The sequence below is a fragment of the Ips typographus genome, linkage group LG1 (genome assembly GCF_016097725.1).
Source record: "Ips typographus isolate SLU linkage group LG1, UJ_Ityp_2.0, whole genome shotgun sequence".
NCBI lineage: Eukaryota > Metazoa > Arthropoda > Insecta > Coleoptera > Curculionidae > Ips > Ips typographus.
In genome coordinates, this window is record NC_138422.1 from 20,360,370 (window position 1) to 20,418,042 (window position 57,673).

Here is a 57,673-nt window from a genome sequence, read left to right on the forward strand (position 1 = left end):
GGCGTCCTCTGTCCTGGGAGAAGCATGCCCCCGCTGACGGAGGGGCTCTTTTGGCGCTCTTCTTGTCCTCCATTTCTTCGTCAGCTCGTCAATCTCTAGTGGCCCTGGCAAACTTTTTTACAAACAACAATTTTACATCCTAAAGTTTTTGGGGAGTTAGGGTCTGGTGAGTGGGGGATGGTTTTCCTCCTTTTGCGTAGGCAAAGCGGGGGAAAGTGCCAGGAGTGCAGTCAGAGCCCAGTCAGCACCGGGATAACGGCAGAAAGGTTATACCCAGATTTTGAGAAAAAAATGGTCGCCATTCGGGGGGAAGGTAAAGGTGAATTGTCGTCTATCTGAAACAGAAAGAAAGAAATTTATTAATAATTACCCATTATCCAATAACTGAAATCAGGGGCGTTTGTGGGGTGCTTCCAGCTCCGGGTCATAGTTTACTGCTTCTCGCAGTGATTTTCGCTGCTTTCCGCTTTTTGGAATATCTTCATTTGATCCTTTCCGTTGCGGTGGTGAACTTCAAATCTCGCTGAATGTCCACGTTTCTGACGTACCATGGGGCGTCCACCGCTGTCCTGAGCGCAATGTTTACCACAGCTTGGAGTTTCTTCAGGTGCGATTTGTAGGTCAGGCGCGGTTGAGGAACTGACTTGATGAGCGTCACTTTGTTCCGAAGTGCCAGCTTCGATGTCCTGGTACAGTTTTGCTTTGGTCGCTCTGGCTTTCTGTCTGGCGTATTCTATGTGGCTTCCCCATGTGAGTTTCTTGTCCATCTTGACCCCAAGGTACGTCGCCTCATTGCACCACTCGATGTCCATGTCTTTTAACTTGACGTTGACTTCTATCCTCATCTTTGGTCTTTTTTTGAAGACCTGCGTTTTCTCCACGTTTAGGTCGTTCTTTCATTTGTTGCACCATTTCTCCAATGCTGTGGTCTCCTCTTGAAGGTATCAGGTCAGGAGATGGCCGCTCCTGCTCCGGGTCATGAAGGCAGTGTCATCCGCTCGACTGGAAGTCGTTGGGCTGCCATTTTATCGTTTCGAGCCGCCCATGAAATTATCACGGTACACTAAAAAGTTTATCTTTTGTAAGCGGTTGTTTTGTATCGGGCCGAGCGAGCGGCATTCATTTATTTTCTCTTCCCTCCGTTAGTCGGTTTATTGCCTGGCTCGTATCGAGAACGCATTGAAAAACTCGTTCGTTCGTCGTTTGGTTCCTATTTGAGTTCGCCTCGATAAACGCGACGTATCCTTTTTGAAAAAATCTCGGGATTTTACGATTTTTCATGAAAGAAGCATGTACGAAAATTGGATTTTCCGTCGCATCGTCGCGCTGATATTTAATTTTGTTTGCCGAAATCAGTGAACTCGAGTGGAAACTGTCAACTAATCGTAACAAGATGAAGATCGATTGCGTTTTCGTTTTTGTCCTTTCTACGAGCTGGTTCGTTCAGATCTCCAAAACTGAAAGATGCGAAACTATTTCGCTTGATATGTGCAAGAATTTGGGATACAATTCCACAATGATGCCGAATCGGATGGGTCATGACAACCAGATAAATGCCGATCTAGGGGTAATTACGAATTTATTATCTCCTATAATACCTGCCTGTGTTATCTTTATGGTACTGTGTTATCGTGATCCTTTTTATATGATCGTGTTGTAGCGCGAGAGTGGCTCATAAACACACGTACTTTTAGTTCAACCGTAAAATTTATATAATTTTTATTATTTATTGCTGACAGTCTCGTTTATTGTTGATGCCGTCAGTTTATTGGCGTTATTGGTTATTGGCTTTTATATCTGGGGTAAATTAATTGAGGCCATTAAACACTCTTTTTTTTTTCTCCGTCTGCTGGAACACTTAATTTTATGGTTTTTATATTGACCCTTTAATAGGACATGGCATGGTTTAACGATCCCACTGTTTTTTAATTAGAAAATTGTTTATAAAACTATCATTTAACTAAATAGTGGTCAGTGCAATGGACTAAGCTAAACAGGAGGGGTAGGTTGCTGAGGTATTTTGAAGTACACACGCGAGGTATTATGAGGCACTTTGCCAGTATTACGAAGAATTTTGAGGTAACTTCAAGGTATTTATGAGGCATTTGAAAGTATTTTGAGGCATTATCTGAATATTTCAAATGTTTTGTGGTATTTTCATTAAAATTTTGAGCGAAATAAAGCCTCTTAAAGCAAAAATGTAATCACATGTAATTATTATGGTAAAATTCTTGTTACATGATATTGAGTTGAAACAACATTCATAACAAATTATTATAATATATTATTATTATAATATATTACAACTACATTTTTAAGGTCACGTGACTGTTTTTGACAGGTGTCAAGTGGACTTTGTGTTGCAAGCTCAGAATAATTGCATTATCAATGTCACGTGACATGTATTTTTTAATTTAAGTTTTTACAACTGTCTAAAATTAATTTATCAATTTTCCAAAGTTTAAACTGCGTTTTGAAGGTCACGTGACTGTTTTTGACAATATCAACTCGCCTTTACAGTGTTGCAAGCTCAAAAATTGAATTATCAAAGTCACGTGACGTAATTCTTACCATTTACAACTGTCTAATCTAAATCTAAAATATCAATTTTTCAACTGTTTCAGTTGCACGGTACAAGCATGCTAATTGTTTGTAAAAGGTCACGTGACTGTTTTTGACAACGTCAACTGGCCTTTACAGTGATGCAAGCTCAGAAATTAGATTATCCAAGTCACGTGACGTGTATTTTGCAATTTAAGTAATTACAACTGTCTAAATTTAATTTTATCAATTTTCCAAAGTTTTGAAACTGCGTTTTGAAGATCACGTGACTGTTTTTGACAATATCAACTCGCCTTTACAGTGTTGCAAGCTCAAAAATTGAATTATCAAAGTCACGTGACGTAATTCTTACCATTTACCACTGTCTAAATTTAAAATATCAATTTTTCAACTGTTTCAATTGCACGGTACAAGCATGCTAATTGTTTGTAACAGGTCACGTGACTGTTTTTGACAATGTCAACTGGCCTTTACAGTGATGCAAGCTCAGAAATTAAATTATCCAAGTCACGTGACGTGTATTTTGCAATTTAAGTAATTACAACTGTCTAAATTTAATTTATCAATTTTCCAGTTTGCGTTTTGAAGATTACGTGACTGTTTTTGACAATATCAACTCTACAGTGTTGCAAGCTCAGAAATTAAATTATGCAAGTCACGTGACGTGTATTTTGCAATTTAAGTAATTACAACTGTCTAAATTTAATTTATCAATTTTCCAAAGTTTAAACTGCGTTTTGAAGATCACGTGACTGTTTTTGACAATATCAACTCGCCTTTACAGTGTTGCAAGCTCAAAAATTTAATTATCAAAGTCACGTGACGTAATCCTTACCATTTACCACTGTCTAAATTTTAAATATCAATTTTTCAACTGTTTCAATTGCACGGTACAAGCATGCTAATTGTAAGGATATTAAAAATAGTCCAATGGTATCAAGTCAGGTGACCTTGCGGGCCAACTGATTGGTTCTTGATTAGGTGTTTAGTTAGGTGATTAGTTAGTTCCAAAATAATGATCAAAAAAATAAATTCTACACGCAGACTGATGGTTTAGCCTGGACTTTAGTACGGGACTTTCCCCCCTTTTGGCAGAGATGTTTATGTCAAACATACGTATTTCTTTTTCCGAATTTGTTTCTATAGAAGATATGTCGATAACGTTTTCTGTATTTTCAATGGTAGTTCAGGGAAACTCCATGGTTATTTCTATTTTCTGAACAATCTACACCACTCCATCAGTTTTACCATGGAGTTGGACTGTTGAAACACTTCCTTTTCTCGATATCTTGATTTCAAAGGAAAAACAAAATCAAGTTTTCTATATACCACAAACCTATCAGCACAGATTGTATTATTCCTTTTTCTTCAAGTCACCGTTGTCTCTAAAAAAAACAAACTCACTAAAGTACTTTTTTCATACATTTTTCGACATACCACACATATGTGAACCAAACTTTAATAAAAAACTTACTTGGACCAAAACAATAATGATTTCATCATAAATCCGTTTAAGAAAATAATAAATTTACTATGATCTGTTAACAAAAATCTGACATTGAATGAGGCTGTGAAGAAGAAAAAGTATTTCACCATCCCCTATTTAGGCCCCATTTACCTGCAACTCTGATCCCTATTTAAGCCCTACGGTATCACCATTTGCCTTACACTCAGCAGGTCGTTTTTTGGTCAACTCCAAAGACAACAACTTTCTTGCTGCTTAGAACAATGCTCAGCTGTCTATTTTAATCAAATAGACAGGATATTCTCTTTGGAAATGTTTTATAGTCTAGTTTTTGACAGAACTCAGCACAAAGCACGAATCAGAAAAACATTAATATTTACAAGTTGATAATAGACAATTTTCTTTACTCTTTTCTCTCTCTATTTATTACATTAAACTTATGTTTCGAAGAAGGCACGGTCTCCAAGAGATGGAATAATGCCGTTACCATACTTATTAACAAGGAAGGCGATATATCTAAAGACCAATAAGCCTACTCGTTCACATACAGGTGTGGTAAATCCAAAACCGACCATAGGAAAACCGTGTAACCGGCAGAGAAACATAGATAAATGCATGCGCGAGACAAAGACAGAAAACAAAAAAGAATATCAAGTTGGCAAAAACTTCCAACTTTTGACAGGAAAGGGGTAATTCCTCAAAAAGGTAAAGCAGAAAGAAAAAAGGATGATATCCCGGCGACACATGTTTCTGCTTTTTGACTTTATCAAGCATGTAACTCCATCTATATGAAAGGAGGTTCAAAAATTAACTGACATACTCATGGTGAAACATATACGTATCCCACCGAGTTATCATCCTTTTAGTAGAGTAGGACTGTATATGAATTACCACAAACACACTTTGTGACAAACCTGGTGACCGGCGGAAACCTGGTGACAGAGGAAGGAAACGAAATAGAGTGCAAGTATAAAAATTTCGGGCACGAAATATAAATCTGCAGAGACAACCAAACGAAGTCACTCGACGCATAGTACTGGGTTGGGCAGCTTTTACCAAACTGAGAAATACCCTTAAACTGCCTGTATGTCTAAAACGGAAAGTGTGGAAACTTTGACCATAACCAAGAAATGTATAATACAATAAACTTCAAAGAGCAATAGAAAGATCGATGCTGAGAATAACTAAAAGAAACAAAACGAATCCTGGAATGGAGACCCAGAAAAGACAGGAGAAGCAGAGGAAGACCACCCACCAGATGGGCGGACTACGTTACGTGTAGGAAACAGTGGAAACACCTGGAGGAGCCTTATCTCCAGCAGTGAACAAGAAATGGCTGTGATGATGATGATGATGATGATCCTTAAGTTTTATCAATCTTCACAGCACTTGCTGGGTGGCTTCCAGTGTTACAGGTAATTTCCTTCAACATAAACACGTACTGAACAAACACCTTGTATCAGAGATCTAAAACAGGAAAAACAAAAAATAATCGAGGAAATGTTTCTCTCTTTTCTGTTGAACTGGACTTACAAATAAGTGCCCTTGCTTCTAATATTCTGAGAAAAGCAATGCAAAATCTGTGTACAGAATCACTGACAATATTTTGAAAAGTTCTAATAATACATGACTGACAATAACAAAGGCAAACCAGAATAGGATTAGTGATCCTTATCTTTTTTGTAAGGTGGCACTTAGATTTTGTTAAGAAAAATCAGTGCAAACGGCTCTTAATTAATCTGCTAGATTCTTCTTAGTTTGCTAGGCGTGTTTGAACGAAAAGCATTGTAGATCAAGATCTAATCAATACAAATCCGAGTCTGCTAATTAATTGGAGAGATCGGGTTTCCGATCGCTGTTTCAAAACCATCTATCTAACGGTTACACTAATTAGAGAAGCGAGAAGATTAACTTGTAACAATTGGGGTCACCCATATTTTTTATTTATTTCAAAATTATGAAGAATTTAAGAACTTCTTCTTTCGGCGCCATATCAGTTCCCTCTAACGTTGGCAATTTACATTGGCGAGTTTTCGCCTAATCTGAATAGTTCTTCGGCACTGCGTATTCCTGACCAATCTGGGATGTTCTTCAGCCATGACATCTGTTTTCTTCCAATTCCTCGGCTGCCTTCGATTTTGCCCTTCATTATAAGTTGAAGCACCCTGTATCGGTCTCCTCTGAAAACATGCTCCAGGTATGCTATCTTTCTGATCTGTATAGTGTCAAATAATTCACGAACAGCATTTGCTCTATTTAACACTGCTTCAGTTGGTCTGCCTAGCTGTGCAGGGTATCCGGAGCATTCTTTTATGTAACATAGAGTCCAGGTCTCAGCTCCATATAACAACACTGACCATACATAACATTTTATCATTCTTTGCCGTAATTTTAGGTTTAGGTTGTCGTTAGAGAAGAATGCTTTCATTTTCAGAAAAGTCGTGCGAGCGGTCTCAATTCTGCAGTTAATTTCTTTATCTGGGTCTAGATGTTAAACAAGATATTTGAAATAGGTAACTTTCTCAATGTTTTGTTGGTCTATCTGTAGCGAATTTAAGAACTTGTTTGGTTTCAAGAAAAAGAGAAGTACAGTTTAGGGCATAGTAGATCTTGTATCTGCTATTTTAGCCTGCCTTCCACAATAAGCAGTATGACCCTGTTTTATTTTTGGATTTGAGCAAGGCCTTTGACTGTGTCGATCATGGTGTCCTCCTTCTCAAACTTAAATATTACAATTTTGATACCACGAAAGTGAATTTGATTAGGTCATACCTGGAACGCAGGCATCAAGTGGTGAGGGTGGCAGGGGTGTCTTTGTTGGTGAGTGAGATTAACATGAGTGTCCCCCAATGGTCAATTCTTGGGCCTATATTGTTTTTAATATATATCAATGACCTTCCTTATAATGACCAAGCGGTTAAATACATCCTCTTTGCCGATGACACCACTGTTGGGCTGCCAGGTTGGCACGGGAGAAGGCAGAGGACTGATCCTGGTCTAATAGACTGCTGCTGAATGCAGAGAAGACGCAGATGGTAGTTTTCTCCCTTAGAGAAGTGTTGAACACACCACTTGGATGTCAAACTACAGTGGTGTGACCATGTTGAGGCCCTTGCAGGGAATCTTACCAAGAGCGTCTATCTTCTCCGGCATCTCTTGAAAAGAATAACTTTTGCTAAACATCTCGTAAGATGTAAGCTGGTAGTTCAGAACAAAATCATCGAGCAAGTCTCACAATTCAGATAAATGGGTATGGATCTGTCGAGTTATCACGACCCAGTGAAGGACCTAAGAAGCCAGATCAACAAAGCGACTGTCATGTCGGGCTGCTTAAGGCAGATAATATGGGCGAACGAATACATGCGAAAGGATAGCAAGGTCAGGATCTACAAGACTTGTATCAGGCCAATCATGACTTACAAAATAGAAACCAGAGAAGAAACCAACAAAACGAAAAGAATGCTTCTGTAGCCGAAATGAAAACGCTAAGAACTAAAATGGGAAAACCAAGAATAGACCGAATTGGGAACAATGTGGGATGCAAGACATCGTAAGATGGAGGAGACAAAGAAAAAAATATTGGTACGCTCACGTGAGAAGAATGGAAGAGGGAAGACTGCCACGCATCGTACTTGAAGGGAAACCAATAGGGAAAAGAGTACCCGGAAGACCACCTAAGAGATGGAAGGACAGCTGGCAGTCCACCTCCCAGGAACTGATCCAGAGGAACCTGCAAAACTAACAGATTAGAATGATCTTAGATCTTAAATATGAATAAGAAGAAGAAGAAGGATAGGTTTGTTAGATTCTCACAGTTTTAGTGCAAAAATAAAAAGTGCTAAAACCAGACCTCCTCCACAGCTTGAAATATCGAAATTCAAAGTGTTATTTTGGAAACGAAACTTTCAAAAGAATTCAGAATTTATTATTTTAAGATATTTACCGCCGACGTGGTTTACTTTAGGAAACAACATTAACGTCGATGTTTTGACGAATTGAGGATCATCCTTTCGTAATATTCAAATCAAGGCAAAAACTACGCGTCATACCCTAACATAAATAATTATTTTTTTATCTTAAAAGCCAAGAAACCAGTCGTCGACGCCAGCTCTAAACAAAACGGTTTCAAATTGTTTTCGACTAATAAACATTCTCAGACATCAAAGCGCTCATACTCGCTTTAATGTATATCAAAGCTAGCTTTGATTTTTCATTTGTTTACGTATCTGCCATATGCCATAAAAATCATCTAAAAATTTTATGCCGTTTGTAGAACTCTGGGTAAATAACTAATAAACGTTGAATTGGTTAATTGCAGTTTGCCGCAACTAAACCGCGGTAATTCAAAACGTCGCCGTTTTTAGGTTTGGGCGCGCCGTCTCTACCATCTATACTTATTAAAACCTTTTAATGGTCTCCAAAGTCGCAACTTTTTCATTTTACTTTTATCGCTTTTAAGTGCCGGCACACAAGATGACTCTAACTATTTATAGCCGGCTCCGCCACTGACTATTCCGATACAAAAACTCGTACGGGTTATTCATGATTTGATGCCTTGACGAAGCGAACTCGAGTCGGGACCGGAGATGAAACACGCACCTAAAAACTATAATTCGAAATTTGTCCCGGTACCGGTACGACGAATTGTAAAGAATGCCCCAACAAAAACTGCATGGAACATTAACCATGGCCATTCCACTATAATGGAGGCGAATTTTCGACTGTTGAATATGTGGATTTTTACCTTCAAATGCCTGCCCAGGGCAATCTTTTTTAAAGGAATTGATTTGGGAATATCAGTGGTGCCGATAGATTAAACTTTCTTAGAACAATGCATTTACAGCTTGTCCCACATTTTATGTGACCACATTTATACGGATTGTTTGGAAAAACTAAAGCAAGTTTTACAACAAAAGGTTCAATTCCACAAATTAAAAAAATAGGATCTTTCATCATTGAGTACCTAAAAAAGAACAAGTATCAGGAGGTAACAATAATACCCTTTAACAATTTCCCCTAAAGAGAAGAAGTGGAAGCCTTGATCTCATCACCTGGCTTTTTCTTTTCTTTTCCATCTGCTCTTTGATTTTCATTATTGCCTTCATTATCTCGGTAATAATTTCCCAGTTCTGCAATGTTTTCCTTTGCTACATTAACGCCACAAACTTTATTCATGTAGTTTCGCTCATCAACAATCCTTAGACAACCAAACATAGTATGTTCCATAGTGTTTATTCCTGAAGTAACGCCAGAAAATATCATAACCAGTCATTATTTGAGTTGTAAAATAGCCACTTTCTGTTACTCTACTTTCCATCATCCGTGATAACATTTTTTGTTCACCCGTTATACTGTTCCCATATTTCCTGCCATTTCCTTGTCCTTGCTTTCCGTTTTTGTATATTTTGCATTTTTCTTCCAGGCGCAGATTTGTCGGTGGTATTCTAGCCAGAACTCCCACCTCTCGATTTGAGTAGTATCCTAACATAACCATCAAAATCAAAATGAAACAAACCATAAACAAAGAAAAACTAACGTGGACAATCATATAATAGCTATTTATGTTCATGTATCAGTTACGAAAAGATCGATTTTGTGTAACGAATGAATGTTTGTAGGGCGAGCGCAGCGAGGTCCTACAATTTGAATGAGTTACACAATAAGACATTTTCGAAACGTGTTGCATACATAATTTTTTCTAATTTTGACCAAAAAGCGGTAAAAACCATCTTTTAAAGTGATTTAACACAAATATTCACTTTCATAGCACCTTGTATAAACAGTAACAACGACATGTTACGATGGATGTCGCCCATATGTTTCTACGGAAATGCATAAAAACAGGGAGTGATAAAATGAACTTTTCATAACTAGTTACATAAAGTGATAAACGTTTTGTCACTCTAATCAGTTTTGAAAAGTGTCACTTTATATGCCAAAATTAGAAAAATAAAGTTTTTGCAAAACAGCAAAAAAGTGCACTAATTACAAAAAAAATAAGACTCTAGGAAGTGATTATCAAGATAAACCACAACACGTTGTTGTTTCGATTGGGTTCAGTTGCCAATGGAACCATATTACAAACACAAACCAATCTGTACAGTTAGTACAATTAAAATTGGCTTCTGTGAGACCAAAAGGTCAAAAAGAAACCATTTACAAACACACATTAAACAAATTCAATGATTTATTACGTTACGATCAATATACAGCCAGTAAGGGGATGAAGTAAAGCAAACTTAGGATCTAGTTTTAGTTGTATGGCAAAAACATTTGTCTTCAAATGTCAAATGATATTTTCACATCAAGCATTTTTGTCTTCAAACGCCATACACTTCTTGTAGTCCTCATTGACCTTAAATCACATATATCCACTTACTCTTTCTATAAATCAAACTTTCAGATTCTTCCTCAGAATAACCGTTTAGGTATGCAGAAAAACACTGCAAATTAATTATTTTTCCAAATAAAGGAGGAAACCGTAAATAGTTTCAGCATGACATCCTCCCAGTCTCTCTTGAATATAAACTTAAAAACTCTAAAAGTGACTTTCAGACTTATTCTTACTTTAAATTTGTTTCTATTTTACGTCCGTCAGAAACCAATAATAATATATCATACAAAAGTGAGAAATACGGACACCCTGTACTTCACTTACATTCTGATCGCATACTATCGCTTCTGTTATTTTAATGCAAAAATACAGTAATAGAAATGAAAAAAAAAAACCGCCTCAAATGTTTATTCTCTAACCCACGTATAACCTATTTGGTTTTTCCGCTTTATGGAAGGATTAGAAGGAAATAAAGATTGATTTATGGCTCCCACACCTTTTGATAGATAATGTAAATATTCTCGCACTCTGGTAACTGGAAATATGCGCAGCGTGTAGCGTGATATTTCCGACGATGTTCTCTCCTAATTATTATTGCTGCGTGTAGGTAGAAGTGGGAGATTCAGCATGCATCAACATAAGAAATTGTGAGCGTTTTTTTGAAAAAAAATGCAGGCAAAACGCAGTCTACCTACGACATACAAGTATACAATTAACAAGTAACTTTGTAGTCTTTGTTGTCATGATTTTGAAACACAAGTCAGTGTCAATGTTACTTTTTAAGTTTAAACTCCATATTAAACAGTTTTAATAAACAAAATGAATGTCAATAAGATTGAATTTAGTTTCTCATCATTGTTTGTTATAATGGTAAATTTTGTTAAAGCAGTGATACGTTTCAAGGTAAATTGTACTTTATTGATATTATTTTTCTTAAAAACGTTTTCTTGAAATGCATTTCAATTTAAAAGTGTCAAGCTAAGCCAAAGTTTGGATATTTTTTTAGTTACGTTATGATGTATTTTGTTTGATTTTTCAAAAATAGAAAGTTTTTGAAAAATCTTATTTTCTTTTCAAGTGATTACCTTCTTTAGTTTGTTGGAAATAATTAATTTACCAATTGAGATGCTAACAAAACAGTTCAAATATAGCAGGGTTTTGTCGATAAATTAGATATCAAAAAAGGTTCAAAATGTTAAAAAATGTTGTGCTAAAGTAACAAATTTGAAAATATTGTCACAGAGCATTAATTCAAAAAATGTTTGTTAACGAGATAGGATAGTGATTGGTCTATAATTTACAACATTATTAATATAATCTCATTTTTTGTAAATCAGTACCACAATAGCCTGCTTTAAAATTTCTCGAAAGGTATTGTTTTTTGATAAGAGAATGTTGGAATTAAGTTATGATGGAATATTATCAAAACTTTGCCTTGAATTTTTTTTTCCATAATTTGACATTGATTAATATTTCTGGAAGTTCCAAATCACTCCCAAACCGTTTGAAATACACCTTAAATAGCTATTTATGTAACCAGTTACGAAAAGTTCGATTTTGTGTAACGAATGAATGTTTGTAGGGCGAGCGCAGCGAGGTCCTACAATTTGAATGAGTTACACAATAAGACATTTTCGAAACGTGTTGCATACATAATTTTTTCTAATTTTGACCAAAAAGCGGTAAAAACCATCTTTTAAAGTGATTTAACACAAATATTCACTTTCATAGCACCTTGTATAAACTGTGACAACGACATGTTATGATGGATGTCGCCCATATGTTTCTACGGAAATGCATAAAAACGGAGTGATGAAATGAACTTTTCATAACTAGTTACATAAAGTGATACTTTTCGTAACTAGTTACGTTTTGTCACTCTAATCAGTTTTGAAAAGTGTCACTTTATATGCCAAAATTAGAAAAAATAATATACAAACGCATTTGTCAGGTAAACCTAAACTTTCTCTAGAATCAACACCAAAAATTGCTGGGATCACACCCAATGAACTGATACCATCCTAATTTACTTTGATATTGTTCTGTTAAGAACTGCAAAGGCATACACTTAAAGACATTTTTTGTTTTGACACCAGGTGGCAACTGAAGGGTTTATTTTGGTCAGAGTAAAAGAAGTAATAAAAAGTAAATACCTAAGAAATTTCACACCTCAACCTTAAATAAATAGGAGTCGGTGTTAAAAGCTAAAAATTACAAGAATCTGTTAAAACAGCTTAATATCATATTTTCCCTCTGATGGTGTAACATTATTATGTTATGAATCCTGACTCTCACGATTGCAACAATAAAAACCTTTTTCTTTTTCATAAAATATCTTTAAGTCACTATGACGAACCATAAATTCGAATTAAGCATTACTAACTTTATAATTAAGAATTTCAGGCAGTTCCCACTTGGTTCGTGTGCACTAAAATGACTTTTCATTACTGAGCTAATCGAAAGTTCATTCAAAGCAATAATTAAATTTAAAGCGTCGTTCTTCAGATATTGCTAGAATCGAAGCTAAATTGCCAGAGACGAGACCTAATAACCGTTTTTAATGCGCATTAGAGACGCAACGGGATACCTCGAACACATCTGAACTTATAATCTTCATAGTTCTGCTCCATAACGAATCGAAATTATCGAAGACCCTTGGAGGCGTTTGGAGAAGTTATGCTTATTAGAGGCTCTACCACAATTTTACTAATTTTCTTAGAATTCACTGTATAATTTTTGTTTCTTAGAATCCCTGACATTTAATATAATTGTACGAGTATACAGTAGGTTATATAGTAGGTAGTTTGATTCTTTTTTATTTTAATGCATTTTCTATCTCTATAAGTATTTTTATCACTGGTGTTAAGAGAGACTAATGAAATCCAATGATTTCTTCTTGATTCTCTTCAAAATAAGATTTTATTTTATGATGCTGAAGACCTTTGCAAATGCACATACCGACATCGTACATGCGATCTTGCAGCTTGTATATTTTTGATATTGGAATATGACTCTGATTCAATAACCACAGAGAAAGAAATCAATTGGAGAAAAGTCAGGAAATCTTGACTGGCTAAGCTTAAGTCCAAATATGCCAGTGAGCAAATGTCCGTTTAATCCTAGGTTAGGTTAGGTTAGGTATAGTAGACTAATTGAGTTGTTATTTTACCAATTTGTAGAAATAAAAATATCTCTTCTTCTTCTTACGTGAGGTGTTTTCATCAATAGTTAGCCAGGAGCAGTTGAGATGATGAAGACCAGCTTTCATATCATCTTAGGTGGGCGTCCAGGAGGTGGAGATGTATTTGGTTTTTTCTGTTTCGCAATCTTTGCCAACCGATCATCTGGCATTCTGTCCACGTGGTCACGCGCCTATATTCTTTGGCAGGGAATGCGGCCTCAGATAGATGGGTCAAGCAAGACTACTGCTTTTTACCCTCCCATCGCTGTAGATCAAAAGAATAGGTCTGGAAGAGGAAGTCGCTACAAGTCCAGAAATTTTCCTTTTCGGAAAGTTCCCAGAGTTGCATCGGCGTCCTCTGTCCTGCGAGAAGGATGCCCCCACTGACGGAGGGGCTCTTCATTTCTTCTTTCTTCGTCAGCTCGTCCATATCTGGTGGTCCTGGCAAACTATAGGGTATCCAAACAGCCGGATTTCGTCCCTCTGTTTTTACATCCTAAAGTTTTTGGGGAGTTAGGGTCGGTTTTCCCCCTTTTGAGTAGGCAAAGCGGGGAAAAGTGCCAGGAGTGCAGTCAGAGTTCTATCCAGATTTTGAGAATAAAATTCTCGCCACCCGGGGGGAAGGCCTGGGGGGAATTATTGTCCTCTTCTTGGCTGGTTGGTCCTGAATTGTCGTTTATCTGAAACAGAAAGAAAAACTTATTAGTAACTACCCGTTATCCAAGAACTGGTATCGGGGTCGCTTGTGAGTGCTTCTAGCTCCGGGTCGTAGTTCACTGCTTCTCGCAGTAACTGATTTTTTTTTTTTGACCGATCATCTGGCATTCTGTCCACGTGGTATCCCCATTCTCTTCTTCGGCTTCTCGCCCATCTCACTACATCTTGGATCTCACATATTTCCCTTATTTCTTCATTCGGCCAAATAGCGTATGTCCTGTTATTGATCTTAGTGTTCGCATTTCTGTTCTTAAAAGTCATTTAGTGGTTGTGTTCTGCGCTCTAGTTTCTATAGCGTACCTATGTCATGACTGGTCTTACGCAAGTTCTGTATATTCTGACCTTACTCCTAGTGCTCATATGTTTATTTCTTCAGATTATATTAGATTAATATATTTAATGAAAATTATATATTTACTGAATAATAAAAGAAAATAATTTTTGGCATTCGGACATTTAGACAAATTAGGTAGAAACTTTGTTCCGCATTCAGCTGGACTCGAACCAACGACCTAAATCTTTCCATAAAATAGCTTTGTTGTATAAAAAGAAATAGTATATTTACGGCATATGTTTATATGACATTCTTGGCCTCAAATCAGTCCAAGAACTACCCCCTTAATATGAACATTGTATTACTCTTCGTACTTTACGGTTTGATTTTGTCCATGATATTTTATGAAAATTTGGCAACAAAATTGGTATTTTATAGTATTTTTGCGTAAAGTGGCTTTTAAGTGTACAAATGAGGTCGCCTACCAAACAAATTGTTTTGTGGTAATTAATAGGAAAAATATGGCACACATGTTCTTTTCTTTCACACTTATTTGGTACACCATATACGAAAAACTCCCATGTGACGTAGAAAAGGCCAGTCTATCTTCTACTGAGCGAAACAATGTCTTTTATGAATTTTTACCAAATTTCAAATCACAGCATTGTTAGTCTCATAGATCGATTATTGGTACTGATTACAACAGCACAAAATAGTTTAACCTATGATACGATGAGCGCATAAAACAGTACCATATAGAGGCTTTCGTGTTTACGACCGCAGAAGCAAAAGATCTCGGGTTGACCATTAAGCGGTGTTGTCAATTTGTAATCATAAAGTATCTGTAAGAACATAACTGACAAGATGAATGTTATTGTGGCTGTTCTGCTGTTATTTGCCACAGAAACGCTGTAAACTTAGATCAAAGGATTTGACCGGTTTATAAAAAGAAATCCCAAATAATAGTCTATTAATTGAGTAGAAGAATTTTTTTTTGCTGATGAGCTTCAGTCATAGCGAACCGGAAAAATAAAATTAAACGAAATTAATCGCCAGATGGTTCCAGGTGTTTGAACTCTTAATACATGAAAGAGACCGCCGCAGCGCTACTGGTTAATTAGATTTTTTGGCAGTGAAGTGAATTGGTTTTCATTGTCGAAGGACCGTAACAGACAAGCGGACGAAACATGTTGATCGCAGGCAGGCAGATAATTCCAGTGTATTTTGAGTGTAGCAAATGCGAACGAAACCGTTCCCGAATCTAATGCTAGTGAACCGAGGAAGCGGCAACAATGCGGTTCGGTGGGGCAGAACTAAAGCCGTAATGACCGTCTTTCTGAAGGCATGACGAACCGACGTCGCCGCTCTTGGTACCATCATCTTGACAGTGATATTTTCTTAGAACGCACTGTACCGGCCCGACTTTGAAGAGCGAGGGGTTGCAGAGACGGATTTACCAAAATTTAGTATACTTCACTTCATCATTTGTTTTTTTAAAAAAACAAACGAGTTGCTGGTGAATAGCTCACATTGTATGCTTACAAACTATAAGCATTTTTAGGCAACGTCGGAAAAAACAAATGGGGCAAACTTACAGTATGCCATGTATACCCGATTCTAAAGTTAACTTAGATCCCAGAAAACAAAACTGGTTTTGCATTTAAAGTTCTATATATTTTAGAAACTCAATAAGCCCAACCTTATTTAACATCATAATTAATGAAATCATTAATGAAGTAAAACGAGCTGGAAGAGGATACCGAATGGGAGATAAAGAAATTAAAATTGTATGCTATGCTGATGATGCAGTGATCATGTCGGAAGACGAAGACCTACAGAGACTCCTGTATAAATTCAAACAGGTAGGAAAAAGGTTCAAAATGCAAATATCCATAAAGCAAAATATAACACACAATATCTAGCTAGAGAACCGAGAAGATGTAAACTAGCCATACTTACGATCAGAGTGTAGTGATGTCTTGTCTTAAAAACCTAAATAATGAATTGAAAGCTTAAACAACAAAGGCATCATTAATATCAGGAGCCCTGAGAGATTTAATCTGGCAGAATAGACATATGAGTACTAGGAGTAAGGTCAGAATATACACAACTTGCGTAAGACCGGTAATGATACGATATAGAAACTAGAGCGGAGAACGCAACAACTAAACGACTCTTAACAACAACAGAAATGCGAACTCTAAGATCAATAACAGGACATACGCTATTTGGCCGGAAGAGAAATGAAGAAGTAAGGGAAATATGTGAGATCCAAGAGGTAGAGATGGGCGAGAAGCCGAAGAAGAGAATGGAGAGACCATGTGGACAGAATGCCAGATGATCGGCTGGCAAAGATTGCGAAAGAGAAAAAACCAAATACATCTCTACCTCCCGGACGACTACCTATAAGATGATATGAAAGCTCGTTTTCAGCATAACTGCTCCTGGCTAACCATTGATGAAAACACACTTAGCTATCACGATAGGTATCTGTTGGGTGGTCTGCCTACCGATCTTCGCGAGTTTGGTTTATGCCACATGGTGTCTCCAGCACCTCTTGCGTATTCTATCCCATATCTATATTTCTAGTTCTTCTCTGCTATCCTGGCTTCTTATTCTACACCCTTGATAGTTCTTAGTATTTTCATTTTGGTCGTTCTCATTATTCTTTTCGTTGTTGATGTTTCAACTCTGGTTTCTATGGCGTACGTTAAAATAGGTCTTACTCATGTCTTGTACATCCTTAGGTTGCTTTTTGTACTGATCATTTTATTTCACCATATGATATCTCTCAGGTATCCTGGCTTTTCTCACTATGATGATTGCATCATCTGTATAGCATAATACTTTAATGGTGCGATTGTTTATCCTATATCCAGCTTTTACTTTTTTAATATTTTCAATGATTCGATGCATAATGATGTTAAACAGGGTAGGACTAAAACTGTCCCCTTGTCGTAAGCCCGTATTAATTTGCACTTCCTTAGACAGTCCATCGTTCGTTTTTAATCTTGTTCTACTCCTGCTGTTCAGTTCTTGTATAATACTTTGGTACCGGTAATCGGTGTTGATTTGGTCTAGAATCTTAATTACGCCATCTAGTTGCACCTTGTAGAATGCCTTGGTTAAATCCACAAAACAGAGAAATAGCTTATTAAATTCTATTGATTTTTCTATCATTTGGCGTAATATGAATATTGCGTCCACCCTTGATTGGACCTAAATTCTTGCTCGAATATTGGCACAACGGATTAGGAATGTTCTAGTCACATAATTTTGCAAGTAATCTAGTCGAGGAATTCGGAGAGACGTTTGACAACATCGCAGTCCTACTTGGACTTTTTTTTATGTTTTCTGTCTTTGTTTCGCGCATGCAATTATCAATATTTCTTTATCAGTTACATGGTTTTCTTATGGCCAGTGTTAGTTTTGCAACACCTGTATATGCTTGTCTGTTATATTTTGTGCCTAAAGTGGAAACTGTGGTGATAATTGAGTGAATAGGCATCATTTTATCTAAGTTCCTCCTTACAAAACGCAACTTTTTCCTTGGAATGATTAAATTAACAATCATTGATCATGAATCACGATATTTTGTATCAATTTTCAACAAAAAGTATGATTTAAGCAAAGTTAAGTATCTCAGAAACAGTTAGAGTTATGGAAATTTTGCAAGAAACCAAAAATGTTCAGATTGTGTTTCTGCACTTAGTGGACTACGTTTACCCCCACTTTGAATCGGGTAAACTCGGTCACAACTGGCATAGCGTTAGTTTCAAACTTAACCTGATTTTCTCTTTTTGTTTGTCACAACTGACAGACCGTTAGATTCAAATTTATATTTTTTTCTTTTTGTTTTTTGGACACTCTGTATATGTTTAATTGTGCTGCGGTTAGCACGTGGTGAAAGAGCAATTCAAGAGAAAAATGGTAGAGATATGGAATTTTCAAAATTTTGATGCAATTTCCAAATCAATGTCGAATATCTCGGAAAAGGTCAGAGTTACGCAGATTTTGCAATAGATCAAAAAAGTGCAGAATAACTTTTTGCACTAAGCGGACCAGGTTTACACGCACTTATAACCGCATAAACGCGGTTACAACTGACAGAGCATTAGTTTAAAATTTAACGGTTTTTCTTTTGGTTTTTTTTGAACACCCTGTTCAAGATAAACATTTTTTAGCTTTTCACAGTTGCCGACCTTTGCATGGTACCTTCCCTGATGCTAGACAAAGACTTTAAAGGACAGAGATAGTAGACTAGGAGGAGAGACATAGACAAATTATTAACATTGAGTTTGATCCCACCAATTTTCAAGAATGGTGTCCGCAGGGTGCCTGAAATTATAGACCAATTTTCCTATTGTCCATAGTTCCAAAAATTGTGGAAAAATGGTTGCGTTCTTCGAAGAGAAAAAGTACTTTTTCAATCGTCAATTGGTTTTAGAAAGGAAAAGAGTACAACCTTGGCTGTGTTGGACCTTGTCTCGCATATAATTGAGTCCTTTAACGGAGGTGATTTTGGCATAGCACTGTTCTGTGATCTCAGTAAGATTAAACTAAAAATTGGTTAATTATGGCTTTCTTTTGAGAGTGTTGGGTTCGTATCTTAAAGATAGAATACAGATGGAGAAGGTGATCAACATTGGTATCTTTGGACTTTTCCTAATCTATGTCAACAATATTACAGCAAAGCAAACTCCAGAGAGATACATCCAGTTTGCTGACGACACCCCGGTCTTCTTCTCATCTCCAGACTTGCAGTGTGCACTTCATGTTATGGTGAAGGAACTTGTATTGAACGAAAATAAGACCCAACAGGTCATGTTCTGGCTTATGAACCGTGATGATGATGTGATTTTACTACTTACTACCACCCTTATAATATAAAATTTGATATTTTTTCAAAGTCGTCAACATATTTGACCGACCGACCCAACCGTTCGTCTTTCAAAAGTTAATATACCTACCCACATGACATACGGTGAATTCGTATTTTAAAGCTTGTACTGGTTCGGGTCCGCCCCTGCCCAGACCCATTATTAGACCGTCGGACCTTGGAGCCCCAAAGCCGGAGCGGCACCTGTGCGGGGCTAATTACAAGGCGGCTTTGCTTACAAAGGCGCCTCGGTATTCTTGATTATGTCCAGTTTTACCTACCTACTCGAGGGGCCAGTAGCGGCACTATTTTCAAATTACACAATGCGAAAAAGGCCTTTCTAAGGTGTTACAATGTCCTGGAGCGAAGAATTTCAGCTGTTGATCAACTTGTTATAAATGGAATTCAGATTTTGTTTAGTTAATTGAAGGTCTGCTTTGCAAAGGTTTGTACTCAAGTACAGTTGTTTGTTTTATAAACTTAACTTAACCTCTAAAGACCTGACTTAAGCATTTCTTAGTTTCATTTATGACGCTTTAAATTTGTCTCCAATTGAGCTTTAACACTCAAATCAAAAAGTTTGTTGTTTATCTCATCAATTTTACAGAACAGATACTGTGGAAGTATTTACCAAAAATTAGTAAAGTATTACCACAGATCTTCAACATAATTAATAATTAAGGTATAACCCATGCTGATTTAAAGGATGTAGATGAATTTTTGGAATACATAATGAAGAAAATTTGTTAGAAAATTATATAGACTGTCGAAAAGTAGAAATGAGATAATGTAATCTACTTTGGTGGAAACAGATGATGAGATGAGTCGAGATTTACCAATTTCACCAATATCTCCAGTGCTACTGTTTCTACATTTTCAAGCAACACAAAATTTTCAAATACATAGTTTTTCTTTGTCTTACCTACAGTTTCAGAGTCTGTCCTCTTATCATCCACTAATTCATGTCTGTCCACTAAATTAGCTTGTTTTGGGTACAAGCTACTTTTATTTTAGCAAAAATAAGTAATAAAGCTTGTTTATGATGCTGTATGTAAAGATAAGTAGGAAATTATAGTTGAATACACATACTTGAACGGAAAAAATATTTATTTAAAAAGAATACCAAATGTTATTACACAAACACCACCAAGTGCAAAGATTCCTTACAACACTCTGCTCAATATGGTGTGTGGATGAATGATATCTTGGCCATGTCATTAAAATGGGAAAAGAAAACCAAACAGCGGAGAATCAAACTGACATGGATAGCATTTGGAAAACTGAGTCATATAGTTAAAAACCCTGATATTCCTATAAACCTTAAAACGAAGGGTCTTCAACGTCCTGCCTGTCGCAGCATATGGTCTTGAGACAAAGGCTCTAACCAAGAAGTACACCAACAACCTGAGGATAATGCAAAGGGCCATGGACCTGGCAATGCTCAACGTTAGTTTACGAGATAAAATCCATAACGAAGAAACAAGAAGAAGAACGAAGGTAGTGGACATAATAGAGCGAGTCGCTCTTTGCTTAAGTGGCAAAGGGTTGGGCATGTTGACTAAGTGTGGACAGATGAGTATCAAAGCTTGTACACTGAAGATCACGGCAAACAAAGAGGAGATGGTTGGATGATGGAAAGAGAATAGCGGGAGGAAGAAGGTACCATACAGCGAAAGACAGAAATGAAAGAGGCCTTTGTTCAGGAGTGGACAGAAAATGGCTGATGAAGAAGAAAGAAGAAAGGTGTTTTTTTTGTTGGAAATCAATCCCAATCCACTAACACGATTCTTCACTTTTCCGGTAAATTTCCAGACATTTTTGACATCGGCAATCAAGATAACATGCGAGTTACTAGAAAATTGTAAACCATCTTCGGTTATGCTTCGCCGGGAATTACCGAAGTTCTGTTTATAAAACATGTTCGCGAAGTTGTACTTGAGTATAAGATTGAGATTCGTTTATAAATACGGGCATAATTAATGGGGGAAAAACAGCAACATTTTTGAGTTTTTCAACCACTCATGTTAAATTATTAACTAGCTCAAAAAATAAGGATTTACATGTTTTGTTTGGCAACTTGGCAATGTTGATGCTTACTTTTAAAACTTTAACTTGCCTAATCCATTGTTTAATTTTGGTTGTCATATTCCGGACATTCAGAGAAAAAGCGTTTATTTATTGAATATTATGTTTGTGATGTTTTTAACTTAATCGTGTTTGCTTAACATTACTTCCACATTAAAATAATCAAAGTTTGAAGCAAAATAATGCAAAATCATAATAAATTATTTGAATTGGTTTTTTGAATACTTGGTTCCATTTTTTAATTTTAAAATGATTTTAAGGGTGGGTTTCCTCATACAAGATTACCTTACCTTACTACTGGTTGTTGTTTACGATTTTCAAGTTAATTCCTGCTCAAATCAGCTGAGAAACATGAGCTTTAGAAGCCTTATCAACAAAAACTAAAAAGTTAAGCTGAAACCACAAACATTATGGTTTTTAACGTTACATTGTAACGAGATATTATCGGGTGGTATCTGATTTGCCATCACCACAGGAACTTGTAACTTTTTACAATAATAATGATAAAGGCATATTGAATTTGCTGGATAAACAACACCTAATCAAATCCCGTAGATAACGCTTTACTAAAAAGCAATTCCATGCCGATATAATTTTTAAACATGAAACCGTTATTGTTTATTTATATTTAATTGCGGCGTTGGCTGGAACGAAGTGTATTACGGTGTTATAAACAAATCTTAATTGAGTAACTGAAGGCTAATAGTTCTGGCTTCTGGTGTCGAAATTAACAGAAATCAAAGATACACATCGATATTCTGAAAGCTCTAAAATTTTAGAGTAGACATAAATCAATTCGTGCACCTTCAAATGTATAAAATTTATGTAAATATTTTATCCCAAGCTATTTCGAGAATGTTTTTGTAGCGTGCTGATTGAAATCCAGGGAATAGATCACAAACTCGTCTGTGCGGTCTTTAGACCTAGTTCGCAATTTTTGTTAACATGCCAGATTCGTAGCTCTTTTAGAATTATACAATTATCCAGTTTTCGCTCTTTTTGACACCAAAGAATAAATAATTATTGCTTTTCTGGCCTTCCATCTACATTACGAAATTGAAAAGTCTCTAATTACGTCACGAGAGAAGGCGTCAGGATCATTTATAAAAATACTGGTGATCTAATATTGAAAAGCAAGACTTAATAGCACTGTAAGTAATAAACTGCATTAAATTTGTATTTTGAACCTTAAATACCACTATGGTAGACTAACTGACTTTTAAATAAAAGTTTACATTTATTTCTAATAAAAATTACAAAGTACAACAAAAAAATATTGACACTAAACTGCATGATCAATCTTTACTTTTAACCAAATTCTACTTTTGACATAAATATATGGTCTAAGTTGTCTAAATTATGTCATATTGATTAGAGTACAAATACCTTTAGACTTTGAAAACTTTGTTTTATCAAAAATCTACCCAAATTAGTCTTTGACGTCCAAGTTAATGTTAAGTTATAAAAACAGTAAACGTTTTTACTAAAAGTTATAATTCGGTTAAAAATCTGTTGGTCTGTTGGCCAAAAATGTTTATTGGATTCAAATTGGAAACTAATAACTGTATAACTTTTTTTATATTATTCGAGGTGTTCTATAAAATTTGCCCGGTAAAAGCAATATTTTTACAATAAGCAAACACTCACATAAACTTTTATTGCCCTGTTTATAGAAGTGTTTCTCCCTGCGGCATTTGAAAGTTATATTATTAAATATCGCATCGAAGCCTTATCAACAACGTTTATCAGCAAATTTGTGGTAATACGCTTTGTCGGCAAATAGACCGTACATCGAGGTTTTTTTTTTATTATAGTAAGGCATTTACGGTGTACGTCTTCATTTTGCTATATTTACTGCTTAGTAATTTTTTGTGTTTGTCCAGTCAAAAAAAACACATTTCACCTTCACTCTCTGTCGTAAATTATTATTATTATCCAAATTTGCTGATCATATTTGGCGTTAATCCATCCGGGAAGGAAGAGGATGATTAAGCATTGTTTAAAAAGTACATACATATTTGACTGTTTACAAGTCATATATTTGGATAACTTTATCAGTTTTGGAGGAAACAGAACGGATGTGAACGATAAAAATCGGAAATTTCTTGGTAATCATTATGCAGCAGTCGTCGGCCTAAATTAATATCATCAACTAATACAAAAACTTAAAATTGATAAATCTAGAAATAAATGTATCATCTACATTTATTTAACCAAATATGTACTCGAAAACACTAAACACTTATCATTTATTTATATAATCTTTTAATTGGTGAAGATAATCGTTAATTAATTTAAAAGCTTTTCGTGTTCCTGTATATGCCTCTTTACGATAAAAGGAAATCGACTTATATCAGTTACCGTATAATCATGATAATTGACGACTCTAAAACGGAATAAAACTTAAGAATGTTTATCTATCGGTGATGGTACTTATATGCAATGAAATCAATAACAAATATTAGCAATATTCAAATATACGTATATGGGTGTTTCTATCAATTATACAACTAGCACACTCTAATATACTGTACTTATAAGTTATATCACTTTTTCCTCAAAAATGGTATTTGTGCAGCAAATTGACCTTGTCACAGCAAAACCTGTTTTGATGGATTATTTAAAAACTACAAATTTTAAGTTTTAATGTCACTTGTATTTCCAAGGGACTTTTAGTAATTCTTGGGGCTCTTTAAAATCTATCTAATCTATTTTTTCCGAAAAACACTTTCTAACCTAACCTAACCTATAGGGGAAATAGATTAATTAAAAACGATTGATTTGATTGCAAAATTTAAGAAATGCTACATGAAAGATCTGCAAGTTTTTATACTTTTTGTCCATTCCAAGTTTTTCTTTTTGTTTTTTAAACATCCTGTATATGTTCAAACATGTTGCAGTTAGAATCAGGTGAAATATCAGTTCAAGGAGAACATTTTGAGCTTTTTACAGCTGCTGAAACACGAAAAATGGCGGAGATAAAAAACTTTTAAAAATGTGGGTGCAATTTTCAAAAAATGTCGAATATCTTGGAAACAGTGAGAGTTATGGAAATTTTGCAAGAGACCAAAAATGTTCAGAATAACATTCTGCACTCAGTGGACTAGTACACCCACTTAGAATCAGCTAGACGCGGTTACAACTGGTAGAGCGTTAGTTTCAAAGTTAACTGTTTTTCGACCCTGTATCCCTGTAATATGCTCAATCGTGTTGCGGTTAGCACGAGGTGAAAGAGCAGTTCAAAGAGAATATTCTGAGTTTTTTACAGTAGCTGAAATCTCAAAAATGACGGCGATACGAAATTTTAAAGTTTTGATGCACTTTCCAAAAAAAAAGTTTCAAAAGTCGAATATCTCGAAAGCGGTTAGAGTTATGGAAATTTTGCAAGAGACTAAAAATGTTCAGAATGTAGCTGCTAAATTAGAGGATTTAAAGAAACTGTCTAAAATTTTGTACTCAGAAGACCAACTGTATTCAGCATACCACTTAAATAATGCTTTGTGGTTTTATGCAGTATTTCAAACTTGGCCGACCATTCATCATCATTTATTGATATAATAATACCAAATTACACAAAAACATACTTTGGCGTTCAAAAATGAATAGATTATATAAAACAGGTTAGTTTCTCTTATTTTTTTATTTAAGTAAAGTTTCCAGAATAGGATTTTATTAAAATTAAATTTAGTCTTTTCTTGGAAAGCTCTGTTTTGGACATTCATTGGTTATTCTCCCTGGTTCAACATGTATATAACTTTTTTTACTTTAGCTACATACTTGAGCTTATGTATATGGATATGGACAAATACATGTATAACATGAATCAATCAGTTCTTTTCTAAAAGAACATAATGGGCATTAATTATCAGAATTACAGGTGTATTTAATAGTCTTGATGCGATTATATTTATATGGCAAATTCTGGTGTTCAAATTCAGTATTCAGATAGATTTTACTCAATTAACACCAAGATTTCATACTTCAGATGGGCCGAAAAGATATCTCAAAGCACCTTCTAGGTTGTAAGTGATTCATACCTCATATTTTACTTGTTTTAAATTTTTTCCTTTGACAATGCACTGTTCGTAAATTTAAACTATACATAATTTAAATCATTATTCTCTTTACAACAAAAATTACATCAAGCAAGAAAAACTTGAAACTAATAAGTTTAAAGCACTAAAAAGGCATTTTTGCTATCCATTAGTGGGAAGATGGAAGAGTACTAATACCTACATTAATGTTAAAAAGTAGAAGTGAAATTTGTACAACTGTGATTATATTAATAACATTATACATGGGACAAAGTCTTACATCCACTGCGTTTTACCATTTTATGGCTTTTCAGAATAAAACCGTCATTTCAACCAAATTAAATCTGAAGAACAGCATCATATGGCACAACGTGCCAGTTACTGAAATTCATTAACCACGAATAAATCCCTACATCGTCTTTCAGAGATCAGATTTAAGTTTATTATGTTACAAAACTTATTGAAAAACACCCTATATAGCCATTTACCTAACATCCATACTTACGACCTTTTCTAAGTAAACATTTATTGTTACAGCTGAGACCTTACGAGCCATTTATCGAGCTGCAATGCTCCAAATATATCCGCCTCTTTGTGTGCTCGGTTTTTGTCCCAATGTGTTCTGAGCACGTCAGAAGCCCAATACAAGCGTGCAAGGGTCTTTGTGAAAAAATCAAAGACGACTGTTTGGAACCTCTAGAAAAGATGGGATTGTCGTGGCCTCAAGAATTAAACTGTTCAAGGTATGTAAATTTTTTGTAAGCACAGAATTGAGCTAAAGATGATTTTTCTACAGCTTTCCTGAGCCACCAGTGTTGTGCATGCAACAGCCAGATGAGGAGCAACCACCTCAAACCCATTATTTTACGGCAGAAGATATTGGGTTCAATATTAACTGTCCTCCTAATACCGCTGCTAGTGGAGGCAAGTGTGTTCCAGTTTGCAAGAGTAAACAGCATTACGACCAGGCAGAAGTAGCTACTTTTGAGGTAAGAATTTCTACTTAAATATAATTTAAAACTATTTTTAATGACGAAACTTTGTTTTACCAGATATGGGTAGCGGTGTGGTCTATAATGTCGTTGGTGTTCACAACGTTTGGCTTAATCACCTTTGTTCTTCAGCCTAAAAGGTTTAGATGGCCTGCCAGACCAATTCTCTACCTTACCTCATGCGGTTTTGTTACCTCTACTATTTATCTTATTCGGTGGATTGAAGGGCCTTACACATGCACTGGTAAGACTACCTATAAAGCAGTTTGTGTAAATTTATCCATAAACAACCAACCATAGAACCGCGTAAAAGACCGATCAATAAACCCAGTATTATAAAAAATATTTTAATGTAACTGACAGAGAAACATTGATAATTACATACGCGAGACAAAGACATAAAATCTAAAAGAAGTCAGTTGACGGAAAGTTTGCTGCGATGTTGTCAAACGTTTCTCTAAATTCGTCGACTAGATTACTTACCAAATTAACTTTGTGACTAAAACATTCCTAATCATTTCCATTTATTTTGATAATGTATTTGCAATAAGTGTCCCGAGTTTAGTTCGGTTTTTGAAAGAGTGTCAATAGAGCAGTAACTAAATTATGTACCTAATTCAATGGATGAATTCAGATAGGCTTCTGGCAACATTGCCCCAAAGTTAGCATGCAATTATGTTTCTCTGTTAGTTACACAGCCAGATTTAGTTTGACCACAGCTGTAAATGTATGATAATTTTTTACTTTGTTCAATATGAACTAATTATTTGTTAAGAATGTGGTGTCATTAGACACTTTATTGTCCGCGTAGGTTCTGAAACACTACTGTCAAGGGATATTCTAGTAACACCCTTTAGAAGTCGTAGTTGAATGCCTCACCATCCAAGTGTCCCAAAATTAAACGAATGTTTTAAATTGGTACTAATTTTCCTGTTGCATTCCCCCAAAATGTCAATTGAACACTTAATTTGTTTGCTTTCGGTCTGAACCACTTTTGGACATTATAGAGGGGTATCCTAGTAATACTCTTTAATAGTTGTAGTTTAATGCCTCACCGTCCAAGTGTCCCAAGATGAAATTCATGTTCTAAATTTATACTGATTTTTGTGTTGTGTTCCTATAAAATGTTCATTGGCCACTTAATTCGTCCGCGTTCATTCTTCAGACAACTGAACATTGGGCATTTTATATACGAGAAAAATCCGTATAAATTTAGAATATTTAAATTTAATATTGGGACACTTGGATAGTGTAATGGTAATGGTAGGTGTGGATGGTGACAGATGTACTGCGACCTGATTAGATCTATTGTACCCCATCTTCTTCTACTATCTCAAGGTTTCCTTGTTCATAGCAGCCCCTCAAGATTTAGTTCCTTTAGGAATTTTAGGATCTTGAGTGGGTCTGTTCGAGGTATTTCTTCCACAGCCAGCTGGTGTAATCCCAGTGTGTTTAATCTTCTGTGGCGTACAGCATAACACTCCAGCAGGATGTGGTGGAGTGTTTCTGGTTCTTCTCCGCAAAACCTGCAGGTACTGTCCTCTTCTAGGCCTAGCTTCCTTAGGTGTTCTCTGAGTCGACAATGACTCGTTAGAAACCCCGTTAATGCCTTGAGACTAATTTTGCTGAGGTTAATCAGTGTCTTCGATCTTGCTCGGTTAAAATTGCCGAGGAGATCTTTGGTCTGCCTCAGTCCTGGAAGTCTTTGCCAGTGCGTTGCTCTCAGTTCTTCTTCAGCTTTATTAAGTACTTTCTGGACATATGATTTTCCAAGGCCGCAGAGTGGTTCTGGCCCGATTAGTGGCGCTGATGCTTCTTTTCGTGCCAGAGTATCTGCTTATTCGTTACCCTCTACTCGGACGTGCCCTGGAACCCAGAGAAGGGTTACCTTGCTGTTCCTTCCTAGATCATTGAGCTTTCCTAGGCACTCCAGAACCATTATTGAGTTGATGTTAGATGAGCTCAACGCTTTGATGGCTGCTTGGCTCTCGGAGGATCGCAATTGCCTTGTTCCGGTATTTCCTGTCGAGGTTAAACTGAATACACCTTTCTATGGCGTGAATTTCCGCTTGAAAAATGCTAGGGAACTGGCCCATGGGTTCGGAGTATTTGGTGCGAGGCCCGTAGACTCCTGCTCCAGTCCCATCGGGAGCTTTAGGTCCGTCCGTATACCATATTATGGTATTTTTTCCCGATGTTTGAATGGATTCTCTGCTCCCATCTCTCTTGGTGCTCAGTTCCGTTCAAAATTGTTTTTCGAAATTAAACTTCCTGATGATTTCGTCGGTTGGGAGATCGGCGAGGTGTGCACTGCCATTAGTTAAGTTTTCGTCGTTGAGGCGAATATTTCTCAAGTGCTGAAGTCTTGTTCTCCTGGTGAAAGGTACCACTGTGGTTTTTGATCAGTTGATTCTCAATCCCACTGATGAACACCATCTTATGGTGGTCTCTAGCTTCCTTTCTACGAGATCACAGAGGGTTCCTTCGAATTTGCCTTTGGTCATAATGACTATGTCGTCAGCATAGCCAAGACAAGTTACTCCGTTACCGGTAAGAATTCAGAGAGATGGTGTGGCATTGAACTCCGACCACTGGAGAGTATTACTAGGACACCCCTCTATAATGTCCAATAGTAATTCAGAACGTACATGAACGAATATAGTATCCAATGGCACCATATTCTTGACAAATGGTTGAGCAAACTTGGCATAATGACATCGTTTTATGCACATAGGCTTTTGTATACACGGTTCTTTGACTGGTCGTTTAATGATAATTTCACATAATCTATAAAAGCAAGCATTAGATTTGATAGAGTATTTGATAACAATTTATTTGCAGGACATTTCGCCTACGAAAAACCGGCAGAAAGTCTGTCGTGCGTAGGAATTGCCTTAATTCTTCTCTTCTGTGATATCGCCTACACATTGTGGTGGACAGTATTTTGTTTGGTCTGGTTCCTGAGTGCGATGAAGGAATGGTCAACCGAAGCCATCGAGAAAGTTTCTACCAGACTGCACGCAATCGTGTGGAGCTTCTCGGCAATACCGATGTTTTACGTGCTCATGTCAAACCATATCAGCATCAACCACCTATCAGGATTTTGCGAGGTTGCCAACAAAGTGTTGGTGCTTTTCCAGTTATTTTTTATGGTAATCAGTAGCATTCTAGCTGTTCTCACTTCGGTGGCGTTAAAAAATGTTCGGAAAACCTTGATTGTTGCTGGTAGTAGCCCGGTGAAGCTTGAACGTTTATTCTACAGACTTTTGGTGATAAGCATCGGAATAAGTGTGCCTTATTTGATGTACCTGATGTGCCAGTTTTACAATAATTTTACTTTGACATTAGTTAAACTAGTGTTACGGCAGACGAGTATTATTTTTGCTACTTTATGGGTGTATAGCCCGAAAACGTTTGAGATGTGGAGAGACTTGATTTGCATTTGTCGAAAGTCGAGCGATGAAAACTCGAATCAAACTAAAAACACTTTATCTAGTTTGTTGTCTAAAATAATTAGGAACCGAGAAGCAAATAACAAACACTCCGGCGCTGCACTTATTACTTGTAACAAAAGTATACTTATTATTGAAGAAAAGAAAACTATTTTTGATCTATTTTTTGCCAGTACATCTCACAATGCGCCTGTAACTAGAGTATGAGTGAAAATAAATTACACTGTCTGTGAATTATTCAAACTCAGTTAATCAACGTTAAAAAAAGCAAAATAGAACTTACCATATATATTGAAAACTAACCTAATATGGAACTAAATCCGTGACTACTCTGATTTAGTTGCATTTCAAACAATTGTGCCTAAATGTAAATTAATATTTTATCGATGTAAATATAAATTGTATATGAATGTTGTAAAATAAACTGTTCTATTTATTGTAAAATTTCTGATGTGATATTAGATGTTAATTATTTTTATACTATTTTGTAGTTATCCAGTTATGTTTTAGTAACTATGCCTTTGAAGCCTGTACATGACAAATAAAAGTAATTTTTCTAAATACTTCAGCGTTTTTTGTATCGTTGGTTTTACCGTGCAGGGGTAAGTATGGAAACCCCAAAAAAACTAATGTTTTCATCAGCATTCAATTAAAAAATATCAAAAATTTCCTGACAGAACCTGAGAACAATGTCGTACCGTCATTATAAACTGCTTGTTAAAAAGAATGGGACAGCAAAATTTTCGGTCTTTTTGAAGGGGCTGTTTTTTCAAAGGGATTCACTCGATTTTAATATATTTTTTTGAGGAATTCCCCTTTCTGATGACTTAAATGATCTTTTTGAAAGTTGCCACAGAGCCGAGTATATAGGATGTGACTGAGGTATAGACAAAAAAAGATAAATTAAATATTAAACAGGGTGACCCAAAAAAAAACAAACTTTGAAAACAAAATTATATGTTTTTACATAAATCTTAGCATGTTTAGTAATTTTTATGATAAATAATGATATTGGATAAAGAAGCACACTATTTGTTTGATAATCCAATTCATATCTCGTTTTTGCCAGTTTGGCGATTAAAGACCGTTTACATAATTGGAAAATTTTTAAAATGGTTATTTTTACTTCTTTTAGAAGCAATTTTTTTTTACCAGCAAAATGAGATTAGTAAAATTACATTTCAATTTATCCACTTTAGGTGAACATTTATAAACCCCGTTCTATAGGGTGGGTTAAAAAAATCATACAAAATATGTATCTTTATTCGGTAAATTTAATCAAAAATGACGGTTTTTAATTTAAAAAAAGCCAGGTCCACAGCATTTATATCCAATGACTTTGCGGACTACAAACCCATTTGTTCTTAATACCTTGTCGGTCCCCCAGCAGTTCGTTGCAACTCTGCAACCCTTTTTGGCATGCTATCCACCAACTTTGCAATAAAATTTTGGGGAATTGCCTCCCATTCAACCATCACCACTTCTGCTAACTCGTTCAAATATTGATACTCAACACTAAGATTTACGATAAAACGTATGATTTTATTTTGATTATTTTTATTTCTTGGTTCATTCTATATGAATGCAGTTCATATGTAAATATTATATAAGTTCGTTTAGTAATATTATACAGGGTGGTCCAGTTTTAAATGTCAATAATTCACCAATCGATAGCCCATCAAAAAATAAGTTGACATGCATTATGCCATTTTCCTGTAGAACGCTTCCTAAGGAAGACACAGACCTCCAAAGTTGCTACAACTGTCAGACCGTTTGACCAATTTTGATCAAATTATTTGGAACAAGCAATTATCAAATGAGTACTCGTTATGTCATGTGAATGACATTATTTTCAATTTTTGAGTCTTAAAGCACAGTGAAGCGTCTAGAAGTCAATTTAATACTAACAAAGCGTAAAATGGCATGTTTAAGCCTATGGTAAATGTAAAAATAGTTTTTTAAGTCTGCTATGTCAAAAACTTGCTGTAGATAACTCTAAAACTCGATTTTCCAGTTTTAAAACCCTAAAAATAGTCCAGAGTTCTAAGAAAATGAAAAGCAAAGTAAAAAACATTAAAAGTTAGTCTTCAAGTCTATTTTCAGGAATCTAATGTCAATATCCAGTATTTAAGACTAAAATATTGAAATGTATTTTCAAATTATGAAAACTTACTTCGAATGCAAATTTTAAACTTTTGATGTCACTTTTTTATTGGGTTAGAGTCACTTTTTGATGTTCGTCAATTTTCAATGTTGAAATATGTGAATTTGTAGTCAAAAATTTTAGATAAATTAGTTTTTCATGGCTACAATTCCATTTTTACTACTAAAGTTTTTCAACTGATCTGAAAACTATAACGACTGACTACAAAGACAGTTTTAAGCCTTTCAAGTCAATTTTCACAGTTTCCAAGTCAATTGTCAAGGCTAAAGTCTTTCAATTTGCCTGAAAACTGTGAAAACTGCATACAAAGACAATTTTTAAGCCTCTCAAGAAAATTTTCATCGTTTCAAAGTAAATTTACTGGTTAATAAGTCAATTTTCAAAACTAAAGTCTTTCAATTTCTCTGGAAACTATGAAAACTGACTACAAAGACATTTTTTAAGCTTCTTAGGTCAATTTTCACCGTTTTCAAGACAATTCTTAAGTTGGATTGGGTTGGTTTTGGGTCTTTGAACGTAATAACTCAATTATCTCGTAAACAAAGTTTCAAATCAGAATTTTATACAAGATACTTATTTTGTTAAATTGAACAAGTAAAGTAAAAAAAAAATAAACTTTTGAAAAATATCCAGTGACGTAGAGAATAAGATAGAAAAATTAACAGACAGAGACAGTTTCGACAAACTGAACTTTTATGGACTGTATTTTCCTTGAGAAGCATTTTTTAAGAAAATGACATAATGTATGTTAACTTATTTTTTGATGGGTTATCCAATGGTGAATTATTGACATTTAAAACTGGACCACCCTGTATAAATTGAGTAATTTTAAGTGTAATTTGGAAGGAAAAAAGTGCAAATTTGAAATGATATTTCTGAAATATCTAAGTTATATTGTTCACATATTGTGTGGCAGACTCAACAATGGCCTAAAGACTGGACTAGATCGGTTTTTATTCCAATCCATAAACAAGGATCTACAAAGAAATTCTAAAACTACCGGACGATAGCATTAATATCGCACGCTAGCAAGATTTTACTCAGAATAATCGACTACAAAAGTATTTGCTACCTCAGATGCCTCCTGAACAAGCCGGCTTCATTCATTAAGGGCAGAGGGAGCAGAGACCAGATAATTAACACCCGCCAACTAATAGAAAACGCACGAGAGTTTAATGTCCCTATGCTTTCTAGACTACAAGAAAGCCTTCGATTGTGTAAGATGGGAGAGTCTGTGTCAAGTGCGGAATGAAATGGGAGTCCCAGGCCACCTGGTAATCATTACCAGTATGTACGAGAATAATGACGCAATTGTCAACCTGGATAATAAAACATCGGATTCTTTCAAAACGCAAAGAGGACTGCGCCAAGGGTACATATTGATGTCACCCAGACTGTTCAATGCCTATGGTGAATACATAATGAGACGCGCCCTAGATTTGGAGGAATCATGATCAATGGTAAAATGCTAAACAATCTTTGATACGCGGACGATACCACTCTAATAGCAAAGAATCAATGGCCCGAATGCTTGGACGGGTGGCTGATGAGAGCCGGACTCTTGGTCTGGAGATTAACTGCGACAAAACCCAACTCATGGTAATTGATAGAAGTAACGCAGTACAGATAAACAATCTGCCTCCAAATATCGAAACGGTTAATGACTTCATCTACTTGGGATCTTTAATAACGAACACAGGGGGCTGCGAGGCGGAGATAAGAAGACGTATAGCACTATCGCGGGCAGCTATGGTGAGCCTGGGAAAGATATGGACAGACAGAGGGATAACCAAAAAGACAAAAATGGCTCTGGTGAGACCTTTGGTGTTCTCTATATTTTCGTATGGATCCGAGTCATGGACCATTAAGGCGGCTGATAGACGCATTTGAAATGTGGTGCTGGAGAAGAATGTTGCGCATTCCATGAACGGCTAGAAGAACAAACGTGTCAATTCTTTATGAACTCGACATCACGGATCGACAATCTACCGTCTGCCGCAGACGAATTTCCGATTCTTCAATATTTTGGACACATCACACGCAGAAATGAGGATAACCTAGAGAAACTTATAAGATTTGTTTCTGCAGCAATCCATTGATTACATTTTACGGATTTACGGCAAAACTATAAATTGAAAGGCTTATTTTTATGTTTCTCGTTTTATGTAATTTTGTTTTACGGAAACAAAACTATGAATCCATCTTAAGACTCGATAAAGATTATTGTGAAATCCAAAAAATACTTTTGCGAGAAATTGTGTTAGACGTTTTTCATTTTTTGACTACACCTCAGTCACACCCTATCACCTGTCATACTCAGATGTTATTTGAAATTTTACTGCTATTTTAGTTAAGGTTCAATTTTTCCTTAGTGACTTACCTGAGTTTTTCCATAATTTAGAAGTATGAAGTAATATTTATACTGTTTTTCTCCTTTGTTTACTACTGAAGTTTTAGGATTTATTTTTCATTTTCATTAGCTTTATTTTTCTAACTTTGAATCATAGATAATAACAATCATAACATTCAAAAAAAGACCCCACAGAAAATGGACCTGGGCCAGCCCGGATGGAATTACAAAAAACGAAATAGACTACGTGCTAACACCAAATAAACATATCGTCCAAGATGTTGACGTCCTCAACTCCTTTACTACCGGCAGCGACCACAGATTAGTCCGGTGCAGGATTGCATTAAACACAAAATTGGAAAGAGCAAAAAAATTCAACAGCACGCAATACCGTCTAGATCCTGGTACAAGAGACAACAAGTCAATATATAGCAAAAGGTTGACAGAACGACTAACAAAGGAAACAATATCATTACACGAGAGCTTGGACGAAACGAACAATAGAATAGTAAAAACATTGAAAGAAACAACCGCAAGTTTAGTAACATCAAAAACTAAAAGAATAGAAAAGTTTACAACACAAACCAAACAGCTGCTGGAAAGAAGGAGAGAGCTCATTAAAGACAACAAAAGAAATACAGTAGAGTATGCCGAATTGAACAAAACAGCAAGGAAAATGGCCAAACAGGACATACAAAAGCATCAAGAGAATCGAATAGAGGAGTTGATACAGCAAAACAGAGGTCTAAACATCTTTAAAAAGGAAGACGCATACAAAAAAGGAATGACCAAATTGAGAGACGAACAAGGTAACATAACAGAAGATCGAAGAGAGATACTCAAGATAACAGAGAAGTTCTACACAGGTCTGTACGAATCCAAAATAGACAATGAGGATGTTAGAAGAGCAAACAATGATCAGGAAAACAAGATATGTAACGTTGGCTCCGAGGATCTCTACCAGAGATTGTAGAGGAAGAAATTGAAAAAGCTTTAAATCAACTAAAAAACGGAAAGGCGGCAGGCGACGACAACATCATACCGGAAATGTTGAAGGAAGGTGGAAGCCTACTGATAAGTGAGCTTAAATCATTATTTAATACATGCCTAACCGAGGGAAGAATACCACAGGATTGGAACACCGCGATAGTCATACTGATATATAAGAAAGGCGATCCAAGCAACCTAGAAAACTATAGACCAATCAGCCTACTATCACAGATCTACAAGCTTTTTATGAGAATAATAGCAAACCGCCTTGAATACAAACTCGACGCATACCAACCCTATGAGCAGGCGGGCTTCAGGAAAGGCATGAGTACAATAGAGCATCTCCACACCGTAAGGACACTGAAAGAAAAAGTAACGGAATATAACATCCCATTATGGATCGCCTTCATAGATTTTACAAAGGCCTTCGACACAGTTGAATTCTGGGCAATCATCAGGTCAATGAAAAATGCAACAATAGACCAACGATATATTGACATTATACAGACACTAAATGACAACTCAAAAATGAAAGTAAGGCTATATGAAGACACCGAGGGAATCACAATTAAAAGAGGCGTTAGACAGGGAGACATTGTGTCACCCAAATTGTTTACACTGTTGCTAGAAGACGCCTTCAAGAGCCTACACTGGGAAGACAGAGGAATTAATATATCGGGAGAAAAACTAAGTAACCTAAGATTTGCTGTCGACATTGCCATTTTTGCCCCAAACAATGAAGAATTACAACACATGCTTATAGAACTACAACAAGAAGCAAGAAAAGTAGGCCTAGAAATGAACATTTCTAAAACCAAATTCATGACAAACCAACGGACAAACATAGAGAGTATAAATGTGCTGGGACAACAGGTAAAGAAGGTGAACTCTTATGTCTACCTAGGTCAAGAGTTAACATTGGGTAAAGCTAATCAAGAACTTACACCAAAGATCAATAGAACGAAAAATGATAGGAATAACGCTTAAAGACCAAAAAACCAATGAGTGGATAAGAAATAGAACCAAGGTAGTTGTTGCAACCAACATGTTGCCCGAAACAAAAACAACTGGAGCGGAAAAATAACAAGATGGAGACCTTGGGGGGAGAAAAGAAGCACCGGCAGACCACAACAAAGATGGTATGATGACATCAAAAGAAGAGCCGGACTTAACTGGAACCAAGTGGCACAGAACAGGGAAGACTGGAAAAATATGAGAGAGGCCTATATCCAAAGGATAGAAAACGGCTAGAAGAAGAAGAAGAAGAAGAAGAAGAAGATAACATTAAAAATATTGTAGCTCGATTTGAATTAAGCATGCTAACTTATACCAAATTTTCCAAACTTTTACTATACTTTACAAAATTTTCAAGGTTGTGAAACACGGCTGTATAGGAAGGATTTTAGACATGCTTGGGAATAGATTTTTTTGGGTTGCTTGACAACTATAAAGTATTGATATATACTCGTTATTTAAACTGTAATTTAATCACTAATTTGCTAGCATAACAAAAATATATTACTTAAACCAAAAACTTCCTTGAACTCACAGCTTTAAAAGTGGAAATTAACAAAACCAACGAGTAAAATAACGTTAAATTTCTCAATCTTTTCATTACAACTTATTAACACGAAGTAGCTTTCTTGTAGCGTTCACTGACATCTTTCCAGTTAACAATATCAAATATGGCCTTTACATAATCAGCCCTGACATTTTTATATTGCAAATAATAAGCATGTTCCCAAACATCAATGCCAAAAAGTGGAATAAGCCCTGTGGTTGCTTGAAGTGGATCTTGGTTACCGCAAGTTGCAATTCGAAGAAGTCCTGAAATATTTCATATAAGAGGAAAAAGTTAATATTAAATATTATTGTATAGGTAAAAATAAAAGGAAACAAAAAGCACCAGAGTAAATATATGTATGGACAACCACAAACCCACTCTGTAAAATATAGAATTTTCTTTAATGTTTTTTTACGATTCTGCTGTTTTGTCAGTGTCTAAGAAAAAAATAAATATAGTGATAGGGTCATAAAAAAGTATACGAAAATTCAAACAAAAATAGGATAACGCAACAATGTGTTAAACAAACCATTCATTTTAAACACACATAATATAGTCAAAATTTTAACCTACAAATGCTTTGAAAAATTAGTGCGTTCGGAAGTGACTGATGATCGAGTGCCTTGAAAATCACTGATCATGAGAGTCTCAGTTTAATCATCATTCATTCAGTGAATAGGTGTGCTTGCACTCACTTAAAGATCTCTTCTACTCCTAATAACATAATATATTATTAATGTTCATTGAATCTGTGCTGTGTTATTGTGCTTTGCACAATAAAGCTAAAATAGTAATTTGACATACCAACATCACCAACTTCTTTGTTTTTCATAAAAGTGGTTATTTTGGTTTTACTGACCGACATTTTCTTAGAAATGTTGGTGAAATAGGAGTCGTCAGCTGGAATTCCAGCCTTTTTCATTCGGCATAGGGTAGCAGTACTCACTTTTAAAGCCTGTGATGCTCTATCATACACATTGGAATAATCAATTGGGATGACATCTGGAAACTGTTTCTTTTCGTACTCCAAAAAAAGGACCACATTTAGAATTAGTATTTGGACTTTCTCATTGTAGCGCAGCATTTTTATACCTTTGATATTTGTTTATATCAAAGTGACAGTAAATGTCAACGTTTTTAATTCGACAGGATGACAAAATTAATAACACGGACAATGCATTGGATCTGTTTGAATCCTATGTATATCATCGGGAACAAAAGGTAAAAATATTTAAAAATAGAGATACACATATGTCTAAATCTTTGCATAATAGATTGGGCATACCACAGGGTAGTATATTTTGGGTCCTATTACTGTTTGTAATTTTCGTTAATAAGCTGTTCTCCATAGTACTCTACACTCAGAAAATATCACATGTTACGCAGATGATACAAATTTAACAGTAGGGGGAAAAGATTTGAGGCAGCTAAAAAAGAAAGGTGAAATAATATTAACCAAGGCCAACAAGTGGTTTGTAGAAAATAAGCTTATTTTAAATAAGAATAAGACCAATGTGATTTTATTTCAAACAAAATTGTCAAAAACTTAAAAGTCACACAATTTGACTGCTCTTGATGAAGAACTTAATATTGAAGCAAGTATAAAATTTCTAGGTTTGCACATAGACGAGTTTCTTGATTGGTCAGAAAACTGAAAAGTTAAGCTCAATAGAATATAGAATGCTATAGAATATGAGTGATCAGTAGGTATATGAATGAGAAAATGCAAAAAAAGTTATATATTTCGCAAATTTTGAGTCAATTTTAAAATACGGCACAGTATTCTGGGGTAGGATGGAGGACCCCATCTTGAATGCGGCCATAAGAATTTAGAAAGTGATCATCCATATCTCGGAAACCAATGACGATAGATTTTTTCTAATTACGTCATCGTGTTCTACATAAAAACGTGCCTTAATAATGTATTAGTTTCAAAACTCTCTTTGGCTTTGTTAAGGAGATAATTTAATAAACACGCAATTTTTAATAAAATAAAGATAATTTAATTTGGAAACCGGAAATAAATTTCACATAAAATTCTCTAAAACTTTCCCCATTCACCGACTCTGTAGCTCTTACCGTTTTCGAGATCCCGATACATGTCGAAGCAATTTGGGACACACTGAATTTGTTACTCATTGCAAGTTAACGTCATATTTCAGTTATCTGTAGGAATAACTATAGACATACTTACATCGTATGATCGTAGACTTTTTTTTAAAGTTATATTCGATTATGAGTTTGATTTAAAATAAGAAAGTTATGTTAATTATTGGAAAAACGGAAGGTAGCAGCAAAAAACTAAGCGCGCCACTGGAATCACGTTGAAAAAGTGCCTTACAAATATTTTTGTTTTACTCGATATTTTTATAAACAAAAAAGTTGTGAAGAGTTTTCAAAATGGGCAAATGTCGAAAAACGCCTTCTAGCGCCGGAAACTGATAAGAGATATCGAAATACAGTTCTTGCCATTAATATTTTTTTTTAAATTGAGCTCTGTATACTAGTTTTTTTGCTATCTATCAAGGAAGTGGAGTTTTCCTGTCAAAACACACTAAATCCGGACACCCTGTACATTTAAGAATTAATTTTAAATCATCATTTCTCTTAAATTTTCTTTGATATATACTGTTCATGTGTACTGTAGGCGTTCTTGTTTCCTTCATATACTTGAATACTTATAACATGTATGCTACATAATGAATGACATTTTTGAAATTGCCATTCTAGATTTTGACTCAGAAGATGAAGACGACTTGGATGATTTGATGCTTATGCACTTGCATAATAATATAGCTCTACGACTCTCCCATCTCTTGGAGTGTATACATGGGTTTTGCCCATACACTTCTCTTGCCAAAAAATGTAAATTAACTCTTTTGTAAATCTAAAGCGTAAATTGAAATCTGATTGTTCCATGTTTTGTTTGAAAAATTACATGAATCATAAAACGATTGACAGAAACAGAAACAGAAAAATTTAAAGTTGCATACACGGTATAGTCCGTAAAGTTAGGTTACACTGCAATACGTTAAAGCCGTTATCCGTTATTTTTGCATGTGTAGGTGGTGAAATAACATATTATGTATAAGGTTTTGCTGCCACAAAGTGTCTACTAGGCTGCCAAACAGTCCAAGGTACATAAATACAACGTTACATGAAATGTCATCAAAAGAGAGTGAATAAATAGCTATTTATGTAACCAGTTACGAAAAGATCGATTTTGTGTAACGAATGAATGTTTATAGGGCGAGCGCAGCGAGGTCCTACAATTTGAATGAGTTACACAATAAGACATTTTCGAAACATGTTGCATACATAAATTTTTTCTAATTTTGACCAAAAAGCTGTGAAAACCATCTTTTAAAGTAATTTAACACAAATATTCACTTTCATAGCACCTTGTATAAACTGTGACAACAACGTGTTATGATGGATGTCGCCCATATGTTTCTAGGGAAATGCATAAAAAGAGGGTGTGATGATATGAACTTTTCATAACTAGTTACATAAAGTGATACTTTTCCTAACTAGTTACGAAAAGTAAAACGTTTTGTCACTCTAATCAGTTTTGAAAAGTGTCACTTTATATGCCAAAATTAGAAAAAAAAAATTATTCCATAGGAAAAAACATAACCTCAATTCATAGCCATCTTGTGGCACACCCTGTATATATCTGAATGTAACATAAGAGTAAAACATTTTAGGTAAAATGTGTCAATTTTTATATAGGATTTCATTTTGTAGCAAAATGTAACCTTTCCGAAATGTTTGGAATAAGGTATTTACCTGTTTGTGGTTCATATCCAAGCCATCCCCATCCAGATCCCTGGATAGCAACTGTAACTGCACTAAGTTGCTTTTTCAAATTTTCTAAACTGCCAAATGAATTATTAATAGCTGAACATAACTCAGGACTGGGTTCTGATTTGCCAGGGCTCAAATTCTGCCAGAAGATTGAATGATTTAAATGTCCACCTCCATTAAACTTAATTGCGGGAGCCAAAGCTATTTGAGTACTATAAAAAGCAAATCCACCATTACAGATCACTATAACACGTAGATATGGTTTGTAGTGCTTACGAAACATCTCCTTTCTCAACAGCAGCTTTGAGTTTGTCTTCAGCAGCATTTAAATTTGTAACATAGGTTTGATGATGTTTGGAATGGTGCAAGTTCATGATTTCACGAGATATTACAGGCTCCAGTGCGGCATAATCGTAGGGCAGATCAGGAAGGGTGTGCTTTGATCTGATTCCCCTAAAGAGATATTTTGTTAAAACTTGAAAAAAATCATAAAAAAATTGTTTACCTCCTGACAAAAGTGCCGACATGTCTTGCCAAAAACATGATGTAATTTATGATTTGTTATGTAAATATTTAATAATCACCCTCTCAACAAAATTGTTACGAAAGAGGTGAACTTGAAATCAAAAACAACCACAATTCTAAAAAAATACTTGAGATTTTTGAGTGGATGATAAAAATCGGTTGTAAAATGTTTGACACTTTGAAAGATATCATGTGATCGAAGAATGAAAAATATACCAAGCCTCACGTGGTAAAATGTCAAAATAAAAATGGAATCTTTGCTTCTCTTTTGTTATATCGATTCTAAATGTTATTAGGAGTTATCGAAAACATTAATCATTAAGGTTCTAAACTAAGTTTAAGGGATTTATGGCCGATATAAAAACATTAAAAACAATCCATTTCAATTTGTTCTTGAAGTATAATGGTTTTAGAAGCTAAATAATGATATACACAGAGCTGTCGGTAGTTGGATTACTTTCCTTTGTATTTGCTTTTCCTTGACCGAATTCAAGTGAAAAACTGAAGCTACTTTAATTCTCTACCAAAACCTTAAAGGGACATTTTGTCCCTATTAGGATCTCAGATAGCCTATGGGACATTTTGCCCTCAGTGAGTTATTTTCCAAAGACTCATACAAGATCTGTAATCAGTGTAATCTCAGTGTATTCTTCAATCTCAGGGAGCTATGGAACATGCTAGGTTGGGGATTTCCCTTAGAAGAAGAACCAGAGTTACACAGACGTAATATCACGCGGAGTTAAAGTGGAGCTAATTAGGGCATCTTCCACGCCAGAACAGTGGAAAAAGCACCAGATGTACTTTGGCAATCCAGAGAAACAACGAGAAGTAGAAATAGGCCACAATAGGCTCTGGACAATATGATATCGTCATGTTTAGATATAGGGGGTTGGTAGGGGTAGAAGATAGACCACAGCAGCCATGGAAAATTCTTTATTATAAGAAGGCCCAGTAAGTAAAACCCGCGACCTTAAGCACTGGGTACTTATTGGGCGCACCCAAAGGGCTAGTTGGAACTGACAGTGCTAAGGATTCAATCGGCCAATTTAAGTTATAACATAGGAACCTTTCATTATCAGCCTGGGGCTCCGGAGAAGGTAGCTAGCCAACCGACCCGGAGACCATCAGTGATCTTAGATATGCTTGGGTGCATCTTTTATAATCATACCTGACCTCAATTGTGCTAATTATGTTGAGAGAGATAGTGTTCACTACGCAATCGGTTTAGATTGGCAATCTCTTCACGTTTCAGGTGATTTGCTCTTACGAACACAGGCGACTTCAAAGGATTGCTTACTACTTTTACCAGTTCAGCATACATCAGAGCCTCTTTTGTGCTTGCGATAAATCTCCTCCACTGCTCACATGCATCATTGCAACGCACCTGCTTTCTAATCATAGAAAGAGTGACAATATCATAAGACTCATGGATGGATGCTCATGGATAACAGCATACCTAAGTATAACTTTGTCAAATTATGGGTGTGGGGGTTCTTGAGTTGTGGTCTTTAATAAAACACAGAGATCAATTGCTTGATCGTATGTATTTCGACGTTTCAAGGCTCTTTATTAGAAAATTTTTGCTCAAGCAACAAAACGCAGTCTGGGATGCTAATCAGAGACATCAGCAGTAACCCTAAAAACACCCTGGGGTATTCTCCATCTCATAGTGGAGTGTGTGGGGCACCACAAAGACCTCAAGACAGGCGGGGGAAAAATGTTCGAGCCACACCCCACCGGTTCCACCAAAACATCCCCATCGGAAAACCGAATGGACTGCCGGCTTTGTGCCGAAAATGTAACAGTACATACACTCCTGATGAAGAGGCCAGTCAGCCTTGAAACGTCGAATTACATGTGTTTTATTTCGGACCACAACAGAAGAACCCACCCATAGTTGTGATCAAAAAGTCCAAAAACGACGCACCGTTCAACACGTAGCAACTGTACTTTGCCAAACAGTACTCGACCTACATTCCAACTAGAGATATCTGGAAGAGTGGACTTCCAGTAAAGGCAATGTGGTGTGGTACACAGACGGCTCAAAAACCCAAGTAGAAATAGGAGGCTCATCAACAAATTCAGAAGCAATGAGCTATACTAAGACACCACACTATCAAAGCTATGAAGTCTGGATGATTAAAGAGACAAAGGCAAAACTAGACAAGTCTTATAACTTGGAGAAGATCACAATAGATCTCATGGGTGGCAGTGACAATAAAGCAATACGCAACTCTCCCAAACTGTAATCTGTAATCTCAGAATTCTTTAAATAGAGATCATCCACGAGTAAGTTGTTGTGCTTGTCTTATTTGAGATAATTTTTCTTTAAGATTTCCTTTGCAATCTGACCGTTCTTAACACTTCTAACTAATTTTGGAAACAAAGTAGAAACTCCACAACAGTTCGCCAAGTTTAAATATCTAGTACGTCCTTCGCTGGGACGCAATTAGAATTAATTCTCAAATTTCTTATAGAAATCGATCAATCTGTTATCAAATATTGTCACATCCGTGTTAGTAGTTACGGTGCACACACAGTAACCAGCATAGTCAGGAAGGTTAGCATAATGAGGTCGCTGACGAATATAAAACCTGCACGGTAGCTCGACTAAAGCACCGAATTCTGGTGTCTTCCCCAGAGGGAGGTCACTGACTGATCTCTGGGTTACCAAGGGCCACACACGAAAATCAGCCCTAGCAAAGGAAATAGTGTGGGCGAGCAGCAAAAGTTGCCGTACCTCACCTCCCTTTGCTAGTACCACAGCGTCTTTACGGGCTCGGTGAATACCTTCGGACAAGAGTCTAGGGGTTCATTCATCCCAGCTAAAGCGTTCGCCCTGCGCGCTCTCTATATGTTTTAGACAATAAAGCGAGTTACCAATGAACCAAGTTTTCTTCCCTCTGAGCTACCCTTAGTACCCTTTAACGTGACAATATCAAAGAATAAATTCTTAATTAAATGAAGTTTGGCACTGGAAATGTTTTCGAAAAAGCCCTGTTGCGTCATATATCAAAATCAGGTGTATATGACAAAAAAGCCGTCAAATGTCACTTTTGACAAGAAAAAGTTTCTAAAAAATATTCAAGTTGCATAATATTCAAATCAAAAAATATTTAACAAAAGTTTTGTAAATATTTATTAAAAACCTACAAAAACATGGGTGGCGGTGGACACGGACATGGGCATGGACACCACGGTCCACCCTATGAAATTCCAGACTGGAGAATCTACAAAGTGGCGGACATCCCTAGACTGGTTACAATTGAAAAAGCCCTTGCTGCTAAAGGACTGAAAGATCCTTGGTTGCGCAACGAAGTTTGGAGGTACGATCCTAAGGAATGGGGCTACGAAAAACAAAAAATGAGAACTGCCTTATTCAGAGGATTTGGAAAGGGTTTTGTTGCATTTGTAGTGACCATTATTGGAACAGAGATCTATAAGAGACAGTTTCCAGATGAACATGGCCATGGCCACGGAGATGGCCATCACTAGCTTTTATGTTGGTTGTTTGTAGTAAATAATTTTGAATATACATTAAGCTTTGTTAGGATTTTCTTGTCAACTAAACCCTCAAGGTAGGACAAAAACACATTTAAAAAACTCAAACTTTATTTGGGTTTTTCATATTTTGCTTGTATCCACACTCTGTACATTTTTAGGAGCCTGCCTCTGTTTACTTGTAATCTTCTGTCTGCTCTATTTTCTTTTTCCACAAATCCTGCTTCTTCACATAAATGTTTAATTTCATCTGCAAAAAGGTAATAACTAATCTCTACACAGATGTTTAGTTGGTAGCTTACCTTGAGTGAAAAAATAAACTCTAGTACCATCTCCCCTAACATAGAAATTGTCACCTAATGATCTCCCAGGTTTAAATCTCAGCTGAGCCAAATCATACCTTCCATAATCTCTAAATAATAGTAATCCTCCAGGTTTTAGGCACTGATAAATATTGGAAATAATACTTTTATACCTATAAAATTAAAACTAAACTCAAAAAACTCTTTCATTTTACTTAACATACTTATCAGGATGAATAGCAGATAAAACAAATATTACAACAATAATATCAATTGAATTGTTCTCAAATGGTAAATCCCACTTATCACTTGAAATATCCAATACAAATGCATTACACCTTTTTACATCAAAAGCTTCAGATTCTTTTAAAATCTGAATTGCCTTCTCTGAGAAATCACACCCATATACTTTTAACAAAGTATTAGTGCTGTATTGCAAGATTGGGAATATTGTGTTTCCAACTCCACACCCCAACTCAAAAATCCTCAAATCTTTATTATCTGTAGTAGCCAATTCTGGAAATTCAGTAAACAACCAATGGCGGTCTTTGAAAAACTTGTTTTCATGAATATCATAAAAAGAGTCCCAAAATGTGTTTGCTTGTGAATCATATTTTTCAATTTCTTCTGAACTTAATTTAACAATGCTATTTTGCTGTACTTTTTTAAGGGCTTCCTGTTCCTGCTCATTATCCCACTTTACATCATCCCTGAAAAAAATATAGAGTTTAAACAGAACACATGATATAACTAACCAAGATTAAGTACCAAGCATTGAAACTAAAAATATCTGAATTATCATTTAAGTAGCGAGAACCATATTTTGGTTTTTTCCTGTACCGAGTGTGACAGTTTCTTAACGAAATTTTACAGCTTAATATACAGATTTTGGTCATTTTCATACCAGGCATTATGTTGAAAAACATCTTTCTCATTGCTAAGGTATCGATTTCCAAATTGTGGTCTTATTGGTGTTTCCTTCTCTAAATCTCCCATGTTCTCAGTACATTTTTGATTTACAGTTAAAGCACAATTCTTGTTTGGGGCTGATCTAAATTAAATAGAAAATTATTTAATCTAATCAAGTAAAAATAAAACATAACCACAAATGATGAAAATGAAAAGAGAGGTTATGGTTACTTGTTACGTTTATTCTTCTTCACTTCGTACTAGGTGCGTTTCCGCTTATACAAGGCTTTTAAAAAAATTTGAACTTAACAAATAAAATATTTGGCAAAACCCCTTTTTTAATTGAATTGTCTTTCGAAACTGGATTTTATTCCTCATCATAGTTTTTTTTTCAACATGGTCAATTAGCTAAAATTTTTTCAGTCATCAGTAAGGAGATTTGGTCAGATAAGAAGTCAGCAGCTCTTGTATAAGAAGAGAAAGAAGAATTGTGTGTAGCTAACCTAGTTTTGAATTCCAGTCAAAATTTTAAATTCAAAATATAAACAAATTACAAAACAGAATTTAAGGAACTTGAATTTTTATAAAAAAACATTAAAAGAAAAAGAACTCAGCAGCAGTGAGCGTTATTTTATTATAGTTGTTTGGTTGAATAGTATAAAATGAATAGTATTCCTTTATTTCCAAAATGTTTACCAAAACTAACAGACAGAGCCTGGTTTGATGTTGACCACCCTTGTGTGCATGAAGATGAAGTGGCTCAGTTGGAGAAAGAATATCAAGACTGGGTAATGTACTCTATTAATACTAGTATGTACTAGGTACTTTATAAGAATTAGAGCAACAACTAGATATCTTGAAATTTACATTTTCATAGAAAATCAGCTTTAAAAATTGAAAACAAAATTAACATATCAAGTTGCTTATTTTTGATCAGCCTCTAATAGCTATTTATGTACCAAGGGCGTTAGAGGAAACATAATGTCCAGAAATATAAACAATAAGTCTAAAAACAAAACCCTGTTCAGTCTTTGTGGGATCACCTTAGATATCAAAGAATATAATTGACTGTCATGAAGCTTAAGATATTGCTAAATAAGTTATTTTCTAAAAATGTATTGTTTATTTTAAAAACAAAGCCCTATTATATAGGCCAATTAAACAAAGCCCTATTATATATAATTTAAAATACAAACTGACTTAGTATTGTTTGACATACTATACACTAATAAAGTTTGGTTGCTTAAAACTGAGACACCCTGTACTCTTAAATGTTGTTACTTCTGTTTTCTAACTCAGTGATGTTCAAATCTACACAAGTAGCTTAATTGATGCTATTTATGCCCCTATTTATAAACAATGCTTCACTCGTTCTCAGACTTCAGTCCTACTCAAGTACAGTTTTTTGTTTTATAAACCTAACTTAACCTCTAAGGCGTACTTTTGTCGTGCTTTCATCGAGACTTGCTCAAGTTAGGTATTGACCTGACTTGAGCATTGCTTGGTCTCATTTTTGATGTTTCAAAATCAAAATAAAACTGTCTAAAATTGAAAGTAGAGGGTTTAAAAACTGAAATCAAAACACAATAAAAAAATCAAAAAGTTTGTGGTTTATTTTGTCAACTTTTCAGGAAATAGATACTGTGTAAGTATAGTTGCCACAAATTGTTCAAGTATAAACTATAGATCTTCAATATTAATTATTATGGCACATGCTGATATAGAGGATACAGATGAATTTTTGGAATACATCAATGATGAAAATATGTTACAAAGGTGGGCCTCCTCCAGTTGCTAGTTGGTGAAATGTTTGTTCTGTGTTTTGTCTCCTTTTTCTACGATATAAAATTATATAGAGCAACCCACATAAACATTTCTATTGATCATCTTACTTCTGTTTTAAATTATTCCACAGTTTCTTACGTTTGACAGCATTCCTGGGAACAGTTATCATAGATCCTTGGGAATACTCTGTAGCAATTTCTGTCCATTCTGCTTGTTTTTTTTGTACAGTTGCTGCGTCGTTCGTTTGTCCTCCACTAATTTGTGTTTGTCTACTAAATTAGCCAACAAAAGCTTCTCTTTTTGGGTATAGGTTGTTATTTTAGCCATCAAAAAATTTCTTTATGATCCTATAGGCATATAGATGGTAAAGGTATGTATAAAATTATTGTTAAATACGTACCTCAAGGCAAATAATTAATATTTTAAAAAGAAAACCACCAAACCAAACCAAATTCAAATAACTTACAATCAAGGCTCAAACAACCACTTCCGCGTTCCAGGTAAATTGCCAAACATTTTTGACATTGGCAATGAAGGTAACACGAAAGTTACTGGAAATTAAATTAAAAAATTAAAAATTACTAGCAAAACTATCTTTGGTTATGCTTTGCCGAGAATTACCGAAGTTCTGTTTATAAAACTTGTGTTGTACTCAAGACTCGAGACGTACTTCGCGAAGATGTACTTGAGTATGAGATTGAGATTCGTTTATAAATACGGGCATTACATTGTCCTATTTATTTCACTTTGGTGTTAATACAGTTTTAAGGTGCTTCAAATTTTTTTTTTATTTTAGTTTTTTAAACTTCATATAAAATTCACAGAACACCACACAGTATGAACTATTATTTGATGTTCAGACTTTGTTATTGAAAACTAGTACCAGAATGCAAAAAATACATTAGACAATGCCCCTGAAAAACTTTGAATACCTATCTTTTCTGAATAATGTAAAGTTTAAGTTGCAAAATTATTATAACAAGAGTTTTACAAAATATAGAAAAATAAAACAGCAAAAAACAAATTTAGTTTACATAACAAACTGTATTCTCAAAATACATCTTTACAGAAATAGTACTAATAATACTTAAGTTTATTAAAAAAAATACAAACCCATATTTTATGTTGAAACTGTTTGAGATATCCAAGAAGCATATTCTACAAGACAAAATGTTTTTAATGTTTGCTATTGGCATGTTACTGGCTATTTTTAAACACAAAATTCATACTCTTCTGGTGTTTCAAAAAATAAAAATTACATAATTTGTATTTGACTTTGCTGCTCAGTTCAAAACAGAAAAGGTCCCTTGACTTTATTTCTTTCCTGTTTCCTAGTAAAAAATTCAAAACATTTTTATTTAGTTTTATTAGTTTTTATTTTAATGTTTTTTGTGGTTTCTAAAGTGTCCATAAAATGTTTCGAAGCAATTAACATAAAGTTTTTGTTTTCCTTTTAACTTAAACATAAACACCCTGTTTTTCTGTAACAAAGCTTTTGTTTAATAATTTTGAAGTTGTGTTTGTTATAAAAAACCTGATTTAAGTTTTGCTAAAAAAAGGATTGCTTTCTATAGAGCAACTGTTCTTAACTTTATTTAGTGTATTGTAACCAAACGTATAGGCATTCCGCATACTAGGATTAAGGATACGGGTATTCAGTACGGGTATTAGTAAGGTACTAGGATTAAGGATACGGGTATGGCGTGACGTGACGTCTACGGCCGAATCTCCGTATATTCCCGCGCTACAAAGTTCAAACTTTTGTTCAAAAAACGGTTGAAGTTGGTGGCCTGAAATTTTAGATAAAGTGTTATGACTAGAGTCCGGATTTCTAGAAATGTTGCTTTTTGTAAATAATAAAAGCAACCAACCCTTGACATCTAATGAGAACGATTTATGCAAAACCATTTGACAAATTTTGTGCTTATTTTAGTTATTTGTGCTTATTTACTGCTATTTTTGTATGGTTTAACTAGTTTTTGATAAAACAAGTTTTTAAAAATACACTAAACTAATAACTGCTTTGACAAAAAAACGCAGAAGTTTTGACGTAATCTTATTGGTTCTGTAACGTCGCACAGTAGGCCATTGGGCCCTAAGTGATAATAATGACTATTGCTATATTGAGATATTGAAGGCTTCTGAACGACAAAATCATGCTGCAAAATGTATAAGTATCAATTTACAAATTCAAACTGACCAAAAAATTTCCAAATGTACTTGAACTAGTCTAAAAAAAGTAACCACATTCCAAAACACTATAGAAGCTCTAAAATGGCTTTCAAACTCTTACAAAGCAGCCTAGAAGCTTCCAAAAGCATTTAGAACACTCTAAAAGCTTCCAAATGATTTTTAATTTATCTAAAAGCTCTCAAAAGATTTCAAGAGTCTAAAAGCTTCCATATGCTTCATAACAGCTTCCAAAAGTTTCTAAAACTGTCTAAAGGTTTCGAATGCCTTAAAGGCAGTCCAGAACCTTCAAGGCTCTTTAAACTGTCCAAACACCTTGCAAATGCTCCTAAATTAGTCTAAAAAGGTTTTAAAACACTGGAGAAACTCTAAAATGCTTCTCAAGCAGTCTAAAGCTTTCCAAATAATCTTCAACTAATCTAGAAGCTCACAAAAATTTTCAAGGCAATCTAAAAGCTTCCATATGCTTCTAGAGCAGTTTAAAAGCTTCCAAAAGTTCAAAGTAAAATGCCTTAAAAGCAGTCTAGAAACTTCAATGCTCCTAAAGTAGTCTAAAAAGATTTCAAAACATTACAGACACTCCAAAATGCTTCTAAAGCAGTCGGAAGTCTTTAAAAACAGTCTAGAAGGTTCCGAAAGCATTTAAAACAGTCATCAAAAAGATTCCAAATGCTTTTCAACTAGTTTAGAAGCTCCCAGAAGATATCAAAACAGTCTAGAAGCTTCCAAAAATTTCTAGAACCGTGTAAGAGTTTCCAAATGCTTCTAAAGCATTCCAGAATGTTAAATATGCTCTTTAAACAGTCCAAAAACCTTCCAAATGCTCCTCAAGTAATTCAGAAGGTTTTTGAAAATTTTAAGAACAGTTAAAATCTTCTGTATGCTTCTAAAGCAGTTTGAAAACTTCAAAAAATTTCTAGAAGTTGAACTCAAAAAAAGTAAAAAAAAAATGTATCTCTGAAAGAGTTTTGAGCTTTTTTAAAAATTTTTATGCTTTTTTGAGGAAAATTATTTTGCTTTTTTTCATGATTTTAGTGCTTTTTAATCCGGAGTCTAATTCGGACATTGAATACTTTCAAAATTTAAGACCGCACTGAAAAACCTTATTGTAGTGTATTAGTATTACTCTCAACATTTTGTGTATTTTCAGAATGACGCTATCACAAAAACCAACTCAGATTTACCACCCATAGGAAAAACTTCAGCAGAGGTAATCACAACGTTAACACATCTCTTTTTCTTTTTTATTAGTATTTTATTTTTGCAATTCTAGATTGTTGGTGATGACGATGATGAAGAAGAAGATGACAATGATGATGATGATGATGATGATAGTGAAAGTCATGATGATGAAGAAGAAGATGAAATTGAAATGGAAGCAGCCAATTAAATTTTAAATAGAAACTGTACTTTAATTACTAAAATAATGTCAATAAAGTTAACTGTTATAGAGTCATAAAATGTTAAAAACTGTTTTCAAAACCAAATTTTATTCTGTTTTCTTTTTACAGTAACAAGAATAATTTTAAACTTATTCATATAATTCAAAATCCATCCTGCCAAGTGAATAGAAATTTGTACCATCCCCACACTTCCTAACCATTACGCCAGGTTTAAAGTATTTCTCCTTCTGCCATTTAATCATTTGGGAAGTATTATAAGGACCCTCAATTTTTTCATCCTCAGCAGCCCATTTAAATTCCCACTTTAATTCCAAACTTTCAGTGCTTTGGGACTCGGGTTTGTTTTCTTTAGAACTTGTAGAAGGTTCATCTGGAACAATATTTTTATAAAAAAAATGAAATAATAAAATAGTTTATAAAAACCTTTCAACTTTTCCTTCTCTTTAACATCAAAGTCATCAGCATACATATCAAGTTCTGGTTCTTGAACACTTTTTTTGTTTTTACCTTCTTCCTTGTTTATTTTAGCTTCAATTAACTCATATGTTTCTTGGTATACATCCATATTTCCAAGTTGTGTTAATACCTATAATATTAGCTGTGATATTAGTTATTCAAGGAATTTTCATATACATGATGGCCTAATTACATTACATGATAGACTACAAGTTTATTCATTTGCAAAATCCAAAAATATGCAGATGTCCCATTTAAAATAAAAAAGTTGACATCTACTTCCTGTTAAACCTGAAGTGACAGAAGATGAAATTTTTTTTGAAACTTAGCACCAGTGATGTAAGCCGGTCATATGACAGCGTTATATTCTTCAGTCATGACGTCATGACCGTCACGTCACAATGTTAAATGACCATTGGTCATTTAAGGATTGTGGTTATGGTGTCAAACTGTCAGAATCAATGTTGCCAAACCTACCGTTAATATTTTATATTTACCGTTTTTGTAGTTCTTCTACCGTTCTCCTGTTTTTCGTATATAATCTACCGTTTTTAATTACGTTATAGCCATTATGTTGATTGTGAAACTTTTTATATACTTTTTCAGTTTATTGAATAGGAAATTTAATAACGATTCCAAAAATGCGCTTAAAACAGTCATTTTCTTACTCCAAATTATTGTCTAAAACCACGTGATGTCTGTCACTATTGTCCCAATTGTCAAATTTTTACTAGAATTTGCAAGAATTACATTTTAACACAGTTTTTGAAACAAGACGATTTTCTGAGATTTAACAGCTATTTTGACAATTGTCTCTTCATAGCTTAGCTAAATACTCTTCTGAAATTACGTGACAACTTTCAATAACGTCAAAACTGTCAAACTATGCTCAAAAGTTGTAAAAATCAGGATTTAGAAACGTTTTCTTGCAGTATTTGATACAAAACATGTTTCTGAGAATTATGACAGTTATTTTGTTAATTGTCACTTCATAGTCTAGCTAAATAGTCTTCTGAAATCATGTGACAACTGCCACTAACGTCAAAACTGTCAAACTATGCTCAAAAGTTGTAAAAATCAGGATTTAGAAACGTTTTCTTGTAGTATTTGATACAAAACGTGTTTCTGACAATTATGACAGTTATTTTGACAATTTTCACTTCAAAGTCTAGCTAAATAGTCTTCTGAAATCATGTGACAACTGCCACTAACGTCAAAACTGTCAAACTATGCTCAAAAGTTGCAAAAATCAGGATTTAGAAACGTTTTCTTGCAGTATTTGATACAAAACGTGTTTCTTACAATTACGACAGTTATTTTGACAATTTTTACTTCAAAGTCTAGCTAAATAGTCTTCTGAAATCATGTGACAACTGCCACTAACGTCAAAACTGTCAAACTATGCTCAAAAGTTGTAAAAATCAGGATTTAGAAACGTTTTCTTGCAGTATTTGATACAAAACATGTTTCTGAGAATTATGACAGTTATTTTGTTAATTGTCACTTCATAGTCTAGCTAAATAGTCTTCTGAAATCATGTGACAACTGCCACTAACATCAAAACTGTCAAACTATGCTCAAACGTTGCAAAAATCAGGGTTTAGAAACGTTTTCTTGCCGTATTTGATATAAAATGCGTTTGTGAGAATTATGACAGTTATTTTGCCAATTGTCACTTGACCGTCTAACTAAATAGTGTTCTACAATCACGTGACAACTGTCACTAACGTCAAAACTGTCAAACCACGACCAAAAGTTGCAAAAATCAGGATTTAGAAACATTTTCTTGCTGTAATTGATACAAAACGTGTTTCTGACAATTATGACAGTTATTTTGACAATTGTCATTGTCACTTCATAGTCTAGCTAAATAGTCTTCTGAAATTACATGACAACTATCAATAACGTCAAAACTGTCAAATTATGCTCAAAAGTTGCAAAAATCAGGATTTAGAAACGTTTTCTTGCAGTATTTGATACAAAACATGTTTCTGAGAATTATGACAGTTATTTTGTTAATTGTCACGTGACCATCTAACTAAATAGTGTTCTACAATCACGTGACAACGGTCAATAACGTCAAAACTGTGAAACTATGCTCAAAAGTTGCAAAAATCTGGATTTAGAAACGTTTTCTTGCAGTATTTGATACAAAACGTGTTTCTGACAATTATGACAGTTATTTTGTTAATTGTCACGTGACCATCTAACTAAATAGTGTTCTACAATAACGTGACAACGGTCAATAACGTCAAAACTGTCAAACTATGCTCTAAAGTTGCAAAAATCTGGGTTTAGAAACATTTTCTTGCAAATTTTTTGAGATTTATGATTTTTGACAATAGTCATGTGACTGCCTAGCTAAATTATCCTTTAAAACCATGTGATAACTGTCACTAATGTCAAAACTTAAAAAAACAATTATTAATGGAAAAAATTAAAAAACTGGATTTTGAAGTACAGTTTTTATAGGAAGAATCAATGATTTAAATTTTTAATCTACCCTTGTCTAGGGTGTTTTGACTGATTATTCTACCCCTGGTCACAATTTTTATTTACCAGACAACATAATAATGTTGTAAAGTATTCTAATGCTGGTTTTATTTTGAAAAAAATACCACAAGATGTAAAAGTTAGTTACTTAGTTAATACAATACTTTATTATTATTAAATCATTTAAGAAAAAAATATAAAAGCTAATCCTCATGGAACAATATGTGTCAGGATCAATAAATGACCCTCATTTTACATCACTGCTTAGCACACATTGAATTTATCTGAATTTCAACTTTCTATAAATTGTACTAATAGGTACTTACTTGATTTGCTAGTTCTGTAAGTTTGGTCACATCTTCAGATATTGTTAATGTACCAGCTTTTTTCCTTTTTAAACGTTCAACACTGGACAACTTTGCCACATCTCCACCTAGCCTTTTTAAGGCTTTATTTACTGTTTCCTTTGGTTTCATAAATGCTACATATTCACACCAGATGTTATCACATATCCAAACATAATAATTAAAATATACCCAAAATTTCTTTATAAGTAGCAAGCTCTGAAAATGGTGATTCAGCTTCGTCTTCATCAGATTCACTCTCAGCAAGTCCAGCTTCATCAATATTATACTTTCTTGCTGATTCTGAGTTGCCTTCGACTTTTTGCCAATCAATGTTGTCCAACCAATTGTCTCTTACTTCTTTCTCGTTATTCCAAATAAAATGACCGTCTCTGTCAAAGTGGCCTTCTTCAAGTTCCTCTCTCATATTAAATGCAGTCATTTTTTGTTCACCTTCTTGCCGAGCAAAACCTTAATCAAAACTCAGTGTTAGTTCAGCCTATAAAATCCTATTTTCAGAGTTTACTTACCATCTTCTTCTCCTTCAATATCATTTTCGTCCAACACGTTAGTTTCATCAACAAAGTCTTCCTCATCACTATCTAAGGTATGTTTTTTCTCATTTCTATCTTGTGTTGATCTTTTCTCTTTACGCTCGAAAAACTTGTTGTCATACTTTCTTTTATTAGACATTCTATCAATATTTAAATTGCCTTTTCTCTTTTTTAAACAAGTATTAATGTTATTAAGAAAATATTCACTAACAGCAGACAAAATTTGATACAAACTTGTAAAATAATGTAAACACACTTGACAATGACAAGCTTCTTGACGTTTTTGATGGATGAAATGTCAAGAAGCACGAATTTGTCAATGGTCAAAATAGATAATTGTCGTTTTGACATTTCTTCTCTTCCTCTTTTTTTATTTACAGGACCTTACTTAACAAAAAAAAACGAAAAATCAGGGTGTTAATGTAATTAAATATAAAACGGATTGTAACGACATGAAATGTAATGTGCAAAATGCCACAGTAAAATTAAAAACGGAAAAAAGATCGTGAGTGTGTTATGGCACCTGAAGTTAATGAAGTAATAAAGTGAGTTAGTTAGCTCAAGTTAGTGGATAACTACTACAACTACTAACACTGGTAGCACACTACAACCCAAGGTGGGTCTAGGCTGCCCTGACTATCTGCCTCCACCTGGAGCGGTCGTGGGTCATCCCCCTCCATTCTTGCTGGTCTGCACCAAGGATAACCAGATCCTTAATGATGTTATCTCTCCATCTGTGCCTGGGTCTTCCCAGTGGTCTTTTTCCTATTGGTGCCTCCTCCCATATCCGTTTTATTAGGCGATCGTTTTGGCTTCCTTGCAGGTGCCCTGCCCATCCTAGTCTGCCGGACCTTAACTCCTGAATGATGTCGGGGCTGTGATATATTTGGGGAAGCTCAGCATTGCTTCTCATCTTATAATAGCCGGTCTCGAACGGGACCATATATCATGCGCAGGATCTTTCTCTCAAACCTTCTTAGGAGCTCTGTTTCACGAACTGTCAGTATGTTGCTACTGGTCGTATTATTGTTTGATAGATTTCGGTTTTGGCTTTCCTTGTGATAAATTTTGATTTTAACAGGGTTTGTACTGCAAATGTACATTTGTTTGCCTGTGTGAATCGCTGTTTAATCTCTTCCTGCATATTATTGTCTGCCGTTATTACTGCGCCCAGGTACTTGAAGGTTTGCACTTGCTCAAAATTATAGACGTCCATTGTGACATTCTGCCTGACTGCCTCGCGCGGAGTTGCGGGAAACATGAATGTATTTGGTCTTTCCTTCATTTACTCGTAGACCTATTTTCCTTCACACTAACAGTACTTTCTCCTACTGCGCCTATGTCATCTGCGTAAGCCAAAATAAGTTTGGGACCTCCTGAGCCAAAAATCTCTGATGCTGTTCTTATTGCTTTTTCTAGCGCAAGGTTAAATGGTACTGGCGACAAAGCATCCCCCTGTTTTAGACCTCTGTTAATATGGAATGCTTGGCTGTACTCACCATCGATTTTGACGCGGCTCTTTGCCCCAGGCACGCTCTACACAGTCGAATCAGTTTGTACGGAACCCCAAGTTCTTCAATCTCACTCTAATAACATGCTTGTTCAAAGTATATGAAAATGGTATGTAAGTTCATAGATAAGTTGGAACAATATTGAAAAACTATTTAAATCAACAAATAAAAAAGTGTTGATATTTTTGATATAAGAGCATCAACAGCAGCAAATAAGTATAGGAACACAACACAACCTTTTTCCTATTTTAGCCGTTTTCTGTACTTTGGATATAGGCCTTTTTCATATTTGACCATCGGTTTCAGTTTTGCGCAACTCGATACTAATCTAAGCCTGCGACCTTCTTTATCTCGTCGTACCATCTTTGATGGGGTCGTCCAACACTTCTCCTCTCTTCTCAAGGTCTCCATCAGGGTGCGTATTCTTGAAACGAGGGAAGGGAGTTATCAAGAGAAACACCTGTAGAATGTGACAGGAACCCGTTATTGTCAGCTTCTTCTGTCACATTCTATCAACACTTCTGCTGAGATTTCCGTTTGTAGGAAATGGAAATCTCAGGAGAAGTATTGATAGAATGTAACAGAAGAATCTAACAATAACGGGTTTCTGTCACATTCTACAGGTCTTTCTCTTGATAACTCCCTTCCCTCGTTTCAAGAATACGCACCCTGGTGATATACCTGCTCCAGTTTTGTGTATGTCTGGCCACGTGTCCTGCCCATTGCCATTTTAGGGAACTAATTCTTTTCATTAAGACGAGGACTTTGGTTTTTTCCCTTATCCATGTATTTGTTTTGTGATCTTTCAGGGAAATTCCTAGAATTCGTTTTTCCATGGCACTCTGATGTA

At 35.1% G+C, this 57,673-nt stretch overlaps 7 protein-coding genes and 1 long non-coding RNA gene across 9 annotated transcripts; 5 read left to right on the plus strand and 3 right to left on the minus strand.

Annotated features, from left to right (window-relative positions):
* The first annotated feature begins 1,145 nt into the window (after window positions 1–1,145).
* On the plus strand, window positions 1,146–30,538 carry LOC145725569 (frizzled-4-like). Its single transcript, XM_081974368.1, has 5 exons — window positions 1,146–1,567; window positions 26,069–26,274; window positions 26,328–26,520; window positions 26,584–26,767; window positions 29,365–30,538. Exons 1-5 carry the CDS (start codon window positions 1,394–1,396, stop codon window positions 30,180–30,182), a joined length of 1,575 nt encoding a protein of 524 aa, XP_081830494.1. The 5' UTR covers window positions 1,146–1,393; the 3' UTR covers window positions 30,183–30,538.
* Window positions 17,035–19,442, plus strand: LOC145725577 (uncharacterized). The gene is made up of 2 exons (XR_014177352.1): window positions 17,035–18,529; window positions 18,718–19,442. It is a non-coding gene; the product is annotated as an uncharacterized LOC145725577 (long non-coding RNA).
* Window positions 30,539–33,657: 3,119 nt separating the features above from the next.
* Window positions 33,658–35,462, plus strand: LOC145740240 (uncharacterized). Its single transcript, XM_081995644.1, has 2 exons — window positions 33,658–33,891; window positions 34,647–35,462. Exons 1-2 carry the CDS (start codon window positions 33,658–33,660, stop codon window positions 35,460–35,462), a joined length of 1,050 nt encoding a protein of 349 aa, XP_081851770.1.
* Window positions 35,463–36,947: 1,485 nt separating this feature from the next.
* Sod2 (superoxide dismutase 2) lies at window positions 36,948–41,533 on the minus strand. The gene is made up of 4 exons (XM_081974964.1): window positions 41,356–41,533; window positions 41,127–41,303; window positions 40,833–41,062; window positions 36,948–37,306 (listed from the first exon to the last, which is right to left on the minus strand). The coding sequence occupies exons 1-4, from the start codon at window positions 41,391–41,393 to the stop codon at window positions 37,104–37,106; spliced, it is 648 nt and encodes a 215-aa protein (XP_081831090.1). The 5' UTR covers window positions 41,394–41,533; the 3' UTR covers window positions 36,948–37,103.
* A 2,888-nt stretch (window positions 41,534–44,421) lies between these two features.
* Window positions 44,422–44,921, plus strand: ND-B12 (NADH dehydrogenase [ubiquinone] 1 beta subcomplex subunit 3). Its single transcript, XM_081972141.1, has one exon. It carries the CDS (start codon window positions 44,535–44,537, stop codon window positions 44,868–44,870), a length of 336 nt encoding a protein of 111 aa, XP_081828267.1. The 5' UTR covers window positions 44,422–44,534; the 3' UTR covers window positions 44,871–44,921.
* A 48-nt stretch (window positions 44,922–44,969) lies between these two features.
* Window positions 44,970–46,298, minus strand: Mettl2 (methyltransferase-like protein). Of its 2 annotated transcripts, none has more exons than XM_081972128.1 (4): window positions 46,083–46,298; window positions 45,403–45,888; window positions 45,179–45,351; window positions 44,970–45,126 (listed from the first exon to the last, which is right to left on the minus strand). In XM_081972128.1, the coding sequence occupies exons 1-4, from the start codon at window positions 46,172–46,174 to the stop codon at window positions 44,987–44,989; spliced, it is 891 nt and encodes a 296-aa protein (XP_081828254.1). In that variant the 5' UTR covers window positions 46,175–46,298; the 3' UTR covers window positions 44,970–44,986. The 2 variants fall into 2 exon arrangements, with proteins under 2 accessions (XP_081828254.1, XP_081828246.1); XM_081972120.1 differs by lacking the exon at window positions 46,083–46,298 and adding an exon at window positions 45,947–46,081.
* Window positions 46,299–46,596: 298 nt separating this feature from the next.
* On the plus strand, window positions 46,597–51,549 carry LOC145724068 (anaphase-promoting complex subunit 15B). Its single transcript, XM_081972154.1, has 3 exons — window positions 46,597–46,875; window positions 51,213–51,272; window positions 51,336–51,549. The coding sequence occupies exons 1-3, from the start codon at window positions 46,750–46,752 to the stop codon at window positions 51,450–51,452; spliced, it is 303 nt and encodes a 100-aa protein (XP_081828280.1). The 5' UTR covers window positions 46,597–46,749; the 3' UTR covers window positions 51,453–51,549.
* holn1 (CD2 antigen cytoplasmic tail-binding protein 2 homolog holn1) lies at window positions 51,536–55,575 on the minus strand. Its single transcript, XM_081972112.1, has 5 exons — window positions 55,289–55,575; window positions 54,951–55,229; window positions 54,741–54,895; window positions 51,889–52,051; window positions 51,536–51,835 (listed from the first exon to the last, which is right to left on the minus strand). Exons 1-5 carry the CDS (start codon window positions 55,449–55,451, stop codon window positions 51,594–51,596), a joined length of 1,002 nt encoding a protein of 333 aa, XP_081828238.1. The 5' UTR covers window positions 55,452–55,575; the 3' UTR covers window positions 51,536–51,593.
* Between the last annotated feature and the right edge of the window lie 2,098 nt (window positions 55,576–57,673).

Coding starts and splice junctions, on each gene's coding strand:
- LOC145724068 (XM_081972154.1), top strand. CDS start 46,750: ATGAATAGTATTCCTTTATTTCCAAAATGTTTACCAAAACTAACAGAC. Junction 46,876..51,212: donor AGAAAGAATATCAAGACTGG/GTAATGTACTCT, acceptor GTGTATTTTCAG/AATGACGCTATCACAAAAAC. Junction 51,273..51,335: donor TAGGAAAAACTTCAGCAGAG/GTAATCACAACG, acceptor TTGCAATTCTAG/ATTGTTGGTGATGACGATGA.
- Sod2 (XM_081974964.1), bottom strand. CDS start 41,393: ATGTTTTTGGCAAGACATGTCGGCACTTTTGTCAGGAG. Junction 41,063..41,126: donor GTTGAGAAAGGAGATGTTTC/GTAAGCACTACA, acceptor TGCTTTTTATAG/TACTCAAATAGCTTTGGCTC. Junction 37,307..40,832: donor TGGATATGAACCACAAACAG/GTAAATACCTTA, acceptor GAAATATTTCAG/GACTTCTTCGAATTGCAACT.
- LOC145740240 (XM_081995644.1), top strand. CDS start 33,658: ATGGCCCGAATGCTTGGACGGGTGGCTGATGAGAGCCGGACTCTTGGT. Junction 33,892..34,646: donor CACTATCGCGGGCAGCTATG/GTGAGCCTGGGA, acceptor TTTGAATCATAG/ATAATAACAATCATAACATT.
- ND-B12 (XM_081972141.1), top strand. CDS start 44,535: ATGGGTGGCGGTGGACACGGACATGGGCATGGACACCACGGTCCACCC.
- Mettl2 (XM_081972120.1), bottom strand. CDS start 46,080: ATGAAAATGACCAAAATCTGTATATTAAGCTGTAAAATTTCGTTAAGA. Junction 45,352..45,402: donor TCTGCTATTCATCCTGATAA/GTATGTTAAGTA, acceptor TTAATTTTATAG/GTATAAAAGTATTATTTCCA. Junction 45,127..45,178: donor AGTTTATTTTTTCACTCAAG/GTAAGCTACCAA, acceptor ACCTTTTTGCAG/ATGAAATTAAACATTTATGT.
- holn1 (XM_081972112.1), bottom strand. CDS start 55,451: ATGTCTAATAAAAGAAAGTATGACAACAAGTTTTTCGAGCGTAAAGAG. Junction 54,896..54,950: donor TACTTATAAAGAAATTTTGG/GTATATTTTAAT, acceptor GTGAATATGTAG/CATTTATGAAACCAAAGGAA. Junction 51,836..51,888: donor AGAGAAGGAAAAGTTGAAAG/GTTTTTATAAAC, acceptor ATATTGTTCCAG/ATGAACCTTCTACAAGTTCT.
- LOC145725569 (XM_081974368.1), top strand. CDS start 1,394: ATGAAGATCGATTGCGTTTTCGTTTTTGTCCTTTCTACGAGCTGGTTC. Junction 1,568..26,068: donor AGATAAATGCCGATCTAGGG/GTAATTACGAAT, acceptor TTATTGTTACAG/CTGAGACCTTACGAGCCATT. Junction 26,275..26,327: donor CAAGAATTAAACTGTTCAAG/GTATGTAAATTT, acceptor ATTTTTCTACAG/CTTTCCTGAGCCACCAGTGT.